The sequence below is a fragment of the Salarias fasciatus genome, chromosome 15 (genome assembly GCF_902148845.1).
Source record: "Salarias fasciatus chromosome 15, fSalaFa1.1, whole genome shotgun sequence".
NCBI lineage: Eukaryota > Metazoa > Chordata > Actinopteri > Blenniiformes > Blenniidae > Salarias > Salarias fasciatus.
The window spans coordinates 29,899,031-29,971,119 of NC_043759.1; the positions used below are offsets into that span (position 1 = coordinate 29,899,031).

At 48.1% G+C, this 72,089-nt stretch overlaps 1 protein-coding gene across 1 annotated transcript; it reads left to right on the forward strand.

Annotated features, from left to right (window-relative positions):
• The first annotated feature begins 416 nt into the window (after window positions 1-416).
• Window positions 417-12,360, forward strand: frk (fyn-related Src family tyrosine kinase). The gene is made up of 8 exons (XM_030111039.1): window positions 417-854; window positions 4,355-4,476; window positions 7,338-7,501; window positions 7,600-7,768; window positions 8,368-8,526; window positions 8,640-8,821; window positions 9,332-9,497; window positions 10,475-12,360. The coding sequence occupies exons 1-8, from the start codon at window positions 454-456 to the stop codon at window positions 10,681-10,683; spliced, it is 1,572 nt and encodes a 523-aa protein (XP_029966899.1). The 5' UTR covers window positions 417-453; the 3' UTR covers window positions 10,684-12,360.
• Window positions 12,361-72,089: the final 59,729 nt, after the last annotated feature.

Sequence of the window (72,089 nt, forward strand, 5' to 3'; positions counted from 1 at the left end):
TAAAAACCAAGCATAACAACAACAAACAAACACACACTGAAGTGGTTCGAGTTGTGTCGCAGATATCCGTCGTCTGTCGGGGCCCCCTTCAGCTCGGGGCCAGACCCCGGAGCTGACCAGGTTCAGGGCCGGCTCGTGTCAGAATGGAGGTCATGTGATCATCTTCTGTGGGCAGGAGGCCTGCTGCACGTGCAGCATCACCGGGCCTCGGTCCTCGGTCCTCCTGCGGTCCAGCAGCTCCAGCAGTACCGCATCTGTCCGGCAGGGGGCTCCAGAGCCGCGCTGTGGGAAGCGGCCGCTCCTCATTCCTGAGCAGGTGAGGCAGGTGAGGCAGGTGAGGCAGGGCCGTCCCCGCCTCCTCCGCGTGCCGCCGTGACAGGGGTGCTGTCGGGAGCGCGCCTCGGGAGCGGCTCAGACCGTGCGGAGCGGAGCGGCCGGCGGAGCGGAGCCACCATGGACCTGAGCAAGCGGCTCTCCGCCTGCTGGGAGAACTTCCGCAGGTGCTTCCAGAAGCCGGAGCCTCAGCCGGACCCAGGGAGGAGGGCGAAGACCGAGACCGAGACCGACACCCGGGTCGTGGTCATCACGCCCCCCAGCGTGATGGACCCGGCTCCCGTCGCCCCCCGGCCTCAGCCGCCCGGCGGATCCGTCCGGGAGGTTTACGTGGCCCAGTACGACTACTCGGCCCGGACCAACCAGGACCTGAGCTTCAACACCGGGGACACGCTGGTGGCCCTGGACAAGAGCCCCGGGGAGTGGTGGCTGGCCCGGGCCCTGACCGGCGTGTCGGCCTCCAAGCAGGGATACATCCCCGCCAACTACGTGGCCCCGGTGGAGAGCCTGGACGCCCAGCCGTAAGTCCCTCTGCTGTCCCGACCCCCGGGCCCCGGGCCCCGGGCCGCCGGCCCCGGGCCCCGGGCCGCGGAACCCGGGACCCGGGATCTGGGCTCCTCTATCTCAGTGGTTCCAGTTTCATATTTAGAATAGAACAGACTGAAATGCGTTTATTATCGTCACACATTTACGACGAAACTAAAAGAGAAAAAAAAATTGAAAAACCTCTGGCGCGAACAGAAAGATAAAATAGGAAAAGAAATATAGAATAGCAATAAATGATATAAGTATTTACACAAAGAGCAGCAACAATACAAGAGGCCTAGGAATGTATAAAAACAGATGTGTTTATAAGGCTGACAAATGAAATTAGAGAAACAGAAGTAGAAAAATAATCAGTTTAAATGGAGAAACGTAGATAACGGAGTAATCATTGGCAGTGGGAGATAACCGACGTGCTTTGGAATCCAAGCAAGCAGATCCTGTGCAAACTGAAGAAAGTCCAGGAGGGATTTTCATTCTGGAGAAAAGACATTTAAATCAAATGTGAGGCGTTCAATGAAGGAGAGCATGTTTTAGAGGTGATCCACTCCACAGGGCCTCTATAGGACGATCCTGGCCCTGGCCCTGGTCCTGGTCCTGGTCCTGGTCCTGGTCCTGGTCCTGGTCCTCAGGCCCCCTTCCCACCGGGTTTAGATGTTTCCCTCTTCCTCATACTTGATTCGCATTCCATTCATGTCGTCATCAGGCTTCTGCAGAGCATGATGACCAGCAGGAGGAATCCTCTGCAGTGGATCCCTGCAGACCAGGGCTCCTCTGTAGTGGATCCCTGCAGACCAGGGCTCCTCTGTAGTGGATCCCTGCAGACCAGGGCTCCTCTGCAGTGGATCCCTGCAGACCAGGGCTCCTCTGCAGTGGATCCCTGCAGACCAGGGCTCCTCTGTAGTGGATCCCTGGAGACCAGGGCTCCTCTGTAGTGGATCCCTGGAGACCAGGGCTCCTCTGTAGTGGATCCCTGGAGACCAGGGCTCCTCTGCAGTGGATCCCTGGAGACCAGGGCTCCTCTGTAGTGGATCCCTGGAGACCAGGGCTCCTCTGTAGTGGATCCCTGGAGACCAGGGCTCCTCTGTAGTGGATCCCTGCAGACCAGGGCTCCTCTGTAGTGGATCCCTCCCTGCAGACCAGTTTGGGTGTGTTTTTAAAATACTTACCTGGTTAAACGGTTATCTTTTCAGCTTGTTTGTTTGTTTGTTTACCTGGAGGTGAACATGTGCTCATGGAATCTAGAAAGATTTAAATATTAAACTGAAACCTGCAGCTCCTCTCTGAAGGGTTTGTATCTTGACACCTACAATCAGATTTTGTGCTCTTAAATCATGCTGATTGTTGTGAAGTCAATAATCTGGCAGATAAGAGGTCTCAGTGTGGAACTCTCTATTTATAGATGTTTCAGTAAAGCTCCATAAAGCAGACCTTTGTAACTATAAAACCTTCTATCTGTGATTATATTAGTTATTGGATACGGAGGCTGATCAGCTGGCTGGACACACTCCTGAGCACACACACACTCTGGCTTCTGTTTCTGGAGGCGGAGACTAGTGCATGCTCCAGACCGGGAAGTGATTTATCCAGTGGTGACCAGTTGATCTCAGACTGAAATACTGAAGCGAAACAGAAGCAGCGGGCTCGTCTGATTGGCCCAGCTGCTTTACAGCTGCGGCCAGGATGTGTCTACATTAATGAAGTCAAACACCACAGCAGTGTGTAGCGGCGCCTGAGAAACCCGGAAAACCACTGAAAGTCCACTCATATCAGCAGTGGCTGCAGGGCTCAGGGGGGTTCCTGCAGGGGGGTTCCTGCAGGGGGGTTCCTGCAGGGGGGTTCCTGCAGGGGGGTTCCTGCAGCGTTCTGCTGAGCGGCTCACTTCCTGGGACATCATGGAGGCCGACAGGCAGTGAACGTGGCGGCCAGCTCTGTTGTGTCTAAAGTCTTTTCTCAGAGGAGTTAATGATTGTCTGGAAGCAGGAAGTGTTGCTCTCCAGGTTAATCATTTTCACTACACAAACCCAAATCTTCCACACAAACTGGTTTTTCAACAAGCTGTTCTCATCGCAGCATTGTGAGAGGAGCTGCCCCCGTCTCCCAGCCGTTTACAGCTGTTTGCTGAAGACGTCTGTCCTTTGAGGACTCCTACTGAGAGGCCCAGTGTGCCGGAGACATGTCTGCTCTGGAAACAACCAGGTGTTTCCAGTGTTGTCTGCAAGAATCGGGGACGACTGTGGACGTCCACAGACGTCCAGGGATGTTCAGGGACGACCAGCGTCTCTGTTCACCGCGGCTTTAAGCTGTGATTGTCTCTTAGTTTCGCCGATTCTCAAACCTGATCGACCAGCAGGAGGAATTTATTTCACAACACAGTGACGTGAAGCCAACACACACACACACACACACACACACACACACACACACACACACACACACACACACACACACACACACACACACACGTCCTCTGTCACGTGGAGAACCTGGGCAGGCTGGTGGGCGGAGCCGGGGAGAGCATTAGAACATTTACTGACGGGAGATTCTTCCTCATGTTTCTCCAGCTGTGTCGATCAGAGACGCCGCTCCGTCCCAGGAGACGCCGCTCAGTCCCGGGAGACGCTGCTCCGTCCTGAGAGACGCTGCTCCGTCCCAGGAGACGCCGCTCAGTCCCGGGAGATGCTGCTCCGTCCTGAGAGACGCCGCTCCATCCCGGGAGACGCTGCTTCGTCCCGAGAGACGCTGCTCCGTCCCGAGAGACACTGCTCCGTCCCGAGAGACGCTGCTCCGTCCTGAGAGACGCTGCTCCGTCCTGAGAGACGCTGCTCCGTCCTGAGAGACGCTGCTCTGTCCTGTGGGACGCCGCTCAGTCCCGGGAGACGCCGCTCAGTCCCGGGAGACGCTGCTCCGTCCTGAGAGACGCTGCTCCGTCCTGAGAGACGCTGCTCCGTCCTGAGAGACGCTGCTCCGTCCCGGGAGACGCTGCTCCGTCCTGAGAGACGCTGCTCCGTCCTGTGGGACGCCGCTCCGTCCGACGGAGGCTTCAGCCAGACCGGTCCTGAAGGAAACCCTCAGCGGTCAGGAAGGACTGGAATCTGACTAAAGCAGTAATAAATGAGAAGTTCCTGAAGCTGAGGCGATGAAAAGCAGCCTGGCCTTTGCAGTGTGGCTCAGCAGAGTCTCGGATGAGACGGTGTGGGAACGGCAGGGTCAGGGGTTGAGGTGGATCCGCCCCGCCTCCTATCCAGGTTCAGGTCCAGCCTGGAGGGCCCGGCGGACCAGGAAGGCTCTTGTAGGCCCGGACCTGAAAATGTGAATGTGGTGTGTTGTGGTTTCATCAGATATATAAATGAATGGATGAACTGATGAGCACATGTCTGAGGCTGCCTGAGGGGAGGACCAGCCTGGTCCAAGTCCACATGCCGTTGTGACGGGTCCCGGTCCCGGAGTGAACCCCACCTGCCTGTGTCATTTCCAGATGGTTCTTCTCGGAGACCCGGCGGCTGGAGTCGGAGAGGCTGCTGATGGCCGAGGAGAACCAGCACGGGGCCTTCCTCATCCGGAAGAGCGAGAGCCACGCTGGAGAGCTGGCTCTGTCAGGTAGGCTCCACCAGGCGGGGGCGCTGTCCTCCACCCCAGCCCCCATCGGCTGCTTTTCATCCCCCCGTTTTTCATCTTTTATGTCTTTTAAAGGACTGTCAGTTCTTCTGTTGAAGGGTGTCAGGTGGTCCGTGCTGTGCGGCTCAGAAACCTTCGTCCTGAGGAAGCACGCTCCAGTGTTTATGTAAATCTAGCTGAGTGAGCCGTGCTCTTTCCTGGTCTAATAAAATGAGTCACGAGGGATTTCATGTGCCGGGGGGGTTATTGATTACTGCTTCTGCTCTATTAAAGCGGAGGCAGCATCAGCGAGTCCATCCAGATCATTTCCCTGGTCTCAAAGTTCAACGCAGCAGTTTTACTGTTTGAAATCCTTTCATGTCCTTTATTAGTCCCTCAGGGGGAAATGTACACCGTCACAGCAGCCAGGTGGCGGTCTCGCCAGAACCACGGAGAACCCACCTGCAGGACAGTATAGACAGTCTGGTCTGGGTCTCCTGTAGCCCCTCATCGGGGCCCTGGTGGATCTGGTCTGGGTCTCCTGTAGCCCCTGATCAGGGCCCTGGTGGATCTGGTCTGGGTCTCCTGTAGCCCCTGATCAGGGCCCTGGTGGATCTGGTCTGGGTCTGGTTCCCCAGGGAGGAAGGACGGTGATAGAAGTGTGTTTGGTTGCTTTCACACCTACAGCATTTGGTCCGCTTGAAGTGGACTAGAGTCCCCAACTCCTGCAGGTTCGGTTCGTTTGCGCTGGTGTGAAAGCGGACCAGTTAGTTTTGGTCCGGGACAAAGAACCGCACCGAGACCTCCTGGAGGAGGCGGTCTCGGTACGGTCTCGGTGCGGTCCTGGTTCGGTCTCGGCGCGGTCCGCTGCTGGTGTGAACGTTGACCGGCCTCGGTCCTGTCCGCTCTGTTGTGGAGAAGGCTTTTTGGTCGGCGGAGGCTTCCGTAGCAAGCCGCACGGCACATCACGTCACACATGCTGGCCAATCAGGGTTCACTTCCGCCACCCAAAACACACTATTGTGTGAACAGCGCCACCAAGGGGCAGGAGGGTCACAGTGGATAGTTCGTCTGCAAAAACAAGTGGTGTGAATGAACCGAACTGGTTGACAGCTGCGACGTTTATGTCTGAACCGAACCACTCTAGCACTAGTAGGTGTGAAAGCACCCTGAGTGTGTAAGTACTGTGGTGTGTTGCTGTTTTCGGACGTTTCCGGCGTCATGCTGAAGGAATGTGGTCGAGCACGCCGTCGTCGGCGTCTGGAAGCTCATGACTCCACCTGAGCGTAGCTCTGCAGTTCGCCGTGGCGCACCATGTTTATCATCACACACTGAGTCATCCAGACCCACTGCGCTGCCGGGACCAGCTTCTGCTTTCCCAGCATGTAGTCCACCTTGTCCCCCGTCCAGCGGGACTGTCCCGTCTCCACCGCTGACGGCTGTCAGCTGGTTTTAAGTCATGTATTAGTAATTCTGCCTGTGCACCGTGTCGTTAAAGCTGTCAAACAGTAGTGAAAGTGACAGGCGGAGGAACAATGGACTCACCGGTCTGATACCAATAAAGAACCATCCTGTTGTTGCATCTTTGACAGGTTTCTTCAGAATCAGAACAGCCTTTTTTGTCACTTTGCAGATGTACAATGAAATTACAGAGCTTCTCCTTCCAGTGCAAAAGGTAATAAGTTAAAAGTGTAAATAAGTATATGAAAAGTAGGCAGGTGTTTTGTTGGCCGGTGAGGTAAATATTTATCCTTCCAGATGTTGCTTGATGATACAGATGTTTTATTTACACATCAAACCAAAGTTTGTCTCATATCCGGTCATACAGTTTACAGTATGTAAAGCAGGTTTTATGTCCCTGATCCAACAGAAAACTCCAGAGAAGGTTCAGTGGAGATGAAGACAATCAGTGTATGAAGGGGGTCAGACTCATCTGCTTCTTCTCCAGTCGGTCCATGAGACTGCTGTGGACAGCGTGACGTCCAGGACCTTCACTTCTGTAGTCTTCTCTTTCAGGTGGTCTAGCTTATGACAGGAGGATCTTTGTGGTTTGGGTCTAAAAGTCCCTGAACCTCCTGACGGTTCTCTGAGAGAACTTTCCCATCAGTCCTGTTTGATCCAGACCAGAGTCCACTTCAGGGACTCTCTGGGAAAGTCCTCTTCCTTTGGTCTTGTATTAAAGCCCCCCTGAACTCTGATCCGGATCAAACAGGTGAACTCTGGTACCTTGAAACTTTGGGTCTCGACTCTCTTACAGACTTTCCAGCAGCTGTACTGAGCAGATGTGACATGGAACGCAATGCATTTTGGGTAGTACATGAAATTACGCTGGCAGAACAAGTCAGAAGAAACAGACACACACAGAGTTGAAAGTGTCTGGAGGTCAGAGGTCAGATGAGGAAGAACAGGAACATATTGATCATCAGAAGATGACATATCATGGTTGCTAGCTGCTAGCAGGTAGCTGGGGCGGGCCTTCAGCTTTCGGCCTGAACCAATCAATGAGCCGGTTTCTGGTCAGTGGTGTAGATGTTCCGTCCTGTGGAGACAGTGAGTACAACAGTGGGCCCAGCAGTGGGCCCAGCATGAGGCCTTGAGGTCCTCCAGGACCCAGGAAAGACCGCAGATTCAACCTGTTTCACTACACTGCTCTGAAAACTGCGTTTTGATTTGGATTCCTGCCGACCCTGGTCTGGTAAAGCTCCAGGTGTCCCCCAGAGATGACTCTTGGGCCCTTTGTGCTGCTTGAAATGAGAAACGTAGCGTCGGTAGTGGAATGACGGATAAGTTCTGAGCTTGTCGGGTTTAAAGCGCCGGCCATGCCGTCCGGACTGGACTGAACTGGTCCTGGTCTTCTCTTTCAGTGCTGGACAACGGGAAGGTGAAGCACTACAAAGTGATAAAGAATGAAAGTGGCCAGTACTGTGTGTCCAGGAACCGGGCCTTCAAGACGCTGAAGGAGCTGGTGGAGCACTACTCCAGGCAGGCTGACGGCCTCTGCGTCCAGCTGGGGTCTCCCTGTAAGAAGGTGAGGCGGCGCCGCTCGGCGGGACGTCGACCGGGCTCGTCCTGACGGGGCGGAGCTCCCAATAGCCTTTCTGTTTGTCCCCTTGTCTCTCTGAGCAGACGGAGGTCCCGTTGCCTTTCAGCATGTCTTTTGACACAGTGGACCAGTGGGAAATTGACCGTAAGTCCATCAAACTCCTGAAGAAGCTGGGCGCCGGACAGTTTGGCGAAGTCTACGAGGGCCTGTGGAACGGCACCACGGCAGTCGCAGTCAAGACCCTCAAAGCCGGTACACTACACACACTATGTGGTCCAGGACCAAATCATGAAAACTGACATTAGAGCGCAGAGCCAGGAGGGAAAGTACAGCCGAGGCCTGGCTCTCCTCATCCAGCTGACTTCAGGATGAACCTGGGCTTCTCTAATCTAGCTTATCAACATCTGGTTTACCTCCAGACTTTGTTCAAAGCTAATTTTGGTGTCGTGGTGGAAACCTCCAGTGTGACCCAGGATGGGAGCTGAGGTGATCTTTGATGGTTAAACTCTCGGTTCATGAGCCAAGGCACTGACAACATGCTGCTTGTTTCCCTTCGCTCAGCTGAAAGCAGCGACGTGCAGCCTGATGGCAAAACACTGAGACTTCCACTTCCATCCATCAGACAGTGTCTGAGTATGAAAACAGTGATGTTTGGAGCTCGGTAGCAGAGATCTGTTTTTCCTTTGTGTCTTTTAACAGCTAGAACTCAGAAATCACCTTTCAATCCTTTCTTTCCTCAAAGTTTCGAGGTTCCTCTCATGTGTTGGGTTTTAGTAAAGAGCATCAGTGACTTGTTGTCGGATTGTAAAATCAGTGGTGATGGAAGTCACTAAGAGACAGTGGTTGGTCAGGTACCATGGACCGGGAGGACTTCCTGAGAGAGGCCCAGATCATGAAGACGCTGCACCACAAGAGGCTGATCCAGCTGTACGCCGTCTGCACCATGGAGGAGCCCATCTACATCGTCACCGAGCTGATGGAGCACGGCAGCCTGCTGGAGTACCTGCAGAGTAAGACTTCCTGTGTCTGTCCGGAGTTACTCTGATGGAACTGAACCAGCGGGGACATGTGCAGATAGAAACCTGTCCCCGGGTCACGTCCTCTCTTGTCTCCTGCGCTCTAGAGGATCGAGGCAGCACGCTGCACACCTCGGACCAGATCGAGATGGCCGCCCAGGTGGCCTCGGGCATGGCCTACCTGGAGCTGCAGAACTACATCCACCGAGACCTGGCAGCCAGGAACATCCTGGTGGGGGAGAACAACATCTGCAAGGTGGCCGACTTCGGCCTGGCCAGGGTCTTCATGGTAAAAAACTCAACCGTCCACTCAGAATGAAGCATTAACCATATCTCTGCTGCTCCTGGCCCACCAGCCCTCCATGCCCTGCACTTGGTGTGAGAAAGCTCCAGAGAGTCACTTTGTTCCTAAACTTCTCCCAGTGGCTCAGACATCAAGTCAGACATTTGCAGCTTTTGTAAATTGTAATTTAAATACAACAGAAGTGAGTTCAGCTTGAATTTCTTCCTCGAAACACTGCAGGAGACAGCAGCTGAAAGCAGCGCCCAGTTAGCAGCGGTTAGCAGCTAACTGTGAGCTGCTACCTGCTAGCTACTGACTGTTAGTAATGAGCTGGTAGCAGTGAGCTAGCAGCTAGCTGCTCGGAGCTAGCAGCTAGCTGCTCGGAGCTGTAGCAGTAACTAGCTGAATAGATTGGGAGCTGTGATGAAAGCGGTCGATGGGGGTGTGTGTCCTTGTGTGTGAGGTAATGGGGGTGTGTGTCCTTGTGTGTGAGGTAATGTGTGGTTGTGTTTCCAGAAAGAGAGTGACAGTGTGTATGAAGCCAAAGAAGGAACCAAGTTCCCCGTGAAGTGGACGGCTCCCGAGGCCATCAACGAGAACAAGTTCACCATCAAGTCTGACATCTGGTCCTTTGGAATCCTGCTGTATGAGATCCTGACCTTCGGCCAGATGCCTTATCCCAGTAAGTCCTCAGTCACTGTCCGAGGCCCACTCCTTCACAGTGGACTCTGAGACCTGGACCAGGTCTAGTCTGGTTCTCACAGAAGACGACCGGCAGCAGGTCAGCTCAGGAACATTTGAGTCAGTCTCACCAGGTTTTCCAGAAGCTCCACACTTCAGAGAGAGGACTTCTGGGTGTTTCAGCCTGCTCTTTCAGAGGGCCGCGCTCTTCATCTCCATTAAATATCGCTGAAGAAAGAATGACTGTGTGGCGGCGAGACGAGCGTCCAGAGTGTCAGCCGGGGTTGGATAACCAGTTGAACGCAGCGATGTTAATCTGCAGATGAACGATAGCCGAGTGAAACCAAAGCATCAGTAGAAGAACCACAAGTCCAGTGTTTCAGAATAACACCGCATCGAGGAAGGAGACGTGGAGATGAAAACAAAGGAATGCATGTTCTCCAGAATAAAATCAAGAAACAAACTAAATTATTAAAGCAACAGCAAGGCAGAAATGTTCACAAAACAAACAAACAAAAAAGCAGGAAAAGAGAACAGAAAGGTTTTTTTTTTTTTTTTAAGGTGGATTAAGGAGTTTGCATGTTTGATGCGAAAAAACAGCCCCTGCAGGCCTTGGGCGTAACTGCAGCTTAGCGAAGCGAAGCGCTCGTGGTCTGCGTTATATCTTGTTATATCTGTTGCTATCAAATTATCATCCAGCCCTAATAAATGTATTTAACTGGACCCCCACGGAAAGAAGAACTGTTTCTGATTTCAGTAAGAGGAGAAAGTAAAGTGATTTAACTTCATGGAATAAAGTAATTCTTACAAAAAGAACGGATCGGGTTAGAGGTGATCGGATTAGAGGTGAACGGATCGGATTAGAGGTGAACTGATCGGATTAGAGGTGAACGGATCGGATTAGAGGTGAATGGATCGGATTAGAGGTGAACTGGTTGGAGCTGTGAGGGTTAAATGTGTGCTGAACTCTGTCTGCAGCAATGACGAACTTCCAGACGATCCAGAGCCTGAGTCAGGGCTACCGGATGCCTTGCCCCCCCAAGTGCCCCAAGAAGCTGTACCAGATCATGCTGGACTGCTGGATCGAGCAGGCCCAGGACCGGCCCACCTTCGAGACCCTGCAGTGGAAGCTGGAGGACTTCTTCGACCTGGACGTGTCGTCCTACGACGACGCCAGCCCGTATTAGGAGGAACGCCGCGCACCCGGACCGAGGTGCCGGGTTTCGGGTCTCCTGTGGCCCGGGTGAAGGGTCTGGCTCGCCGACCCAGATCTCCTGACTGCGGCGCTCGCTCACGTCACGCTGAAGACTCTCCTCTCTGTTGATCTGGACCAACAGGATCGCTCACATTCCTCCACCGGATTCCTCTCCTGAGACACCACGGCCTGAGTTATGGGGCTGCAGGGGCCGGGTCCCGGGTCCCGGGTCCCAGATCCAGGGATCCAGGTCAGAGCAGCTCCCAGATCCACAGGTCTCAGGCTCACTGAGTGGAGTTCGTATCTTGAGGAGTGCCATGAAGAAATTCACACACACACACACACACACACACACACACACACACACACACACACACACACACACACACACACACACACGCACACACACACACGAGGCATGTCGACCGCCCCCTGGTGGCTGCCTCAGGAAGGATCTTGACTGGAATCTGAACTGATAAACTCCATCATTCTGACGACAGTCAGTTTTATTTAGAAGAACAAGCGGCCTGTTAAACATGTGATTTCTATCTGAGAATTTAGGTTTGAATCTCACAACTTCGAACATTTCTTAAAAGAAATGAAATCTTGACTTGTTTTTTCTTTTCAGTCGAAGACTGTCTCACTTGTATTTAAGAATTCTGATTTTTTTTTTTTTGATAAATCTCATCAATCCTATTGAGAAAGACTTGGCTTTATAAACCTAATCTGAGATTTTTTACATTTTAATTTTAGAACTTTTTAAAGTGAAATTAAAGCAGATTTTTCAGCTTAGAGACAATTTCAAACGAATGCTGTCTCTTGCAGATATAAATCAGAATTCTTCGATTAAGGTCAAAATGCTCCCGTCTCTTTTAATGTGATCTCCAAACAAAGCTCAGAATCCTCAATGCCTGAATGTCTGGTGTTTGGAGGGTCTGAGTTGCATTGAAGACTTTTTATTTTTTAAGGTCAGACCTGTTTCGGAATAAAGTGTTTTTCCAGACTTTTCTGTGGTAGCCTGAACGCCTCCTGAGCTCTGCGGTGAGTTTCAGGGAGTCGGGTCCCGGTTTCAGTCCTTTCATCCCGTTAACCCAGACTGGTCGGCCGCTGACTCCGCCCATTGTTTGAAAGTGCCGCCAGAATGAAGGAGGAGCTCGTTAACCTCGGTTTTTATTCAGATATTCTAATTTCATTACTGCTCTGAATGTGAATAAAGAGAATTTGTGCACGTCTGCACCTTGTTTCCATGCTGTGACACAGATCATGAAGTACTGCTCTCTCTCTCTCTCTCTCTCTCTCTCTGAAGCAGACGGTTCTAGCCGTCTGCCCTTCACTCTGTTCTGTTTGATCCCTGCTGATTGCTCCTTGTAACCATGACAGTGTTTGTTTAGACGAATCCTCGCTGCTGTACAGTCTGATGATGGATGAGCTGCTTCGTCTTGATTAAAAGTGCCAGTTGGACTCGGACTTCACGTGTCTGACTTTTCATTTGGTGGGATGAAGACCGGCGATGCGTTTGGATCGGGATCATGAAGCTCCCCGTCCTGAAGGCTCCCTGGGTTCTGCTGGGCTCTTGAGCCTGCTTCACGGCCGTGCTGCAGCTGAAGGTGTGGATGTTCCTGTTTCGATGAAACCGACCTGGAATGCAGCAAGTCATTTATTAACAGACAACCAGCAAATATTTACTGCAGACAGTCTGCTAAAGAGCACCTAAAGCAAGTTTAAGAAACTTTTCCTCTTGAGATTCACTCTTACTTTGTTCTTCAAATAAAAGGTCAGAACCCTACTCTTATTTGTCTTTAACTTTCTTGTTGCCATGAACTGATGTTTACTGGAATACTTTGGATTAGAATTGTAGAAGTAAATGAGAGCAGCTGTGGATGAGTTTTCACTCTGCTGTTTGGAGGTTTGGCTCAGTTCAGAGTTCTGCCAGTCGGTGTCGGGAATCGAGCCGTGGATCCTTCACCACTTCCTGATTCCAGCAGCAGCTCCTCCACAGCTGGACACGAAGAAGAAAAGAGACCTGTTCCTGCTCTTCATCCTGAAACAGCCCTCAGGTGAGGGGTGAGCTGCAGCTGGTGCAGTTCCTCCTCGTGGCCACAGGGTGGAGCTAGTATCCTACATTTCCTCGTGTGTGGAGCTGCTGGAAGAAACTGTTTCAACACACAATCAAATCTGCACTTTGTAAAGTCACCCAGCGGCCCGACTGGATCCTCCGACGGCCTTCTGTTGGCCCGGGGACCATGTGTTTGACAGTGCTGACCTTCACTGCTGTAGCTCATCTTCAACACTCACACAGCAAACAGTGAGGCCATTTCAAAAGTGTTTTTGGAGGATTATCAGGGCCAAATGTCAGTGCAGGGCAGACCACCAGAAGGCCCTTACTGGAGGAGGAAGATGCTCTATCCTCTGGATGTCAGAGGAGGAAGATGCTCTATCATCTTAATGGTTTTTGAACGTATATTTTTCCTCAGTATGACGTAATGAGCGGCGTTAACTGGAGTGTTTGTTTGATGGTGGATCCAGATCTGAAGACTGGCTGCAGATCAGGGAGGCACAGCGGTCTGCAGGCGCTGGCGTCGTCAACGAATAGTTTTCGTTAAAGTTTTCGTTGACAAAATTAACACTGCCTGCAGGCTGCCGTGCTGGCCGCTCTGCAGGCCGCCGTGCTGGCCGCTCTGCAGGTCGCCGTGCAGGCCGCCCTGCAGGCCACCCTGCAGGCCGCCGTGCTGGCCGCCGTGCTGGCCGCTCTGCAGGCCGCCCTGCAGGCCGCCCTGCAGGCCGCCCTGCAGGCCGCCGTGCTGGCCGCTCTGCAGGCCGCTCTGCTGCCATCACAGGGGCACTGATCGTTGCTCAGTCTCCAGCTGTTTGCCAGACTGAGCCAGCACTCTGCAGACTCAGCAGACGGAGCTAACAGTGTCCCGGGTCCTCTGACAGAGTGTATGTGGACTGTCCTCTGCTGGGGATGGCAGGACCTGGTCCACTGTGGATTAACCTGAGAGCAAGGCCGTCCCTGGAGTCCCCGGCCTGCTCTGCCCAGGCCCACACCGTCACGTCCTCGTCGCACATCGGTTGATAGCAGCGATAAACGTCTGCTGGGAGGAAGAAGAGACGAGGCGGAAACCTGGAATTCATCAGCCAAGCCCCCCTCTGACGCCGGCCTCTTTATTCCATTATGTCCTCTCTGGGACACGGGGCAGGACACGGCGCAGGGGACCATCAGAGGACGCTCAAGGGTCTGCCTCTCTTTCATGTGGATGAAGGTCTGGAAAGGACTGACAGCAGTGATACAGGAGAACAGGCCTGGTGTTCTTCAGCCTCCGGTTACCCCCCGCTGTGCTCACAGGAGGCAGCAGGCTGCAGATGGAGTGAAGTGCTCACAGCTTTAAAGGAATACTCCGAAGATTTTTGACCCACGCCCTTTCCCTATCATTGACAAAGTTAGACAAGCTCATAAATACCTTTTTTGTGTCTCAGTGTCCAGTGGCTGGATACCAGCTGTTAGCATCGTAGTTAGCTTAGCTCAATTGCTGGAAGTCAATAGGAAACAATCGGACTGACAAAAGTGGACAAAATACTCCTTGCAGTGGTCCAGGGGACGGCGTATTGCATGTGCAGTGCTCCGCGGAAGGATATACCGGAGCACACCAGTAGAAGCCATAGACTCAGCTGCTGTGCTCTGGTATATCCTTCTGCGGAGCACTGTGCTTGTTTACATCTGTGCATCAAAACGTTATTTTAATGGATCACTGCTTGAAAAGACCTGTATTCAGGCCTGATTACAGCAACACACACCTCCTGTAGTCAGGCATATGAAGTTGTAATCAGGCGTATCTCAGCTGTAACGCAGGAGCCTGAGTACGCCTGAATACGTACCATCTTAAGGGCTCGCACACAGCCTTGAAAAGGTGTGAAATGTTCACACCTCTTGAGCTCCACAATGGTCAGTTGTCATGGAGAATAATCCCCCGGTTTCTTGCAGGGGGGCATTAGCATCTCACTCCTTGGGCCTTATTCTTACATCTGATTGGTTGTTTTGCCCTCACTGGCCCTACCGCCATTGGTCAAATATGTAGGGGGATTTGTTTGATTTCAATATATTAACTTTATTATAGTTTCACTCATCATAAATGATTTAATGTAGTTATAATTCATGTAATCTTATACACTATATCATAAATAAGAATGACACATTATCAGAGCATAAATGTTTATTTTGTAGTAAAAAAAAAACCCACTGTATACAAATGTGCATCATTACAGTCCAATGCATAAAAACACTGTGAGAAGGTAGCAGCCCCTTCTCATCCAGACCTGCAACTCTCACAGGTGTGTAGGTTCAAGGGACAGTGAGGAGTGGCGGGGCTGCGGGTAGTGAGGTACCCACTACCCCCTGAGGACACATACGAGCAGAAATGCCACACCACTACTCACCACGCACACTTCCTCCTCCTTCGCTCTGCCCAGCTGATACTAGTGGCGCGTGCCCGCTGGTGAAGCTGTATTTCACCTGGTTGATGCAGGGAGGAGCAGTCCATTATGGGAGGGGAGCACAGTTGGGTATTTATTGTATATATTTATGTTCTGACGAATTGATTTGTGGGGAAGGTCATCTTTTGTTCATAACTGAAGTAATATTTTCATTGTGTTAAGATATCACTGGGGGTTTTGTAGAAATCTTTTTGTAAACATTAATAAGAGGTCCAGACACTCCCTCCTAGAATGGTGGTTTAATCCTGCCCAGGGATTGAATAATTACGTCTGGGCTGGAGTTATTTAAGGAGGACCATTGTTAAGGAGGGGGAGGACCTGTGAGGCTGCCAGTTTTGAGAAGCCTCTGTCAGCAGCCTGTTGTGAGGGTGTGGGACTTAAAGACTGCAAATAAACTGAAGAATTTGCACTGAACCTGTGAACCTCCACCTCATTTCTATGCCAAACCTCTCCCAACGCGATCCAGGTGAGCTGATCCCGAGTCGGGGTGACCGCTCGGTCCCCCACATTTGGTGGCAGTGGTGGGATAAGCAACGCCACCTGAGAAGCTGGAGGGGAGAGGAAAGAGAAGAGGACGAGCTGCCAGGCGAGGCCCCGAGGAGGAACAAGGTCAGATCTGGTGGGGCATGATGGACCCAAGGCTGGCCAGACCAGAGGAGGGGGATTTTCCTGAGTGTGCGGAGCCGGTGGAGGCCGCTCGGGACACCCTCCCACCACCGTCCGAGAGCCCACCTGGGGTGAGTGAGCTGACCGCCTTAAGGCAACTCCTGGAAAAGTCGCTGAGTACCCAGGAGGAGGAGGCCCACAGGCAGGAGCTGCGTTGGAGGAGTGTCCAGACCCAGCTGGACAGGCTCAAAGCAGATGTGGAGACCGGAAGGAGGTCATTAGGGATCCCTCCAGCAATGGCCGCTCTAGTGGCGGCGGCGGCAGCTCCAGCAGTGGTGGTGGCTCCTACGGCGGCAGCAACTCCGGCGACGGCGGCTCCAGCAGTGGCGGCAGCTCCAGCAGTGGTGGTGGCTCCGGCGGCAGCAGCAACTCCGGCGACGGCGGCTCCAGCAGCGGAGGCGGTTCTGATGGTGGGAACCATGAGTGGACGCCACGGGCTCATTCCCAAACTCGAGGAGGGGGATGATGTTGAGCAATACCTCACCACCTTCGAGCGGCTGGCAGCGGCGTACCGCTGGCCCAGGGCAGAGTGGGCGGTGCTGTTGGTGCCCTATTTGACTGGGAAGGCCCGCAGTGCCTATGTGGCTATGGACATGATCGCTGCACTGAACTATGTCCATGTAAAGGAGGCAATCCTTCAAAAATATGAGATTGACGAGGAGGTGTACCGCAGAAGGTTCAGGGAACCTGACATCCAGCCTGGGGAGACTCCCCGGGAGCTGTACACCCGTCTCAAGGACATGTTCTTCAAATGGATTAGGCCGGCAGAAAGGTCTGTCGCGGAAGTCTTCGAGGTCCTGATCACGGAGCAGTTTCTTCGCACCCTAGCACCGGAGATCCGGGTTTGGGTGAAGGAACATGGACCAGCCGATGGACTGAGGGCAGCAGAACTGGTAGAGACCTTCATGTCTGCACGGCGTCAGAAGAACTTCCGAGCAGAGCCCCGGCCAAGACCAGCAACAAGAGGTAGGTCTGAGGGTTTTGGTTATGTGAGTGATCCTAAGTTCACTGAGCCCAGTAGGATGTCAGCTAGGAACCCAGTGGCCCCGGCAAGTACCAAACAGAAGTCAGAAAAGCCAGTAATCTGTTACTTGTGTAATGAGGAGGGTCATATCAAGCCAAACTGCCCCCAGAGAAAGCCTCAACATTCAGGACAGAGTTGTATCACTAAACCTGATGGTAGCCCGGTAAATTCACTTGGCCAACTGCAAACTCTCACCGTCGTGGTCAATGGTAATCCGGTTACTGCTCTGTTGGACTCAAAGTACCCAGGAGCACAGCAACCTCCCAGAACAAGACCCAGTAGTAATTACAACAGCAGATGTACAGGCAAGAGTGGCCAAAATGAAGAGCTGGACTGCTCCAGGGCCCGACAAGATCCACACCTACTGGCTTAAGAAGCTAACTGCACTCCGTGAACGCCTTGCAGCACAAATGAACCAGCTGCTAATATCAGGGACCCCCCCAGAGTGGCTAACCCAAGGTCGGACAGTCCTCATCATGAAGGACACCCAGAGGGGAACAATACCATCAAACTACCGGCCTAGAACCTGCCTCAGCACCACATGGAAACTCCTATCAGGCATCATAGCGGCCAAGATAAGCAGGCACATGGATCAGTACATGAGTAAAGCACAAAAAGGGATTGGCAATAACACCAGGGGGGCCAAACACCAGCTACTGGTTGACAGGGCAATCGCCCAAGACTGCAAGGCCCGCAGCACCAACCTGTGCACTACCTGGATTGATTACAAGAAAGCCTCTGACTCAGTGCCACACACGTGGATACTGGAGTGCTGGAAACTGTACAACATCAACAGGACTCTAAGGAGCTTCATTCAGAACTCAATGGGGCTGTGGAAGACCAGTCTAGAGGCCAACTCAAAGCCAGTGGCACAGGTGAGCATCAAATGCGGCATATACCAAGGAGATGCCCTGTCCCCCCTGCTGTTCTGCATCGGTGACAGTAGCTCAGATGGTAGAGCGGGTCGTCTCATAACCGGAAGGTTGGCGGTTCGATCCCCGCTCCCGCAGGCATAAAACTGTCGTTGTGTCCTTGGGAAAAACACTTCACCAACCTTGAAAGTTGGTATGAAAGTTGTGAGAGTGAATGGTTGGTGGTGGTGGGAGGGGCTGATGGTGCAGACTGGCAGTCTACCCCAGGGCAGCTGTGGCTACAACAGCAGAGAGAATGAATAATGTGTCTTTGAGTGTCCAATTATTATTACTGTTATTATAGGCCTGAACCCCCTCAGCCAGATCATTACCAAGAGTGGCTTTGGATACTGGTTCAAGAGCTCAACTGTCAGCCACCTCCTCTACATGGACGACATCAAACTGTATGCCAAGAATGAGCGTGACATGGACTCCTTGATTCACCTCACCAGGATATACAGCAATGACATCGGGATGTCATTCGAATGGTATCCAGAAGAGGGAAGGTGATCACAACTGAGGGAGTTGAATTACCTGAAGGGAACATAACAGATGTGCAGGACAGCTTACAAGTACCTGGGGATCCCACAGGCAAATGGTAACCATGAGGAGGCAGCTGGAAAGTCAGCCACAGCCAAATACCTACAGAGAGTAAGACAAGTCCTGAAGAACCAGCTGAATGGCAAAAATAAGATCCAGGCCATAAACACCTACGCCCTACCAGTAATCAGATACCCTGCTGGCATAATATCCTGGCCACTGAAAGAAATGCAAGCCACTGATATCAAGACAAGAAAGCTCCTTACAATGCACGGAGGGTTCCACCCTAAGTCCAGCATACTGAGGCTGTACACCAAGAGAAAGGAGGGAGGCCGAGGACTAGTGAGTGTCAGAGCCACTATCCAGGAGGAAACCAAGAGCCTCCATGAGTATACCAAGAAGATGGCCCCCAGTGATGATCTGCTAGGTGAATGCCTCAGACATTAAAAGCCCAGTAAGGAGGAGCCAGAGGAGCTATCATGGACAGACAAAGCCCTGCATGGCATGGACCACCGACACATTGAAGAAGTGGCTGACAGTGGAAAAACATCCCAGAGGCTGGAAAAGGCTGGACTGAAGGACAGTACAGAGGCACTAATCATGGCTGCACAAGAACAGGCCCTGAACACGAGATCAGTAGAGGCCGGGATCTACCACACCAAACAAGACCCCAGGTGCAGACTGTGCAAAGAAGCCCCAGAGACAGTACAGACCATCACAGCAGGGGGTCAGATGCTGGCAGGCAAGGCATCCATGGAACGGCACAACCAGATAGCGGGCATCGTGTACAGGAACATATGTACTGAGTATGGACTGGAGGTCCCAGGGTCAGGATGGGAGACACCTCCAAAGGTGGTCCAGAACAATCGAGCCAAGATCCTGTGGGACTTCCAGATCCAGACTGACCAGCAGGTGATGGCCAATCAACCTGACATAGTGGTGGTGGATAAACAGCAGAAGACAGCTGTGGTGATAGATGTAGCAATCCCAAGTGATGGAACATCAGGAAGAAGGAGCAGAGAAGCTGGAGAAGCACCAAGGGCTGAGGGAAGAGAGAGAGAGAGTGTGGGGCGTGAAGGCAACAGTGATACCAGTAGTGATCGGGACACTGGGAGCAGGAACCCCCAGGCTGGGAGGATGGCTCCAGCAGAGACCAGGAACAACATCTGAGAGCTCTGTTCAGAAGAGCATAATCCTAGGAACAGCTAAGATCCTGCAGAACCCTCCAGCTCCCAGCCCTCTGGTAGAGGACCCGAGCTGGAAGGAGACAGACACAATACCGCCGGGGTGGCGAGAACACACTTGTAAAAAAAAAAAAAAAAAAAAAAAAAAATATATATATATATATATATATACACACACCCACACACACACACCTGTCTTACCTGCCATGTACTTTTCTGTTTGTTATGCTTTATGACTGAAATAAAACTGTCTATCGATCTATCTGTCTGTCTAACATCCCGTGTAGTTTGTGATCATTACTCTCACCGATGTGCAAAAACAGACATGGTGGAAAGAGATGCTGTTCCTTCACAATCCGCCACCGTGAAGTAAATCAGAGAACCTCACAGGGAATCTGCATTCCAGCGCTGCAGTAATGAATCAGGCCTGGAGGACGCCTCCTCTTTGTCAGATCTGACTCTGGGCTGTGAGCACGCCTCTCCCCCGGCTGATCTCCACTGAATGGGCTGGTAAGAAAAGCTTTTTCAGGCAGAACAAAGCCAGGCATTAATCATTCAGAAAGGGCCGGCGCTCTCCTCGGGGATCCCACGGATTCAATGCAAGACCTGTTCAAAGAAACAGTTTAGGAGACTCTGCTAAAGGTCAAGTGGACGGATGAAGTGATAAAAATGATGAGATGTAAGTCCACCACACACAGACATATACCTGAGCGGGAGGCCTCGTCGGCCTGCGACCCTTCAGGACTCTCTAAAGAACCTGACGGACGGTCCAATGGGGTCCAAGACTTCCTCCACAGGCGGGTCATCAGCAGCCAGCTGGATCACACCTGGATCCGCCTCCGTCCACCTCCATCTGTCTCCGTCCACCTCCATCTGTCTCCGTCCACCTCTATCCACCTCCATCTGCCTCCGTCCACCTCCGTCTGTCTCCGTCCACCTCTATCCACCTCCATCTGTCTCCGTCCACCTCCATCTGTCTCCGTCCACCTCTATCCACCTCCATCTGCCTCCGTCCACCTCTATCCACCTCCGTCCACCTCCATCCACCTCCATCTGCCTCCGTCCACCTCTATCCACCTCCATCTGCCTCCGTCCACCTCTATCCACCTCCGTCCACCTCCATCCACCTCCATCTGTCTCCGTCCACCTCCGTCCACCTCCATCCACCTCCATCTGTCTCCGTCCACCTCCGTCCACCTCCATCCACCTCCATCTATCTCCGTCCACCTCCGTCCACCTCCATCCACCTCCATCTGTCTCCGTCCACCTCCGTCCACCTCCATCTGTCTCCGTCCACCTCCGTCCACCTCCATCTGTCTCCGTCCACCTCCGTCCACCTCCATCTGTCTCCGTCCACCTCCATCCACCTCCATCTGTCTCCGTCCACCTCCATCAGCCTCTGTCCACCCCTATCCACCTCCGTCCACCTCCATCTGTCTCCGTCCACCTCCGTCCACCTCCATCTGCCTCCGTCCACCTCCATCTGTCTCCGTCCACCTCCATCAGCCTCTGTCCACCCCTATCCACCTCCGTCCACCTCCATCTGTCTCCGTCCACCTCCGTCCACCTCCATCCACCTCCGTCCACCTCCATCTGTCTCTGTCCATCTCCGTCCACCTCATCAACCTCCGTCCACCTCCATCTGTCTCCGTCCACCTCCGTCCACCTCCGTTCACCTCCATCCACCTCCATCTGTCTCTGTCCATCTCCGTCCACCTCATCAACCTCCGTCCACCTCCATCCACTTCCATCTGTCTCTGTCCATCTCCGTCCACCTCATCAACCTCCGTCCACCTCCATCCACTTCCATCTGTCTCTGTCCATCTCCGTCCACCTCATCAACCTCCGTCCACCTCCGTCTGCCTTCCTCCACTTCGTATATCGTAATTATATCTTTGTATCTGCTGATGTATATCTTCATCTGTGATTTGTTTCATTATATCTGTCTTAGATCTTTATGTAAATTATATTTAATTTATATCTGTCAGCTTATATCTATTACTTAATTATAGCGTTCTTAAATTTATATTTATATTATATTTAATTTATATCTAATATTTAGTTGCGTCGGTCAGTATATTTCTGTTATGTAATTATATCTAATTTTACATACAAATGATATTTAACTTTCCCTTGTCTGGTTGGGCTTTGTATTTTTCTACTTTTCTTTCTACGTTTCTTGCCCTCCAGGGCCTCGTTCCCTAAATATTTTTCTATTTTTCCTATGGAAAGGTGGCGATATCGGCAGTTCAGGTGCTGAATGCAGGACATGACTGTTCAAAGATGATTATTAAAGTAAGATTTATTTGCTATAAACAGAAGCTGCTGTTGGCTTTGATATTCATTACTCACTGCTGCAGACGGTATTTTGGCAGATTATAAGATGCCATCCAAATCGTGTAGGTCTTTCACCTGAGCATAACACCATCACAGTATTCATCTCAGTAGTGGTGTTGCTAAGCAGTAGCTGTTGGTGATGAGTCCCTCCTGCCAGGTGGCTGTCCTCACACCGACGCCGGACTGGAGGACCATCAGTCATCCAGCTGCCAGGACAGGCTGTCTGAGCAGGAGGGACGGTCGGGCCACTGGAGACACATTACAGAAGAGAAGAAGTGTCTCGATCTTCAGGACCGGACGGAGGAGAGTATTTGACCTCGCCCATGACCCCCTCCACTGCAGTGACCTCGGGGTCACTGGCCTGTCCGTCTTGAGTTGACAGGCTTGTCCGGTGGGGACATGGAGGCTCAGACTGCGTCGCAGCATTTGGCAGGACCATGCGTCTCATTTCACAATCTGAGGACAAACCAACCCCCCAGCCTGTGCCAGTCCCAGACCAGCGCCGTCCTCTCGAACCCCTCAGCTGGCTCGGGGCTCGGCCGGCTCGGCCGGCTCAGCCTGGGTGTGTCTCGGTGGGGGGTCCCCGCTGTGGGGGGACACCGGCCGCGGTGCCGCTGTCTTCTGTCTGACTCTGAGACTTCATTAAAGATCTGAGCTGTAGAACGTGAGTCAGCCTCCTTGGTAAGAATTCTTCAACCTGCGATTGACTGTGTGTATGCTTTTATGTTGGAGTGGGCGCTCTTCTCCTGAAGACGGCCACAGTTTCCCACCCCGCTGAGGGGGTGTTGAAAGACTGCTGGGAGCATCAAGAAACTGCTCTTTCAGCTTTGGACGGGTCGGTGATATTAAAGGGGCTGTATCATGCAAAATTCACTTTTTGTATGTTTTAACCTTGTTATATAGTTATGTTCTCACCTAAAACACCCCAAAGCGTTTTTTTCCTTCGTGCCTGCGTGTTTAAGCTTTCCTCCTGTTTCTGCTGCTCAGAGAGGCAGCCCCTCCCACCGTGAAAACGCTCTGTTTCCCACGTTCACGTCACACGGTGAAGATGGCTCCCCTGAGGCCCCCCCCCCCCACAGGCCCTCGGCAATCAGCGTTGCTGCTTTTTCTAACTCCGATTTCGAGGATAAACTTTGACCATCATCTGAAAGCAACAGTCAAGCAAGAGTCTGAAGGGTCTGAAGGGTCTGGAGGGTCTGAAGGGTCTGGAGGGTCTGGAGGGTCTGAAGGGTCTGAAGGGTCTGGAGGGTCTGAAGGGTCTGAAGGGTCTAGAGGGTCTGGAGGGTCTGAAGGGTCTGGAGGGTCTGGAGGGTCTGGAGGGTCTGAAGGGTCTGAAGGGTCTGGAGGGTCTGCGCTTGGTGAGTTTCTCACAGGAAAAGATGTTTTTGCGTGTGGAGAAGCTAGAGGTAAAGAGCTAAAGCTAGCTAGCGTATTTGTTTGGAAGCTCTGATTGGTTGAAGTAGCTGTCAGTCAAAGTCCACAGGGGGAGAGGCGGGATTTCAGTGAAACAGAGCGTTTTCTCTTCCGGGTTTCAGAATTAGCCCCAGAAAATCTTTTATTTCACACAAAATGATTTTTCCTTAGCGCCAAAAATAAACTATTCCCATATTAGAGCCATTTCTAGGGTTTGGACTAGCTAAAAAAGCAGGATACAGCCCCTTTAAAGCTCGACCCAGGTGAAGTATAGTCCCACTGCTCCAAATGCACCTGTTCCTCCGTGGTTATTTATCGCTCCGAAGGCAGATCTGTCGTTACAACAGACTCTGGAAAATGGAAGCAGACACACCCCTGAATGGTTTGTTGTTCAGAAAAAAACTGGGTTCCTTTGGTGATTGTTCATATATAAGACAGATCTAAAGATCCAAACAATGGAAGACCAGGCGCAGCAGTGAACATCCCCTCTCATGGGGTTAGTGTGAAGAAAAGATTGTCTGATCATGTTGCTGTATCTACAGCTGAACTGAGAGCAGCTGCTCTCGCCCTCAGCTGGATCTTGGTAAACTGGAAGGAAGGTCTAAACAGAGCTGTTACTGCCTCAGACAGTCAAGCCGCCTTGTTGCCTTGCATAAAAACAGGAAAGTCTTGTAGGATGGACTTGCTGTATCAGGTATCTCACTTGCTGTTACAAATATCTGCCAGAAAAGTAAATGGGTTCCCGCCCATGCTGGTGTCGAAGGTAATGAAGAAGCTGATATTCTGGCAAAACAAGCACTGAGATCAGAAATAGTGAGCATTCAGGTACCGCTGGGTCGAGCAGAAGGAAATCACTCATCAATGCAAAAGTGCTGGAGCTGTGGCAGGAATGCTGGGATATCAGTGACACAGGACGACATTTGTATAACATACAGAAGAAAGTTGCAATGAAAAGAGTAAGAAGTAGAAACCACAGAGAAGAAATAATATTGTCAAGAATGAGAATTGGCCACACTGGTTTAAATTACTCTCTAGCTAAAACAGGAAAGCGTCACACTGGAACATGTGTGTATTGCGATCAGTCAGAGAGGGTGGAGCTGAGCTGCAGCGTGAGAACATGAAGAGCAGAGAGTTAGTGCTGCTATAGCAAAGAGAAAAAGACTGATACAATAGAGACGCTGCTGGCAGATTCTTCCAGGGAAATACAGAGAGCTTTATTGAGATTTTCACGAGGATCTGAGTTGTATTTAGGTGCGCAGCATGCACGCAGGTGTATGCGCATGAAAACCTTACCGAATGCAGACAGAGCTTCATCTGACCAGTCTTCAATGACACTCCAGCCCAGGTGGTGGCGGTAATGCCCCAAAATGGTGGCCAGCCACCAATAAACGAAAGAGAAGAAGAAGAAGAAGCAGAAGAAGAAGAAGAAGAAGAAGAAAAAAAGAAGTCCGCCCTTCTTCCTCCTCCCGCGTTCAGATGTAAGTAACTTTCAAAGTGATGTTAGATGAGTGTGTGTGTTCATATGCATCTCCTGCTGGTGTTGTGCGGCTCCTGAACTGTCTTATGTTGCCTAAAATGTTCGTTCTGGGTCGTTAGCATAACCGTGAGTTAGCATCTTTAAGCTAACGGTGCGTTGGCTGCTGGTCTCAGGTTGTATCTGCTTTTCATGTTGATGGGTTCAGGTTGGGTCCGGGTTGTTTTCATTTCTTGCTCTGTGTTTGTTCTTGTTTCTGTTAAAGGTGCATTAAGGAGTTTTACAACCTTAAAAATACTTATTTTCCACCATAAATATGTTACACATTTTTAATGCTGTGTACAATGTGCCCTGACATATTCATCACCAGAACCTCTAACAGCGCTAGATTGTCACTTGAAAGTCACAGTGCCGGTCCGGCGCCAGCATTTTTTGGGGGAGAATTTGAAAGGAATGACGTAATGCACGCTCCGGCTCCTTGAGTTTCGTTTTGTCCGCCATTACTCCGCCAGATGCTTAGTGAGCAACAACTGAGCAGGATCTTCCAGAAAGTCAGAACAGACTGGCTTCTAGCACTGCCACAGCTCCACACAGACTCCACCAGGGAGAAGACACTGAAATCTTACTTGGGCGCTTCTAAACGAGCGAAGACGGAGTCCCCCTCTTCCGTGCACGGGAGCCACAGGCAGGAGTTTTTCACTAAGCTGCATTACGCCCAAGGCCTTTTTATGCTGTTTCGCATAAAACGTGCAAACTCCTTAATGCACCTTTAATATTCCAGAAACTGCTCTGCTCAGCTATGCTTGTGTAACCCAGATTGGCTAAACAGAACTGATTTAATTAAATATTTATTTTAAATAAATAAAAAGCAGTTTAAAAAAAGTATTTTCATTTAAAAACACCCCGCTGATTAAAGAATAACATTTTATTTATTTAAAAAAGAAAAAAAAGATTAGATTCAGGATTTACACCCGGCAGCTGTGAGCCAATCACGAGCTCCGCTGGTCACATGGTCGGCCGTCACTTCCTGCTTCGCGGCAGAGACGGCAGACAGCAGAGAAGCGCCTCAATGGTTCCAGAGGGAAATTAATCCATGTTCATCTTCGGGGTAAGATTAAAAATAACCATTTTAAACTGCCATCCGTTGATCATTGACCTTATTGGTGATATCTAATTACTATATCTGGCGTTAATTTCCACTAGAACCGTGCGGTGGATCAAATGTTCGAGCTGAACATGTGGCCATGTGATTCGGGCCAGGAGAACAGAAACTGACTCAGCGGTGAGTGAGATGGAAAGATTGGATGATTGTATTGACGGAAATTGATTGTAAAATGGTTGTTTTTCATGGTGAAGATATTTGATGCCTTTTTATTTTCTTTATGTGATGAAAGAGCTAAATGTTTTGTGAAATGTGGAGCAATGAAGCACACATTTGGTTTTGTAACCTCAGGTTGCCAATTATTTTACATTCATTGTGTTTTTTATCAATTTGGTGGCTTTATATCATGCTTTCTGTTTATTTTCTATGAAAATGGATTAGTTTTGAGCTTTTGACTTCACCATGCTTTCAGAATAGATGTGATTTCGTATAAAGAATGCATGAAAGTAATTCTGATTGATCTTTTCTGGCCTGTTCATAGGTCAGGGTTTTTGTGTGGATTGTTTCCTGTTGGATTTGAGTGATGGGTGTTCATCACTCAGCGTGCGAGTAGAGCTTCTGACCAGGACCGGAACCACACTCCGCCAGGGGCTGGAGCTTCGCCTGCGGGGAGCAGTGGGGCTGCACAGCCCAGGATTTTGGATTTCCCGGTGTGAACTGGGTGGCGAGCCAGAACGAACTCAAAGAGAACGCGCACGTTGATCACAGATTCTTCTCCTTCACGGATAGTGGTAGGATTGAACTGAACACTGACTCACAGACGCTGATACACTGGAGCACTGACACAGTGGAATACAAACTGAAGAACTTGATTTTGAAAGGGCCCCAACGGAACAAAGACTGCTTGGGAACTGGGTTTTCTTTTTGCCGGCTTTTATTATTTTGATTTATTATTTTCCATATATTCTTCTGCTTGCTGTGTTCATGTTAATTGTTCTTGTGGTTTCAAATAATACGTTTGCACTCAATCAAATTGTTGTGTGTGTCGTATTTGATATCTAATCACTGGCTCTTAAAGACCTAGAATCGCTCTGATAGTAGCCCAATTGATCTGATTGATTGACACCCACCTGTGCCTTATTACGACTTCGCAATATTGGTTACACTTGGATCTGTTTTCATTCGTCAGCCATGAATGCAGACCTGCAGTACGAGTTCCTTCTCGTTCTGTCTCCCTGCTCTGACCGGAGCCTGAAGTACTCAGTTACTCCCCACAATCAGCAGCCAGAGGCCGCAAGTCCTCAATCTCATTGTTTGCAATATCAGGGTTGAATTAACGGACCGATAATCTGTTCAGACCTCAGCTGGTGTCGTTCGTCCAGGCGACGCTGTTCACCGCCGCCGTGATCATCCTCCAGACAGTGTTTTTTCTTTGAATTCCAGTTTTTATTCTTCCAAAGAGCTCCTCCTGATTGACCTCCACCTCAGACCTGACAGGATCCATTTCCAGCTCCGGAAAGTTTCTTATTTTGCCAAAATCGCTCCTTTTCAGTGGTTGACCTCGGTGGGCAGTGTCATATATGCAGATGTATGTGCTGTTTGAATTTACCCTTTGATGCAGTTGAGAGGAGCGCATGTCTCTATAGACCTGTATCTAGAGTTCTATATCTATAGGTCTATGCTGTAAGCCGGAGCTACGGAAGCCTGTTGTGTGTTTGTGACGGCCGATGCTGATTCATGTTTTTGTGGATGCCTGCTTGGAAATAAACATCTTTTTCGCTCCCAGAACGCATCTGGAACTACTTCAAACATATTACATGGTGTCAGAAGTAAAAACGCTGGCTCTACCTGCAAAGTGAGGAGTCAAGATGGCGAAGTTTAACCCACCTTCGAACTTTTCATTTGACAAGCCAAGTGAGTGGCCGGAATGGCGTCAGCGCTTCATGCGGTACAGAACAGCTACGAAGCTGGACAAAGAAGATGGCGCCGTCCAAGTGAGTTGTATAATCTACTCAATGGGAAATGAGTCTGAAAATATTTTTCCGCTCCTTTGTCTTCACTTCTGCTGCACAGCAAGATGACTTTGATGTGGTTTTGGGCAAATATGAGTATTTTGTTCCAAGAAGAAATGTGATACACGAACGTGCGTGTTTTCATCAACGTGTACAGAGGCCTGGTGAGAAGGCAGAAACCTTCATCAGGGCATTGTATGACCTCTCTGAGCATTGTGAATTTGGTGCAAGCAGGGAAGAAAATATCCGCGATTGCATTGTTGTGGGGGTGCTGGATAAAGATGTCTCTCGCAAATTGCAGCTGACCAAAGACCTCACATTAGCGCTGACTATTGAGACAGTCGGGCAGGCTGAAGAAGTGATGGCTCAGATCAGCATTCAAGGCGGAGCAGCCGGGGCGTCAGGCTCAGTCCAAGAGGTAGCACAGAAGCAAGGCAGACACACCAATTGTTCCCTGAAGTCAAAAGGAGGAAATAAGTGGCAAGGTCAATGTGGACGATGTGGAAAAAAGAAGCACAATGAAAATGAAACCTGTCCAGCTAAAAAGTCAACGTGCAACAAACGTGCAAAAGTTGGACATTGGGGCTCAGTGTGCAGAAGCAACAAGCCAGTGAGAGAAGTGGTCGCAGAACCACCAGAGCAGCAGCAGTCACAGCCATATTTCCTGGGCGCTGTAACAAAAGCAGAGCCAACAGCAGAACAATGGGTTGTTGAGTTGCTAGTGGGATCCACACCAGTGGATTTCAAGATTGACACTGGTGCTGATGTGACCGTCATCAGCGAGGCGACCTACCATTCGCTCACTCCAAACGCACCACTAGAGCCTGCACACATTCCACTAGTGGGGCCTGGAGGCAAGCTAAAGTGCATTGGACGCATTGAGAGTACTGTCGCACACAAAAGCAGAACTCTACCCCTCACAGCCTACATTGTCAGCGGACCAACTGTGAACAACCTTCTTGGTCGAGAGACATCTGTGCAATTAATCTGGTCCGAAGAGTGGACGAAACAGTGCGGAAAGTTGCACAGACAAGCACAGGTGCATACGGCGATGATGGGACGTTGGACACAGACCCTGTTAAGATACAACTGAAAAGTGATGCCCAACCATATGCCGTGTATGCAGCACGTTGTGTTCCTCTTCCAATGCTGCCCAAAGTAAAGGAGGAGTTAGAGAGGATGGAGCGAAACGGCGTCATCGAGAAGGTCACACAACCGACAGAGTGGTGCGCACCAATGGTTCCTGTGCTGAAGAAAGCGACAGGAAAAGCAGGCATCTGTGTAGATTTCAAGAGACTGAATGAAGCCGTCAAGAGGGAACACTACATCTTACCTATGACTGACGAGATTACTGCAAAGCTCAGTGGTGCCACACTCTTCACCTCCCTGGAAGCAGCTCGTGGATTTTTCCAGATTCCTCTCCACCCTGATAGCTGTAAGCTGGCTACTTCCATTACGCCGTTTGGCAGATTCCAATTCAAGAGACTGCCGTTCGGAATCACAAGCGCACCCGAAATTTTCCAAAGGAAGATGATTGAAACGCTCCAAGGTTTGGAAGGAGTGGAAGTCTTCATGGATGACATTCTCGTGCACGGCGCTACTGAAGCAGAGCATGACAGCCGGCTGGAAAAGTGATGCAGCGCATTGAGACTGCTGGCCTGAAACTCAACCGTGAGAAGTGCCTGTTCAAGCAGAAAGAGCTGCGGTTTCTCGGACATCTCATTGACCAGTGGGGAGTTCGGCCAGACCCAGATAAAGTGGAAACCATCCAGCAGCTTGCAGCACCCACAGATGTGCATGATCTGAAGAGAGTTTTGGGGATGGTAAACGGTAAATATGTCCCCAACCTCGCAACTGTGGGAGAGCCGCTGTATGAACTCCTGAGACAGAAGAACATGTGGACGTGGGGTGACGCACAACAAGCTGCATTTGATCGCATAAAACAACTGCTCACAACTGCACCAGTGCTCGCGTTCTATGATGTCACAAAACCCACTGCAGTGTCGGCTGATGCAAGCAGCTATGGGTCGGGCGGTGTGCTGCTGCAGCTACATGGTGAACAATGGAAACCTGTAGCGTATTGTTCCAGGCGGCTCACTGAGGCAGAAACCCGCTATGCTCAAATAGAGAAGGAGCAGCTCGCTGGTGTGTGGGCATGCGAGAGATTTGATCGAAACCTCGTTGGCCTGAAGCAGTTCAAACTAGTGACTGACCATAAACCACTTGTGCCTCTCATCAACAGCCGCAGCCTGGACAATGTCCCCATCCGGTGTCAGCGTCTCAGCGTCCTCTCATGAGGCTCATGACATTCAATGCAGTGGCTGAGTACGCTCCGGGGAAGACCCTGCTGGTGGCAGACACGCTGTCCCGAAGCCCTCTGACCAGCTCTCCCAATGTGAGTGAAACAGACAGCGAAGTCGCCCGTTACGTGGATAGTGTGGTAAGCGCGATTCCAGCGTCCACAAGCAAAATGGATGAAATCAGACAAGCAACAGCTCAAGACGCAGAAATGCTGTCAGTGAAGCAGCTGATTAAGAATGGACGGCCAGATCACTCCCAGAGTGTGCCTGCTGACGCCAGGGCATATTTCCAGCTCAGAGCAGAACTGTCTGAATACAGTGGACTCATCCTGAAAGGAGCAGGATAGTAGTTCCAAAATCACTGAGAGCGGAGATTTTACACAGAATCCATGAAAGTCACCAGGGACTTGTAAAGTGTAGGGAGCGAGCACAGTCTTCAGTGTGGTGGCCTGGGATCACCACAGAGATGAACAATCTGGTGATGTCCTGTGAGTCATGCTGTGAAACGAGGAGAACCCAGCAAAGAGAACCACTCATCCCTACACCACTGCCTGAGCGTCCCTGGAAGAGAGTCACAATGGATCTCTGTGGGCATAACCAACACACTTACCTGGTTCTTTCAGACTACTATTCCAGGTTCCTCAAAATCCTGGATCTTCCCTCCACGACCAGCAGTAAAGTCATCCAGAAGATCAAAGGGGTCTTTGCACGCTATGGCATCCCGGATGAGGTCGTTAGTGATAATGGGCCGCAGTTCTCGAGTGCAGAGTTCAAGGATTTCGCAAAACGATTTGACTTCAAGCACTGCACATCCAGTCCCCATCACCCACAGGGAAACGGCCATGCGGAGCGAGCGGTGCAGACCGCGAAGAAAATTCTGAAGCAAGATGATCCACTAATGGCTTTAATGTGCTACAGATCCACACCTTGCTCCAGCACAGGTTACAGTCCTGCGGAACTGTTAATGGGGAGGAAGATTCGCACTACGCTTCCTGTTTTGGAGAAAACTCTTCTTCCAAAGTGGCCAAACAGGGCTGTGGTCAAGAACAAAGACAGCAAAGAAAAGATCAAGCACGCCTACTACTTCAATCGTCGCCACGGAGCGAGGGCACTGCCTGTCTTGCAGCCAGGAGATGCTGTACTTTCCAAGCTGGATCACGAGAAGTCATGGTCACTGCCAGCGACGGTTCAGCGCGAGAGTACAACGCCAAGATCCATCATCATCACAACATCGCAAGGCACAGAGCTGAGACGTAACCGCCGCCATCTTCAGCCTGCGCCATTTCAACGCCCCACCTTGTCAACATCCGAGGACAACGGAGCAGCACAGTCACATCCTTCTGTATCCGTGGCTGATACTGTTCCTGTCAACCAGAGTGTGACTTCTGCGACACCTGCACCCAGTCAGACCGTGACCAGGTCTGGGCGCGTCTGCAAGCCGGTCCACAGGATGGACCTGTACACAATCATGTCTATCTGATGGCCTTTGGGGGTTCAACACACACGGAAAAAAAAAAAGAAAAAAAAAAAAGGGGGAAGGTGTGTGTAGAAAAAAAAGAGACAAAAGAAATATATTTGTATGTTCACTCAAATTTTGTTAAGTGATTTATTTGTGAAGTTTTACCAGCTAAAATAAGCTAATTGTGCAATATTACATTGCATTTGGTGTAGCTTAAAAGTGTAGATTCTTCCATTAGTGCTTATTTAGGAAGTATAAATAACACTTCAAAAAGGAGGGAGATGTCATATATGCAGATGTATGTGCTGTTTGAATTTACCCTTTGACGCAGTTGAGAGGAGCGCACGTCTCTATAGACCTGTATCTAGAGTTCTATATCTATAGGTCTATGCTGTAAGCCGGAGCTACGGAAGCCTGTTGTGTGTTTAGTGACGGCCGATGCTGATTCATGTTTTTGTGGATGCCTGCTTGGAAATAAACATCTTTTTCGCTCCCAGAACGCCTCTGGAACTACTTCAAACATATTACAGGCGGGGCTTCAGAACCATGAATATTTCAGGGCGTAACATGTTAATGACGATCAAATTCAGCCGCCGCATTTATCAACACCCGATCACTCAAACGCTGAGATCGGCGAGGTACGGAAGTTTCTGTAATGTTTCGGCTTTATGAAAGACTGAAGACCACAGATTTATCGTTTGGCAGTGGTCAACAACTCAGCAGCACCAGACTAACATCTCAAACAAAGGTGACACTAGTAATGTAATAGTAGTAATGCAACTACTGCAAATGTAATGCAATTCATGAAGAAGTGATTAGAATTCCAGCAACAAAACAAAACAAGCTGCAATAAATATTGTTGTAATAAGAATCACAGAACACAGCAAGTTACACAAAAACCCTGTGCTGCTGTTCCTAATTCACCTCAGACAGTTTCCCTGTGGTCAGCTGAACAAACACAGGAACAGAGCCCAGCCGCTGTGTGCTAGCTGCTGCTAGCTGCTGCTAGCTGTGTGCTAGCTGCTGCTAGCTGTGTGCTAGCTGCTGCTAGCTCCTGCTAGCTGTGTGCTAGCTTCTGCTAGCTCCTGCTAGTTGCTGCTAGCTGCTGCTATCTGTGTGCTAGCTGCTGCTAGCTGGTGCTAGCTGCTGCTAGGTGGTGCTAGCTCCTGCTAGCTGCTGCTAGCTGCTGGTAGCTGTGTGCTAGCTCCTGCTAGCTGCTGCTAGCTGTGTGCTAGCTGCTGCTAGCTGCTGCTAGCGGTGGAGCCAGACTCCGTGGACAGTCCACCCACTGTCTTCAGCCTGGACTCTGTAGGACAGTCCACCCACAGCTGGCTGGTGTGACCCGGAGGTCAGGGGGCTCCTGGAGGCCGTGGGGAGTCGGGGGAACAGAGGCAGCGGACGGCCAGCAGAACCCGATGAGAACCAGGACCACAAGACGTTGTTGTCTTAACTTCTTGCTCAGGTCTGAACACTGCAGAGCACGTTGAGGGAATCACCACACATCACATTTACTGCTGAAATCAAACTTTTGCTCAGAGAACTGAGCGCTGGCTGGAGGTCCGAGCTTCAGTCAGGACAGTGTGACGTCTTCACGCTGCCTTCAGTCAGCTGTTCATGGGTTCCACTGAATATCCTGCTGTTAAAACACAACGCTACGTGATCAGTCATGTGAAATGGTTAGCTGGCTGCAGTGCTGTGCACATGTACACACACACACACACACACACACACACACACACACACATTAGGGTTGGGCGGTTTCCAAATTTTGATACCATCATACCGTCTCCACATTTTACCCTGGTATACGGTGACCAATTAAAAAAATTATAACTCAAGGCTCAGACAGCGTCACCAAACTGCTGGCTGGTCCCTACACCGTTCAGAAACTGAAGACCAAACACTAATAATGAAACATGATGTGCACAATATTAACAACTTTTATCAGCAAGTGCAAATACAAGAAACAATTAAACTAACCTGACCATCCAGAGCAGCTTTTGCGCAGAATGCGCCTCGCACATATCAATTAAATTCAATCACCTTCGTATTGCACAATTTACAAACTGCCTTGTCAGCACACCGCTCTCTCTTCTCGTTAGCTCAGAACCTGAAATACTGCCGGTCCGCTGCAGTCCTGGTCTGCTTTGGGACCAGGGCACTCGGTGCGTGACTCGCCATCTTTCTCCTGCTCTCTCTCTCTGTCTCTCTCTCTCTCTCACTCTCTCTCTCCTCACGTGACGACGTCATGTTCATAAACTTAATCAAAAGTCTCCAAAATTAAACTCCTGTGGAAGTAAAACTGAGAATTCAACCACATATAAGTGCTGCTGGACAAAGAATCATTTTTAGGCATTGAATAAATTATATTTTGTGTTTAATCCTTATCTTCTATATAAGTGCGTTGCATTTTTTTTCCACGACGGTATTGAAACCGATACCGTTGCTTTTGAAAGACACCGCCGATATACCTTATTACCGCCCAACCCTAACACACACACACACACACACACACACACACACACACACACACACACACACACACACACACACACACACACACACACACCCTCTGCCAGTCATAATATTTAGACCTGAGTTGGAGAAGTCCTCAGCATGTTTCCGGAGAGTGCGGTGCTTGCTGGGATTTATGGGCCACTTCCTGCTCCCATTTGCTTTAGAAGGTAATATGTGTCACTTTTATCACTCTGCTGGAGCTGGAGTGCTGAGGTGAAGTGTTAAGTGATGTTTCAGCGATATGCAGAAGGATGAGATTGGCTGAGCCTTAAGTGGATTCTCCAGCACTCATCCAGAGATCACCGCCGCTCGGCGCCTCCGTCATAACAGGCAGAACGCCGTCTGTGTCCTTGACCAAACCTCCTGGTACCACGAGCCGGTGGAACCTCGAAGGGAGCTGCTCTCTGTCGTCGATGCAGGAACACGTCTTATATTTTAGATTCATTTCTGTCACGAGAACCTTTGAGAATCAGCCGAATGAGAGTCGGAGCATGTTGGTCCTGCCAAAGCCAGGACTGGAGTGGACCAATCCCAGGATGTCTGGTCTTCTTCCTGTACTGAGTCACTCAGAGAAGAGGCTGGAGGACAGGTTAGCATTGGTTAGCTTGCAAAGAGAAGCTGTAGCTGAGCAGAGCGCTTCATCAGTTTCCATTAAATTACCAGGATTACTGTTCACAACCCGGAACCTCAAAAAACCGGTCAGTGATGAAGTTCATGATGCTGATACTATCAACGATGAATAAAGCTTTTAGGTTATAGAGCCTCACTAACCCTACTAACCTCCTACACCTAACCAAGCAGCCATACCTCTAAAGCACTAACCCAAACCCAGTATCCCTCTAATCCTAACCCAACTAACCCCCTAAACCTAACCAACTGACTAACCCATAACCCTAAACCACTAACTCAAACCCATTATCCTTCTAACCCGAACAATACTAACCCTGACCCACACGCTAAACCCACTGACCTGCTAACGCTAACCTGCTAACCATAACCCACTAGTTCAGACACATATCGGGACTGAATGTGTAAGCTTAGTGTGTGTTATTAAACGGCATAAAGACTGTTTCTTATTGAGATATCCATCTAAAAAATGAAGAATATGATGAACAGTGGATGAGCTGTTTAGTGTTTATTTACACACCGAGTTCGGTTCAACAATCATCATAAGATGAACTGTTGTTGAGATCCTCTCCATGCTCCCTGTGAGCGGTGTGACTGGTCCTGTCTGGGAAACGCTGCACCACAGACACGTCAGACCAGCCGTCTGGGACTGCAGTCACTTCTGGACGTGTGGCAGAAGGAAACGTTAAAGATCACATTCAGTCCAACGAAGCGCCGCTCAGCTCAGAGCTCCATCTGTGTGTGTGTGTGTGTGTGTGTGTGTGTGTGTGTCAGTGTTGTTTTCATTAACGATGACGACAACGAAAATGTTTCGTCAGTGCCCTTTTTTCCGTGACTAAAACGAGACGCGACGAGCTAAAAATATGTCTTTAAAGATGGAAATGTGACGAGACGGCTCTGTTGTTTTCGTTAACGAGACGAGACTAAGATGTCAGTATTTGACTTTCAAAATAAATTAAAACAAATGTGATTCCCCAGCTTGTTCACGCAGATCGGCTGCTTTACTCTGAAAATATCAGAAATTCACGAGCTGCTTCCTGTTTGAGCAGCCTGCGCTGCAGCACCGGCCACTAGAGGGCGTGGCAGCAACTCGGGGCTCGGCATGAGGAAAAGACACAGTGATTTATGGATGAACTTTAATCAGAATCCAGCAGAAAATAAAACGGAATGCCTGGTAGTGGAGACGGAGGATCTGATCCACTGTTTGACTGCTTGTTCTGTCTAGGGTTGCACCGATACCGATACTGGTATCGGCAGTGGCCCCGATACCGCACTAAAACGCTGGTATCGGTATCGGCGAGTACTCCCAAAGAACACGCCGATGCCAGTTACCGACTTTCATATTGCACTTGAACGCACCGCCGTGTGAATTCATTCTTCAACATTCACACTGTGTGATCTGTTTTCAGCGAATGGTAGCAATGATTTTACATCCCAGTGAGGATCAGGTCTGGTTACAGAGCCTGGATCTGAGTCTGAAGAGCAGAACAGGAGTTGTATTAGTATCATGAGTCTTTGTGAGATGAAGCTGGTCTCCAGCAGGAGCAGACTGAGTCTGGAGTTTAACTGAGTTCCCCGGTGAAGTGAGGAAAGCCGCCGGGCTCCAGGAGCAGGTCCGGCGGAGCGGCGAGCGGCTGAGGCGGCTAATAGGAGCTGACTGGAGGTCCAGGTCCAGGCTGACTGCCACATTCTACATAAAGTGTGTCGTTCTGCTCTGCTGTCCGCAGTAAATACGTTGCTTTTTTTAATGAATCAGCATCGTTACACATCCTCTGCGCTGCTTTCTGTATGAACCGCGCAGCCGCGGCAGTCAGGAGGCTGCAGTGTGGCGTGTCCCGGTCGATGGTAGCATCAAGAGGCCGTAGTGCAGCCACTGGAACACAAGCTGCTGAAAAACAACAAAGGAGGAGGAGCCCACGATGGCGTCGCTTAATTCACCTTATTATTTCATTACGGACTTACTTTTGTAGCATCTTTGATGTAGTTCTTATTTTTTAACCTGTATATTGAGTTCTGTGAGTTCCTATGTTTTCAAGTAACCTGAATGCACCGCTGTGGCGTGAGTGGCTGGGAGGGAGCAGGGGGCGGGGCCAGGAAGCCAGCATGTGTGTGTGTTGAAAAAACGGAGAGAGAGCCGCCTCTCAGCTGTTTTTTCTTAAGACTGTTGTTTTGAGACCCGGTCCGGAGGCGGTGGATGGATGGATGGATGGATGGATGGATGGATGAATGGATAGATGGATGGATGGATGGATGGATGAATGGATAGATGGATGGATGGATAGATGGATGGATGGATGGAAGGATGGATGGATGTTTCGCTGGAGTTTTGCTGTGGTTCCAACCACAGTAAGTTGTGAAGCTTAATAAACCAGCATTAAGAATCCAACTCATCTTCCCTTCATGCTGCTGGATGCTACATCATCATATTCCGGTGCGTCTTGTGGCCCAAAAAATACGTATGTAGTAAATGGGGAGAACAGAAACGAGGAGGAGGAGGAAAAACAACAACACTGCCCCCACCTGGTGGCCGAGGCAGAGGACTGACAGTTCCTGACAATTAGAAGAAGCGTGGTATCGGCAGGGTATCGGTATCGGCCGATGCTACACAGCCAGGTATCGGGATTGGTATCGGCGACCAAAAAATGGTATCGGTGCAACCCTAGTTCTGACTGTGAAACTGCAACAGGAGCCCACCATTGATTAGTGAAGATTTTTTTCCCCAAGTACCTAATAAATCTTTACTTCTTCTTTTTTTTCTTTGAAAAATAATTCAGGTGTTATCTTATTTTGAAGAAATGTATTTTCACTTTTGTTTAAAATGTGTATAGAGAAAATTCAGGTAAGGAATACTTACAAAGTTTATCAAACTCAAGTTCTGTTTGTCATTTCACTTTTGAAGACTTTAAAGTGTTTCAAACCATCAAGTGCCCAAGGAATTAATTTTGTTTATTTCAGTTGTTTTAATGGTCGTATTTTCCTAAAAACCATCTTAACATTGGTTTTATCGCTCCTCCAAAAGAATAACAGGCAGTTACTCTGACCAGTTCAAATCAGTAACACAGAAACAGAACAGACCAGTTTTAATAAAAGATCTCAGCCTTTATATCAGTCCGGACATTATAAAAACAGCTTGAAAGTATCAGCAAAACTCCTTTAGTCCTCTCATCTGTCTGCAGAGCTCATACCAGCACTGCACTGAGTTTGCAAAGTATCAAACTAGTCCAGTTTATTATTTGATATTCAAAGGCATCAATGTGTTCTGTTGGTTTTGTGCCATTTAAGTATATTTTATTATGTTTGTTTTGTTTACAATTTCCTTTGTCTTTTTCCTTTTACAGTTTTTACCCATTGCTTGAACACTGTAGACTCATGCTTAAACCAAAGTAACATAACTTGAAGTTGTTGTTCCTGCACCTTAAACAAAGTGTAACCACACCCTAAACAAAGCGCTGCTTTGTACTTTAGTTGCAATTCTGCAACACACTTGCTCCTTTCTGCAACACACTTGCTCCTGCACACACTATTTCATATGTAAGACACTTAGTTCAAAAACAAAATCTCAAGGTACCACTGGGAAAGCACATCTATTCCAAATACAACTCACATCTCCTAAGTGAAAACACTGAGGCGTGTGCCTGAAAACACTGACTTGCAAAACTGAACACCAATCAGCCGCTACAAAAAGGCCTCCGTTAAGCCATTTGGAGAACCTTGCAAGCATGGAGGCAGGGAGAGCGAGAGGCAGAGGAAGAGGAGGACAGAGAGAGAGAGGAGGACGTGGTCCAAGAGGCCGAGCGAGGGACATTACTTCTAATGACATGAGAGCAACGTTGGTGGACCAGGTCCTAGACATGGTCTGACTGTGAGGGAAGCTGGCAGAGAGTCCAGCCTGATCTGAGCCGTTTCACACTTTCATCCATAATCAGGACATTCCGACTGGACAACAGGTATGTCTTCTACTCTCTACTCAGACTGTAACTAGAGTATTTACAGTACTGTACCGTATCACGTTACCGTGTCACGTGCTGCACTGCAGGGTGGCTAACGCTCTCTTTCAAACTAAAGTGGTTGCTTTGTGAAACATTCCGTGATAACGTGTGGAGATGTTTCAGTACTGTGCATGGTAAATACAGTTCAGGACAGTATACACAGTACTGTAAAAACCAAGCAAACAGTAACTATTTGTGGTTACATTTTTCTCCAGAATGGCTAGAAGACCTCCTGGGGGGGCGCCAGCGCCTGTCCACCCAACAGCAGGACCTGTCCATAGTGAACCAGTCAGAGCAAACAATGCAGTGTGTCTCCACCAGCTACAGCAACACATTCCTGCAGATCGGCACGTATTCAACAACACAGATCGAAGAAGCGTTTCCGCTCTCGGACGCATCTGGGTAAAGCACAACACGACCATGAAGCGACTGTACAGGCTCCCGTCTGAGAGGAACAGTGTCAGGGTGAAAGAACTTCCACATGAATAAGTACAGCTGACTGTTACAGTCCTTCACATTTACAGGACAGAATGGGTGCAATTGTGAAAATTGTGCCAAATTTTTGCTTTTTGTGTTTCAGCAATCGAAAAAAACTGTAAGCCCACACACAACTGTGCTTTTCTGTGTTGACAGTATATTTTTTGTTTTATTTTTGCTTTAACTGAATTGACTGGACTGTAAAATGCTCTACTGCAATGTAATGATTTTGGATTGAGTATTTTATTTTTTGGTTGTTGTGAAAACGTGCCTTCTGTGGAACTGAATAAAAAGAGTGAAAACAAAAGACGGCAGTGTTTTACATAAAGTAGACTGGTGTGTTGCTGCCGATCTGAAATGTGGGATCATTTTGTCATCAGTGACATTTTGACAGAGGATTGTCAGGTTTTGATAGCAGAGTTTCAGTCTGACAGAGATGTGAATGGTTTATTTCCCAGAGTTGTGTCTCATTTGCTTGTGTGTAGAGTTTTGACACAACGAGCCAAGTTTTGCAAAATGTGTTCAAGCAACAGGCAAAAACTGTACGCCTTTTTTTATGACTAAAACTGGACTGAAACCCGTTTGGTTTTCGTCGACTGAAACGAGACTAAAACTATCAAGTGTAGAAATGACTAAAATGTGACTAAAACTAATGAGCATTTCTTCCAAAAGACTAAGACTAAAAGTAAATCACAACAGGCTGCCAGAAACAACACTGGTGTGTGTGTGTGTGTGTGTGTGTGTGTGTGTGTGTGTGTGTGTGCTCGCTGGCTGTCACACCGTCAGCGTTGCCTGAGCTGACCTCTCACCCTGTTAGTAATTACACATCCAGGCCTGTTTGCTAATTAAGATGCAAATCCAGGCGTGGATTATGGGAAGGGTCTGACTGGACTGAGCTGGAGGGACATGCTGAGTGGAACTGATCCGCTCACGTGAGCGGTGTGTGTGTGTGTGTGTGTGTGTGTGTGTTAACACTTTAATCATGTTGTGGGAACGTCTAACATCCCATACAGTCACCTTGAGAGGAGAGCACGTCACCTCCTTCCTCCGCCGTTCTTCCTTCCACTGAGGGACAGGAACGTCAAGAGGAAGAAGACACTTGAGTCACTGCATATTTTTGCACCATTCTTCCTCTACCTGACGGGGGGAGGTGAAGTCGGAGGACCTGGCTGGACCCGGGGCAGCGGCTGTTTCGGTCCTGCCACTGCTGCAGACGGCTTCTCTGACCAGCCAATCACACTCCAGGCTACCAGGAGGTCGTCTTCCAGCGTGACGCTGTTGCTCTGAAGCATAAATGGGTTTGGGGGACGGGGAGAGGGTTTGGTCGGGTCAGGGAGGGGCGGTCTGGCTGCTTGGTATACAAGGCCACGGTGAAGGAAGCCTCCACTGTCACGCTCCGCCAATTTCCCCAAGTCGTATTTCTCTCTAATATTGTTAGACGCCAGTAACTCCTGAGAGGGAAGTGACGGGGCCTGCTGGCCTGGAACGTGATGCACCAGACATGGCAGCAGGAGCGCCACAGCAACTCCAGCCTGGAATTAATTTCTGTCCTTAATTCGCCTGTAGATCATTATCTGTGAATTGCTTGGTATCACAGTGAGCAAGTGACCAAGAAACGGAGGCATGGAGGGATTCCTGTCCACACTGTCCTCTGTCCCCCCTGCTCGCTGCGTCCCCAGGTCTTCTGCCAGGTCAACACTAGGAATACCAGGATTTTCTGGCCTACCTATGAAACCCAGAGGGGCCAAGATGGTCCAGTGCTTTTGAATACACAAGTCGCTGTCCTACAGCCAGCCACCTTTCATCTGTAAATGCAGCCGCTACCTTCCAGCTAGTTGGTTCATGCTGAGTGCCCCTCTGAGGGGGAGGGGGGGCTTGAACAGAGCCAGGGACTACTTTGAGATTTCCTCCTGAGTTTGGCAGAGAAGATTCTTTCCAAACACAATTAACTTTTTTACCCATCACAAATTGTGATGTAACTCCAGGGTTTGACTGGGACCCAGTTGAGACTGACAGGTTTCCCACAATCTCTAATGTTTGGAGTTTCTTTGTTGCAAACTGCATTTGTTCCTACAGTCCAGGCAGGCACATCACCACAGACAGACAGCTGTTCCCAACAAAGTCTCACTGCTGTTTCTTGCAATACATTGCAACAAAACCAGACCAGGTTGGGATAAAGTTCTGGGTGGAATGTGACCTGAAGACTAAATCTGTGTGCAACATGACCCCCTGTGTTGGGAAAGACCCCAGCCATGCCACGGCAGTGAGAGTGGGAGAAGATGTGGTGATAAAGCTGATGGAGCCGTTTCTGGACAAAGGCAGAACGGTAACAACAGATAATTTCTTCACGTCTCTGGCTCTCGCCAAACAACTCCTCTGACGGAAGACCACCATCCATGGCACAATGAATAAGATTCGTCGGGAGCTGCCCGGATCAGCCAGGCAGACTGAATTCTGGGCATCATCAATAAATCACAGGAAGAAATGAAAAACAAACGGCGTCGACCTCTTACTTCAGTTTTACATTAGACGCTGATTCAGTGTTATATTTTCTACAAGCACATTCAGTGCCTTGCAAAAGTATTCATCCCCCTTGAATTTTTTGACCTTTTGTTAAATTTCATACTGCAAACATAAATATATAAAATTGGCAAATCGGCCAGGAAGGAAGATTCTTTCCAAACTCAATGAATTTTTTGTAATCCCAGGTTCTTCTTTCCTACCTATGAAACTCTTCCCCTTTTCCCCTGGTTTTCAGTGCACAGCTCAGCGGCCGATCGCTGGCCTGCTTTTCTTTTGTAAACGCAGCCGATACCTGCCAGGTTGTGGGCTCATGCATACCTATTGGGGGGGAGAGCCAGGGAGGAAGATTCTTTCTCCAAACAATGGATTTTTTTTTTTTTTTTTTTTTTTTTTTTTTTGTGGTGGGGGTTTGGGGGCCAGAGTGTGAGGGGGAGGAAGGCACTTCAGTGCAGGAGGTAGCCTGATGAAAAGGCCACCTCAGACCTCCCCTCAGCAGAAGGACTGATTTTTGTGGCACAGAGAAGAGTGGAGTTTTGCATTTGTTTCTCTGACAGACCATTGGGACCATGACAGACCAGCTACATCTGTTCTGAGACTGGATTGCACTCAGATAGACTCTATTTAGTCATTAGCTCAACATTTGATCATTGGGGAAACCATCAGACAACTTCTGAACCACTATGAGTGTCGTGTCTCTTGCTACACAGAATTACTGCATCAATATGCTGAGTGGAGAAACAGACGTCAGACCACGTTCAGGAGTAGTTTCACACTGAAGAGTTTATTTGCAGAAGTAAACAGCAATGTAACTCAACCCACACACACACACCAGTAACGCCCTCTGCAGTTGAGGTGGATAAACTGCATGCTACAACACAAATATCTCACAATGAGAAAAAGGGGGTGAATAATATTGCACCTCCCACTTTTCAGTTTTTTATTTCTAAAAAAAAATGTTTAAACTATTGTATTACTTTCATTTCACTTGACAGTTGTGTTGTTGTGGTAGAGCATCTGTCTCACAAGCGGGAGGTTGTGGGTTCACGACCCGGCCAGGTCATACCAAGGACCTTAACAGTGCTGCCTACTGCCTTCTAGCCAGGTGCTTGGCAGGACGGGGTCGGGTCAAACCCCCCACTGCAGCTTCCACTACTCACAGTAGCTGTGTGGCCTGTGGTATGAAATTTAAGAAAAAGGGCAATGAATTCCAAGGAGGTGAATACTTTTTCAAGGCACTGTACGTACTATGTTATAACAAATAATGTTTTCATACACAGGACAGATGCACTGTAAGAAATATATTTTATTTTTCTAACCATGAAATACACACACTAATAAACTGTGCAAACTCCCCAATTCTCTGATACTTTACATTCACAACAAAGTTTTCTCTTCTGAAAATGGTAATTTGTGTCGAACTGATACAAACTACCACATGAAGAGAGTTTCAGAAGCATCAGCTGAACGTTGGCGTGTGCTACACTTCCCCCTCTGTTTGGGCCACATTCCTGCATGATGCATTGCATAGCGGCTGCATTTACAAATGAAAGGTGGCTGGCTGGAGGACGACTTGTGTATTCAAAAACACTGGACCATTTTGGCCCCTCTCCGGGTTCTGGGAGGGGTTGGATCAAATCGGCCCCTGTTGGTAACTAGGTCGCCGAGGCACTGAGCTGCACTGGTTTCAGTGATTGCGTTGCCAGACACAAACTCCAGATGGTTTACAGAAACTCATACGAGTTTTATTAAAATGTGCCTCTCCATCCCTGATGGCAGAGCTGCTCCAGGTTGTTTAGCTTCAGCCCAGACCGTCCTCTCAGAGACGGAGGCCAGAACCGAGCAGCTGATTGGCTGAAGTCTTCTCAAACCTAAATGAACCATCCTCCTGCTTTCAGTGGTCAGAAACATGCATATGAGGTTAACTCTGTGTGTGTGTGTGTGTGTGTGTGTGTGTGTGTGTGTGTGTGGTGTGTCTGTGTGTGTGTACTCACTGGGATTGTCTCCATCTCCTCCACCCTGAGCAGGAGGTAGGCTGTACTGGAGATGGATGATGGATGATGGATGATGGATGATGGATGATGGATGATAGATGGATGGATGCTGGAAGATGGATTTCCAGATTACCAGTTAGTAGTAATCAGTTAGGATCGACCGATATGGCTTTTTTAGGGCCGATGCCGATTATTGGTACTGAAGGAAGCCGATAACCGATATGTCGAACCGATATTCATTTGCAGTAAAAATGAACATTTTGGCGTGAAAATGTAGCTGTGGGCGGGGCTCTGTTCCACAGCCCAGAGGAGTGACTTCAGGCAGAGAGAGAGACGGCTGTATATATGATCCAAAGAGCACGCTTTTAAATACATTTATTTTATCGGCTTTTGGTGAAAAACAATGCAAAAAAATATCGGCCGATATTATCGGCCATTCCAATAATTGGTCGATCCTTAGTAATCAGCAGTTTAACACTCAGACTTCCTCCACACTTGCTGCTGTGTTCTATCCTTGGTACTGTGTTCAGCTGGCACTGGAAACAGCAAGCGCCTGCAGACCCCGCCTTCATTTGACCCTTTGAGCGCCGATGTGGAGCCTGGACTGGAAGGAAGCCCATCAGTCGGCCTGAGCGTGTTCCGGCGATATCAATCCATGTTACGACACCCACGTCCAACACTAACGGTGTCCAGTATGCCATTAAATGAACATGACAGATGTGTTTCTTTATTTATTTCTGATTTATCGCAGCCTTTCATGACACTCCAGTAAAAATAATGCGAGTCAGCAAGTTTAAATGGCTCCAGGCGTCGCCGCTTCAGCTCTGCCGGTGTGAGGGTTCAGGCCAGCGGTGGAGGCCAGCAGTTCACTGCAGCAGAGGGAGGACGGCCAGGCGGGCAGCGGCGCTGTCAGTCAGCTGGACGCTGGTTCTGGGTTGTATTGGATGATTTAACGAAAGTCTGCAGGTTTTGGATGTTGTCAAAACTGTTGGACACGGTCTTCTCTGTCTGCCACAGGAAACCAGGAAACTGCAACTGCTAATAACCTGACAAAAGCCAGAGTGACATGAGCAACAAATTGCTTCACATGTCAGTCTGGGATTTCACTCGGCAAATACATTCGGGGAAGGAGGGACTTGCTGTAGAACTCTGCGTTCATTGGACAGAAGGACAAAGTGCGCCGCCTAACCATGTTTGGTTTTAGCCAATCACCGCAAAGAAGAAAATGACGTCGACAGCATGCACCCGGCAAGTGAGTATCAACAATCAGCCCACAGTGGATAGAAAGTGAGATTCGTGACAAGATGTCGAGTTATTTTTGTCGTTTATGTAGCGAAAATCTGCGCATTAAAGGAGCTGGATCCTGCTTTTTTAGCTTGTCCAAACCCTAGAAATGGCATTAACATGGTAATAGTTTATTTTTGGCGCTAAGGAAAAGTCATTTTATGTGAAATAAAAGATTTTCTGGGACTAATTCTGAAACCCGGAAGAGAAAACGCTCCGTTTCACTGAAATCCCGCCTCTCCCCCTGTGGACTTTGACTGACAGCTACTTCAACCAGTCGGAGCTTCAAAACAAATACACTAGCTAGCTTTAGCTCTTTAGCTTTAGCTTCTCTACACACAAAAACACGCGAAAACGTCTTTTCCTGTGAGAAACTCACCAAGCGCAGACCCTTCAGACCCTTCAGACCCTTCAGACTCTTCAGACCCTTCAGACTCTTCAGACCCTTCAGACCCTCCAGACCCTTCAGACCCTCCAGACCCTCCAGACCCTTCAGACTCTTCAGACCCTTCAGACCCTCCAGACCCTCCAGACCCTTCAGACTCTTCAGACCCTTCAGACCCTCCAGACCCTTCAGACCCTTCAGACCCTTCAGACTCTTCAGACCCTCCAGACCCTTCAGACCCTCCAGACCCTCCAGACCCTCCAGACCCTTCAGACCCTTCAGACCCTTCAGACTCTTCAGACCCTCCAGACCCTCCAGACCCTCCAGACCCTTCAGACCCTTCAGACTCTTCAGACCCTCCAGACCCTTCAGACCCTCCAGACCCTCCAGACCCTTCAGACCCTTCAGACCCTTCAGACCCTCCAGACCCTCCAGACCCTTCAGACTCTTCAGACCCTTCAGACCCTCCAGACCCTCCAGACTCTTCAGACCCTTCAGACTCTTCAGACCCTTCAGACCCTTCAGACCCTCCAGACCCTCCAGACCCTTCAGACTCTTCAGACCCTTCAGACCCTCCAGACTCTTCAGACCCTTCAGACTCTTCAGACCCTTCAGACCCTTCAGACCCTCCAGACCCTCCAGACCCTTCAGACTCTTCAGACCCTTCAGACCCTTCAGACCCTCCAGACCCTTCAGACCCTTCAGACCCTTCAGACTCTTCAGACCCTCCAGACCCTTCAGACCCTTCAGACTCTTCAGACTCTTGCTCTTGCTTGACTGTTGCTTTCAGACGATGGTTAAAGTTTATCTCCGTAATCGGAGTTAGAAAAAAGCAGCAACGCTGATTGCCGAGGGCCTGGGAGGGGGGCTCAGGGGAGCCATCTTCACCGTGTGACGTCAACGTGGGAAACAGAGCGTTTTCACGGTGGGAGGGGCTGCCTCTCTGAGCAGCACAAACACCAGGAAAGCTCAAACACACAGGCAGGAAGGAAAAAAACGCTTTGGGGAGTTTTAGGTGAGAACGTAACTATATAACAAGGTTAAAACATACAAAAAGTGAGTTTTGCATGATACAGCCCCTTTAAGGACGTACTGACGAACACGATGCTAATTTTTGAAAAACCCAGCTTAACCAATGACAAATGCTTGGCGGACGGATTAGCAGAAATCGGCTGTCAGCTTAACCTTGCCGGCAAGCTGAATTCTGGCAGTATTTGTTCACACACACCACGAGAATCCATCATGCACCGCTCGCGCTCATCTGCTCGGGCTCGAATTTTTGTCCTGCGCTCCAATCATGCGTCGTTTGGGGTCGTTTACATCCACTGTTTTTGCTAGTCATGCTAATATTATTAGCAGTCCGGGAGCCCATTAAAATACTAACTGCACCATCGACACAAGAACAAACATTACTGAACATCCAGGGCGTGTCAGACACAGAGAACCATCAGTCTCAGGAGGGTTTCCATTATTTTACTTGTCCAGGAGCAGAGATCAACAGAAACTAGAATGTGGCCCTCAGAGAGGCAGACCTCCTCCACAGCTCAAACCAGTCACCAACAACCAGAAGAACACCAGATATAATCACACAACACTGTGATCGGGGAGTGATCGGAGCTGAGCGCTGCAGCGTGCGGCGCCTCTCTCTCTCACCCTCTCTCCCTGTGTGTGTGTGTGTGTGTTTATCTGAAAAGGAAAACCAAAACGCAACATTATTTATGTTATTTTACTTCATTTTAATTTGAAAATTGACTGGATTCTCTCGTATTTTCCGTTCCCGACTTCCTGTGTGGAGCAATCTGCTCTGTCCAGCTGTACAGCTGGCGGTCCACGGCGCGAGCCGCTACGCCTCCTGTATGAACCGTCAGAGAGGTTAACAGGGCGCCGATCTGACAGTCGGTGCGCGGCGCTTCCTACTTCGGCATCAGAAGCGGCGCGTCCTGTGAACCAGGCGTTTGTCCCCCCTGTCAGCGGGCCTGCCCAACCATGTGACAGACTCCCTATCTCTCAATGATAAAGAATCCTTTAAAAAATTCCTGGATCCAGACAGTGATCCGGATCATCACCAAAATTTAATGGATTCTAAGTTTGCCCAAGACCCACCTTTCCACAAAGGTTCACTGCAATCTGTCCAGAACTTTTTCCGTAATGTTGCTAACAAACCAACCAACCAACCAACAAACCGACGTGATTGCATAACCTCCTGGCGGAGGTAATAATCAGGAGACCCTGGTGCTGGTGGTCCCAGTGGAGACCCTGGTCAGACCCTGGTGCTGGTGGTCCCAGTGGAGACCCTGGTCAGACCCTGGTGCTGGTGGTCCCAGTGGAGACCCTGGTCAGACCCTGGTGCTGGTGGTCCCAGTGGAGACCCTGGTCTGGCTCTTGCTGGTGGTCCCAGTGGAGACCCTGGTCAGACCCTGGTGCTGGTGGTCCCAGTGGAGACCCTGGTCTGGCTCTTGCTGGTGGTCCAGTGTCGTCTCGAGAAGAGACGAGCCTCAGGCTCTGCAGCGTCTGAAGACGAGGCTCTGCTCCACGAAGGCCCAGGAGAGGCTCAGCAGTGTGACTGTCTGCCATGTTCACTACGCTGTGAAATATCAATGCAAAATGACCAGACTGAGTTGTTTATGTGAAGATTGCTGAGACGGAACTACTTACTAAACATGGCGTCTGGGCGTAGTGATCTCAAAAGAAAAAGTAGTTCCCAGTATTTGCTTCAGTGTCGTAACGCTACAATATTATTTGTTGGTGTTCCACAGCGTAGTGAATGTGTGGATTATAACGTGTCCACCAAAGTGTTTTGGGGTTGTTGGATTGTGTATTTGATGAGTTTGACGAGGGGGAACAAAAATACCGTCCACTTCCATTATGTCCGCCGTGAAGCTCTCCTCAGACGCACCGCTGAATAAACAACAGCTCGCCCTCACAAAAACAGTAAGTATGCTGTTCTAAATGACGAGGGAACTGCCCTAAATGGGCCAATTTGCCAAAATGTTGAAGTATCGCTTTAACTCTGAGTCTTCACAGTCGTGAGGCTCCGCCTCCTGATGGAAAACATGGAGCTCTGACCTGTGCTCCTCTACTGGAGTCTGCTTTTCACCACAATCTGGAAGTCAAGTAATGACTTCAGGACCCGGCCCCTCCAGCAGGACTCCCAGGACCACATGGCACCATGGGTCCGCTGGTCCAGGGATCACAGCTGGTCTGGGAGCAGACAGGGTCCTCTCAGGGTCCGGGCAGCTGTTCATAATGATGTGGCTGACTGCTCTCATGGCTCTGTCCAGACCTGGGCTGTCCATGAGTTCAGTGTCCACACCGATTAACAGAAACACAGATCTGAGAGTTTTATCCGCCTCTAAATGGATTTTCTGCTCACGGAGTGCTGCGTTCTGAAACGGTGGCCGATGGATGGAGAGAATTCGTTCCCCGGGGCTTTTTATTCAGATGAAGGCCGCAGAGGGCCCGGTTTCCTGCCCAACGGCGCTCTGTCCCTGCTAGAGGAGAAGCCTTGTTTATTCTCACAGCCCGACAGCAGGTCGATTTCCCCGCTCATCGAGCAGCGCTGCTCCGGCTTCCTCCTGTCCTCGCTGGAATTAATCAGTCTAATGTCCCTCCAAGTGAAACCAGAATTAATTCTCACTGCCGCACTGATCGCACTAATAACGGTACGGAGGAGAAAATGAGAAATCATTACTCAGCGAACATTGTCTTTATTATTTGAAGCCAGTTGTGCGGGAAGGAGGGGCGGCTCGGGGGAAGTCCAGGAAGTGTGTCTGACTTTCAGCAGGATCCTGGAGAAGGCATTAAAAAGGCGATCCACCACTGATTGCTTGCTAATAGCAGAAAGAAGGAGGGTGAGGGAAAAATGGCTGCAACAAATGTCTTTCTTAAAAAGAAGCTGGTCCGTTCATGCATGTTATTAAAGCCACTGAGCGGAGCTGGGGGGGGTCTGGAACTCCAAACCCACCAGAGCAGCAACTCATTAATGTGTCTGACACCCATAAATCACAGCGACGCCCTGCTGAGGAGCCCGTCAGCCCCGCCTCTCACCAGAGCAGGGATGAGCCAGCACGCCGCTATCTGTATCTGTTTACCCATCCAAATGATCTGTATCCATAGCTGTACTCGGAGGGGGCGTGGCCTAAACCGGAAGTGGGCATGGTTTAACCGGAAATGGGGTGGGGCAGAAATCAGCACACTATTTTAAAGCGACACTAAGGAACTTTCAGTTTTGGTTGATTTTGGCGGCGCCAGTGGACAAAGCGGTAGAGTTTTGCCTGAAGGAATACTACAGTTCCCATGAGGCCTAGCGCGTGGCGTGGTAACATGCTGCTCCCGGTGGCGTGCTGTTGGACTGAACTCCCTACATTTGTTTCCAGCGGCTGTGTGAAGGACGGATAGCGACGAGGTCATGAATCTAATGGTGGCTGAACAATGTTATATCATGATGTGACTCATGCCGTAAAGCAGTCCGCACATCTGGAGCTTTTCAGTGAGCAGGGTTCCTACCACCCTCCTCACAGCTGCTCAGTCCAAGTGAAGCAACACTGACGCCCTCAGGCTGACAGAGGATCATTCAGCTGCTGGAAGTCGATGTATCATCACAAAAGATATTAAAATGTTTTAAGGTTGAAAAGTTCCTCAGTGTGGGTTTAAGTCTGAAATTGATATGGATTGCTCAGAAGTTGCTTTATTTGTTCTTTATTTGAAAACTATTTACAGAACCGTTTCAATGAAACAATGTACAAGCTTTTCTTATTTTAGTCAGAACATGAACATTTTAAAGTTCTATAAATGATTAGTCATTCACACAACAGCCTCAGAATAAAGATTTGAATATTTTTTTGTCACAATAGTAAAAGAACTATTTACAGAACAAGTATTTTTATTGAGGCAGAACATGATATGAATGAATTTACATAACGGCTTCTCTATAATTGTTGTCTGGACTCCAGCTGTAGTCCAAGGAAAGGAGCAGGCCTTCCTGGTTTGGGACTGCCTCCCTCTCATCCCCCCTGCTGAGCTTCCTGGTCCTGTCCGGCTGCAGCCTGATTGTAGTGGACCTGGTCCAGTTCTCATCTCTCCCCCACAGATCCCAGCCTCCCGCTGGAGCACAAGCCCAGATTAATATGAAAAATAAGAGAAAAAAGGAAAAACAAAACTGCGAGGGGAAACGAAACTTAAACCCCCCGGAAACCCCCCCCCCCCCGAGCGTGCACAGTCGCCCGACATTTCGACTTTAAAAGGATCTTCTCAGGCACAATGCAGCTACAACGAAATGAAAAACCTAGTTTTTAATTTAGCAGCACTGACAGGTTCTCTGACAAGGATCCTGTCGTCTCAGTCCAGCACGGAGCAGAATGAAGGACCAGTGAGGATCTCCCATCAGCACGAGGACGAATAATGACAGACAATGCTCGGGCTGTACTCGGATTAAAAAAAAAATGCATTATCCGTAACGAGTACTGGTTTAAAAGGAGTATTCGGCTCACCCCTATTCCTCCCCCTGCCACAGACTGGCGACCTGTCCAGGGTGACCCCGCCTCCGCCCACAGCTGGGATCGGCTCCAGCCACCCGCCACCCTGAAAGGGAGAAGCGGTAGAAAATGAATGAATGAATGAATGAGCTTCCTCTCCCCGCTCACGTAAGTACTATTATTAAACTGGGTAAAATTATATTTATATTGCAACAGTTTTACATGTTAAAACTGTCTTATAATGGGACCATTTACAATGTTTTGATATTTACTGCAGGTCTTCAACTGAGCTCCGGCCCCTTCTCTCCGTCCACTGGATCCACGACACCTCCAGCCGCTAAAAACAAACGGAACAATATAACATTGGTTATCACAAGCTGATATTGTCCCTTGTATTTACAACATATACATATTTGTCCTTTGCAGGTCACACCACTAAAAACAAGCCATGGAGCCAAAGGTGTGGCGGTGTGGCCGGTGTAGACAACCTGGTCCACCAGCTGATGAAGGAGAGGTGTCCTGGGTCCAGTGGGACAACTGCTCCAAGTGGTTTCACACACTTTGTGTTTCCTGGGAGGAGGGCCTGGAGCAGTATTTTGGTTATTGGTGTATAATTAATATATAGGTGTTTAGTTTTTAATTATTTGTAAATAGTTTTTTTTTTATTAAACCATATTTGTAAATACTTTTATTATTATTTATTAATACTTAATTATTTCTTAATTAATTATTTTCTTAATTAATTTATCAATTTTAGCTTGCCATCATACTTTTTAAAAATCGTTTTATTAATACTCTTGTTTAAAATTATTGTGTTAATTAAAAATAATTTGTCTTGCTTGTCCAAGTTGTCTCATTTCTATGTACATCTTTAGCTGCCCTCATTAATCAGGAACATAATTAAGTCACTCATAGTTAATTACTGACCTAATTCAATCAATCAAACTGTATTTATATTGAGCTTTGCATACAAACAGTCTGCAGGACAAAGTGCTAATGGGCTGGACCTGGCTGCAAGAGGCTCTGAGGTTCTGATTCGGCCCTGGACCGGCTCTGGATCAGCTCCAGAACTAAAATTAAAATCGGAACTTATTTGTCATGACACCGGCTCTGATTCGGCCCTGGACCGGATCTGGCAATGTTGGGGCTGTGTTTATGGAATATAACAACAGACTAAAGCAAACATCCCAGGATATAAACAGAAGACGTGAAAAGGTGAGCTTCTGTTTTCGAACGCAGCCTGTCCGACTCTGCCAAGCCACACCTGAGCGAAATGGGCAAAGTTTGTGAGCTTTTATCTCGGCTACAAAAAATATTTTGCAAAACAACCGGACAACAGGTACATTTTTGGAAAGACAACAATGCATACTTTCGTTTTGACTTAAAGGGCGACAGCTAAATAATAGTGCAAAGCTTTGTTTTCAAGTTGAAGAGAAAAAAACAGAAAACAGCAGAAACCCTGTCCGACTCAGGCCACTCGTACGCTATCTCAAGTCCTTTTTTACATAATACTGAAGGGAAAAACATTTCATTTCACTACGTGGAGGACAAAAATCAGATTCAGGACATGCATATGCTTACATTAAAAGTGCTTGAGAAGCTGAAACTTCGTCCGGTGGTTTTATTAAATATCAGGCGTTACATTTGCCATCAGCAGCTTTACTGCTGGCTTTCTGCGTGTGATTACGTTACTCCGAGGACAATGACTGCAAACTCCAGAGAGTAGCAGCGTCTAAATACATTCTGACACAAACTCTCAATCCAGATAACATATTTTTCTACCTTACAACAAACTCTGTTCAGTAAAATCTCACCATCATCCTCCATCGGTGGCTCCAGCAGCGCCGCAGCCTAGCCGCGGCCGCGTCCCTTCCGATGTTTACGAGTCGGTGACCGTAGATCGCGTCCATCTGTTGGAACCGTGTCCAGCCCCGCGCTTTCAGTTCTGGTCCTTGTTGTTTCAGTTTTTCTCAGCTTTGGGCTGAGGTCCAGTGTGATCCGTGGTCCGCCACCGACTCGGGAGGTCTTGAAAACTTCTGGCGGCACCGTCAGCTCCCGCTGGATCTTTTCATCCCCCACTGAACAAATGAGCTCCTGAACCATGGAGTTACTGTCCGCTTTGCTGAAATTGTTTTAATTGCTATTATTTAGTTTATTTACCGTCCAAGCTCCTCCGTTTCTCCTCCGTATCAAGCGCATTAATCATGGCTGTGTTTAGGTTTCACTTCAGCCACAGCTGGTTGGTGATTGGTCAAAATCACTGACCAATCAGCGACCAGTCTGTGTTTGACGTCACCTTTCCAGCCCAACTCAGCTCGACTCGGCCGGTGGCCGGGTCAGGGCCGGAAAACTTACCCGGGTTGCGGTAAAGCGGGTGGATGGAACCGCCCACAAGCGGGGTAGAGCCAAGTCGAGTAGAGTAGAGTATGGGAGGTGGAACCAAGGCATTAGTCATACAAGCGCGGGAGAGGGGAGGCTAGCTGCTCCTTAGCGATGTATCACAACAGCCGTGCTGACGGTAGCCCCTCACCGTCCTGTTGGCGGTGAGCGGGGCGTCCCAGACACGCCGCACGCAGGCCTGGACCGGTGGCACGGCGGGACACAGCACCGCAGTCCGGGACCGAGTCCGTGACTGGGTCGCTAGCCCGAGTGCTAAGCCACGCTGCGCCGACTCGGAGGCTACGGCGAAGGCGCGAGGCCGGGCGTTGAGCGGCGGAGGTGAAGAGCCCCGCGAGGTGCTCCACGGGCTCGCGGGGCTCAGGCAGGAGTACTGCAACAACACATCATGAGTCGGGCAAACTAACCTGTCTCACGGTGGTCTGGAGAAGGTGGAGAAGGCGCCGTCGCGTTGCGTGGGCTTCTTAGACGCGGGGACGCCGCCGCTGCTGCTGCTGCCGCTGCATGGGAGCCGGTGAGACGGCGCCCATAAAGGCCGCTCGCCACTGGGCTACCTGGAGCGGCAGAGCGAGGCAGGCAGGCAGGAAGGCCGCTGGCAGCGATGCCGTCAGCCGAGGCAGACAAAGCAGCGCTAGTGATGGTCTTGCTCGATGAGCAGGGTGATAGGCCCGACGCCCGATGGCGACTGGTCACGGCCGGTCCATCCGTCTTGATCCGATGAATCTTGATCCGAAGAAACTTGTGGCTTCTTAGTGTGTCAAGTGATGCTGAGGAAGAAGAAGAGTTTGCAGAAGTGTCCTCTTGGGTAATATACCCTCGGGGGCGTGGCGCTGCGCCATCGCACGTCGGGGATTGGTGCATAGAGCTTTTCGTTGTCTCAGTGGATTGGCTAAGAGCAAAAGGAGTGCCGCTAGCGAAGCCCGTAGGCGGGCTAAGCACTTACGAAGTAGAATTACTTTTTTCTGTAATGTATACAGAAATATGAAGGAACACACTGTTCTAGGATTTCTTGTATACTCACCACAAACTTCCAGTGGACATTATTGATGTTCATAGTTGTCAAATTTGACCTTAATACAGAAGCACACATGCTGTTATTACTTTCGTAATATGTTGAAACTAAATGCACAGTTTACACAAAATCCATTACAGTATATGGTCTCTCAAATTGAAAGGAATATTTTCTATTTTTCAGCAAAACATGTTCAAACCATTAAGTATTTACTCCAATTAAATGCAAATAAAAGACAAGAGATTTAGTGTGATACTCACCGTTTTTAATCCTTGTCTGGCCACCTGTTCTCGTGTGCCATGCTGTAGTGATTTAGATGGTAAAATCGACCAGCAGTATCCATCATATTGAGAACAACTTGAATGTAACTCTCAATTACCTTATGGAGAAATAGAGGGTATCACATAATCCACGTCACGTAGTAAAATGATCAAAACTCAAGCAGCCATCAAAACATGCAGAAAGAAATAACATTCTAAGAGTATTTTTTGATGATGAAAAGATGAGCTAACCTCTCCAACCAGAAGTCCATGAAGTCTTAAACTCTGAAATTCCCGGTGTCTAAGGTTGATTCTCATCCCCTGTTCATCATTTTTTACAACAGCCACAACTACTTAAGTTGGTTTGGAGGACCAAAGGGATGCAACCTGTGAAGTCAATAAACAACATTAGGATAACATGGAAGTACTAATATGAGTTTACAATACTCAATACATTATTATAAAAATAGGTGGAGTGTAGGTTGAGTTTGAAGGATAATGGGTGGGTTCCAAGTTTTTATTGTCTTTACTAGTTCAATATGTACAGTATGTTAATATGTATCTGTGTTTATGTCCATATGTTGTGTAATGTAAAAACCTCAAAAATAAAGCTATAAAAAGTTGTGGATACCTCATTTTTCAGCTTTTTCTCCTCACTTGTGGTTGTATGACTTTTGCTTTTCAGGTCCTTTGTCTTCTGAACTTTGCTCTTGTCTTGAGTTGGTTTCCCTTTTTTTGGGACTGGTATGGTTGATGGAGTAGAGAAATATTTTGAGCTTTTAGTGCTTGGTTTGTCTCCGTCTCTCCATGACCAGCCTTCCTGTGACTGTGTAATGTCTTTAGAGAGGCCATGTTTGAGGAGTAGCTCTTCAGTGCGGTTGTGGCACAGTATGTGCTCTCTGAACCTTCCCTGTAGAGAGACATACATTTTTCTGATGAATGTGTTAGCCATCTCTGCCTTTTTAGAATGGAGTTTTTGACAATGCCAAACCATCTCTCCACATGGCAGTTTGTGTCTCTTGACTTTTGGGGTTTGAGGGTAGGATCAGTGTTGTCTGATGCATATCTTCTTAAACTACCCAGCAACACACCACTCCAAAGAGGGAAAATGCCCAGATAGTTTTCAAAAAGCATGTCCACAATGCCAGGGCAGTAATAAGGATTTGCTGACAGATGTGTTCAGACATCATCTTGCGCAACTTCTGTTTGAACATTCACCAGAACCTGCTTAAATTTATGGGTGAAAGAGGATCTGCCAATTATTGTGCTGGCATTTCATCTTTCAGAAGGATCCTCTTCCTGGATCACTTGGCTGTCCCCTAACCCTAAAATCCCATCCATGTCAGGGGTGCTGCCTTCCTGTGTTAAAGGTGCTGTAGGCAGGATTTTGCTAGTCAATGCTAATTTTTCTGTGTTTTCTTTGGATTAAATGTTAGAGTATCCATTGATAATCCTTTAGGAGTGTAGCATAACAGCTCTACCGCGAGGGCGCAGTGTTTCCATCTGTCTCTGTTCTGAGCTGAAAAGGAATCTCACAGCTCCAGGTATCTTTGACCAATCAGAAGAGCCCCTGAGGCTCTAACTGTGATTGGTCGTGGGGCGTTCGACGCATGTTCTTGTGGGAGGGGCTTAAGTTGCGTAAGGGCGTGATGTCAGAGAAAACAGGACAGGATTGGCTGTGCTGGGTTTCAAATCACCATCTTAGATGGGTCAAATCGCCATCTTGCTTAGGTAAACCCAAGCAAGATGGCGGAGATGCCGAATCCTGCCTACAGCACCTTTAAGATCAAACGTTTTTAACTGTTTTAATAGTATTCCAGTAGATTATGAAGTATTGGCGTAACGACAACAAAGACAAAAAGGGTGAAAAATCAACTCGTTTCTTTAAGACAGAACTTTATTCATACCTTTGGTGGCACCTGACGATAAAAGTTGATCTAAAAGCAGCACAACACCAGCGTCATGCGCGTGTGCAGAGGAGAAGCAGCTCCATCCTGAAAAATGGACTTTTCTGAGCTGATAACAGGGTCAGTGTGTGATTAGCTCACGAAAACTTATTTTGGTTGATTTTTCTCTTCATTCATGCATATTTGAGTATTCTGTAAGAATAATTAGTGCAAGCTCTAGCCCCCTTCACACCACTGATGTGCAGCATGGTGGTGTACTTCAGCATGAAGGAGAACCTCTCAACACAGATGTGCTGCACTAGATCCAGCAGACGGAGCTGCAGAGGCCTTCTCTCCAACTTCAGTGTAAAATACACACTACAAGGCCTGTTTCTGTCTTTCTTCATGCTGTGAGAGCTGGATTATTGTCAGACAGTCCTTTAGAGGTGCCCCACAAGGTCATTAAACCCTCTGAGGCCTCGCTGAGACATGAAGCCTGTTATGACCTTTGACCTCTGTTGCTCTATTGCTCTTATTTGACCTCTACTGCAGATACAGACCTAAAACTTGAACTGCGAGGCCTCTGGGAGCTATAAATCGTGACCTGTTGGGCTTTTTTCATAAGCTCCTCCCAAACAGGAAGTAGCTTCAGGAAGGAAGTGGGGCTTCCAAATTCTACATATGACTTTCTGGCAGAGGTGTGAACACATCCCACAAATCTCAGCTTATTTGGAGCAAATCTGACCAAATGATGGTGCTGAATTGATTCTTTTCTTCTGAGACAGGGTTGGTTAAAGAGCTTTTTCTTCAGCGTGAGCCTGGATCTAGAGACGGATCAATAAAACACAAGGTGTCTTAATACCTGATAATTTGATGGTCAAAGCAGGAGCAAAAAATCATGTAGAAATTGAAATATATTTCGAATTATTTTTATAATGATGTATAAATAAAATGATGTAAAAAAATAATACATATATATGTATATATGTACACATATACATATATACACACATATATATATATATATATATATATATATATATATATATATATATATATATATGTATATGTATATATATATATATATATATATATACATACATACATATATACATATATATATATATATACACACACACACACATATACATATACGTATATATTATAGAAATATTTAATATAATAGAGAAACTGAAAACATAATAGAGAAGCTGATGAAGCTCTCACAATAAAACCTGCAGCTCTGATCTGTTTACCATCCAACAACCTGCCTTGCCTCCAGCCAAAAATAAATCATTAAACTTTTACAGCGTTTGCAGAACAAAATGGGCTTATTTCTATTGATTTTATGTACAGATCAGGTATTGATCAACAATACCTGAATGAGGACGGTGAAGTGGTGAATTGTGTTGAACCAGGAGACTGGAGTCCTCTTTTCTTCATCTGCTCATGGAAGACAAGCTTCAATAAGTAATCCTTCACCAATTCTTCCATAAAAACGCCGTTGTTACACTATCAGCCATGTAGAGTTGCTGGAAAAAGTTGCTGGAGAAGCGGAGCCAGCACTGAGGGGGGCGTGGCCTCAGAGGGGCGTGGCCTTTGAGTTCTCGCTTCGGCTGGAGGATGAAATGTCAGCAGGCAGCCGAACTTTCTTCGGCAGCTTGACGACGTCATCCTGCCGAGCTGTGTTCTTGTTCTTGTGGAGGATGTCGGGGCCTTAACTTGTCTTTGGCAAAAAGCTTTTAAAGACCACTGCTGCGTCCAGCAGCCCTTTACAGTAAAAAGCAAACAAAAAAAAAAAAACAGAAGAACACACACACCAACTTCGGGCTTAATCCGATGGGTGGGTGTTATCTAATCTGACCCGAGGGCGGCAGTTTTAACAAACGGACTGGTATCACCATTTTTCAGCCTGAAGCCCGGGACAAAGCAGTGCGATCCATTAAGCCCCCTGTCATTCATATTATTCCTTGAGCCTTTAGCAGCCCCAATCAGAATTAACAGAATTAATACACACTTCGGAAGAGCACAAGATGTTTCTGTATGCTGATGATATTTTGCTTCTGATTAGAGATCCTTCCTCTTCAGTTCCTAAGGTTTTATCCATGATTGAACATTTTTCAAAACTATCAGGCTACAAAATTAACTGGCAGAAGTCATAAGCTATGCCGACATCAAACTGATGTTTCCAACCTCTTCTCCTGCCACTTGGGCAAAAGCCCATAAAATGTTAGGAATCTCTCCATAAAAACAAATTTACTCTTCGGTCTGGAATAATCCTTCAGTGCGCATTGGAAAGTCTCCTTTTTTGTGTCGTAAATGGCTTGAACCAGGGGTGCATAAAACAGGTCATCTGTATGGAGATAGTAACTTTATGTCATTTAGTCTGTTAAAAGAAACATTCAATTTGGCTGACAAGGGAGACTTTTGGAAATACTTGAGCTCGGCTTTTAGCTTAAATCAGTTACAGACAATATTGCAGTAATGGTTGAATAAGCCAGGTCATTTGCAGTCGGCATCAATGTTTTATAAAAATCTGTTGAGTAATAAAGGCACAATACGAGGGCGTACCCAAAAGTTCCCGGAATGTGATTGTAACTTTTTATTTCTGACATTTCAAAATAAAACATCACCGTCGCCTTCAAAATAATCTCCATCCGCATTAATGCAGCGCTCCAGCCGTGTCTCCCACTTCACCAATGTGTCGTCAGACCCGTGTGTAATTGTGCCATTCAGGGCCGGCTGCGACTTTTCTGTCCCCTCCTCCACATCTGCAAACCGCTGTCCCTTCAGCTGCTTCTTCAACCTGGGGAACAAGAAAAAGTCCCTGGATGTCAGGACCCGCACGGCAGCGGCCTCCGAGTGGCGCTGTGCAGGCTCTTGTTTTTGTTTTTCAGGTGGGTGGAGCTGGAGAGGAGGCTTGCTGCAGCGTGGGTTCAGCTCGTCAGCGGGATGACTTTCAGCTGCTTGGGGCGCTGGCACTATTTAAGCGACGCCCAGGCTGAGAGTCAGCGCTGGATCGTAACATCCACGCCCGTGTGTGGCGTGTGTTAGCACATTCAGCTTAGTAACTACCCAAGCTAACTTAGTTATTCTTGTTTGCAGTTGGAGTCCCGATCGGCCTGCCGCAGCGCCCAGCAGCACTCTGCCTGTCCAGCTGCCCACCTGCCCTGGACTGTCTCAGCACGCAGAGCCAGGACGCCAATACTGAAGCTCGCCACCGACGATTCGGACAGAGCCCATTCAGAGCAGCCGCCTGGACTCGCCGCTTCCTGACCCCCCAGAATAAACTGTTCTTGCATCCTTCAGACCCGCCTCCGTCTTGCTTGCGTCTGAGCCTCAGTACAGACCGTAACACTGGAGGCTTCATCTGGAGAATCAGGCGGATGGGAGAGGAGATTCATCTCATTCTTCTCCAGAAACTGCGTGAGGCGCAGCGCCGTGTCCGCTGGCGCTCTGTGGTGGTGGATCAACCGGCTCCACTCCGCCACGACGCTCTGCTTCCTCCTCACATCCTCACGGAGCGTCTGAGGACTTCCTGTAGTAGTCCTGGTTTACAGTCTGACCTGGAGGGACGGACTCGCTGTGGACGAGACCCTGGACAGCCGAGAAGCAGCTCAGCATTGTTTTCACGCTGAGCGGACCTGACGCGCCGACATCTGGCCCTTCTCAAACCCCCCGGACCACTCATGGACCTGAGTCTTCCCCAGAGCAGCATCCTTGTAGGCTTGCTGCAACAAGCTGAGTGTTTCTGCTGCTGTTTTTCCAGCAAAAAGCAGAATTTAATGTTTGCGCTGCTCTGGCTTCACAGTCAATGTCGCCATTTTGGAAAAAATCGCAGACCGCCGCTGCACTCTGTTGCTATAAATAGCGCCTGACAGGCGTCAGTGTCACTCTGGGAGCTCAGATTTCTCACAGATGTGCACGAGGCTTACCTGCAGCACATCTGATGGCCAGAAGTCCAAACTCATTATTATTATTGTTGTTTTCTGACCAAATTCCGGTTTCTTTTGGGTACCCCCTCGTATGTGATGGTCTAAGAGTTACCTGGCAAAAAGATTTACATATTGAAATTGGTGAAGAGGTGTGGAGCAACATAATTTCACATTTTGGCTGGGCAACTAGAGATGCTCGGAGCAAATGTAGTCATTATAAAACTATTCATCGCTATTATTTTACACTGTCAAAGCTATTTAAAATGGGGCTGGTACAGAGCAGTACATGTTGGAAATGGGGAACAGACTCTGTTTTTCCATTTTGGTTAGAGGTTATCAAAAACTATCCCAGCAGTGCCGCAGCAGTGCCTGCTGGGAGATAAGACTGTCATGCCACCTGCATTTACGAAGGAAATGTTTGGTTTTGTGGTGGCTTCATTTGTCGTGGCACTCAGATTAATTCTACAGATCTGGAAGAGCCTCATTGACCAAAAATTGCGGACTGGATAAAACTCATGACTAAAACTGCTTCCTATGAGACATTCATTTCTAAAGTGCATAACATCCAGGACAAAGCCAACAAAATATGGACTTTTTTCACGTGTTTTCTTAAAAAACAAGACTCTGCTGTAATTAAATTGTCTTGACTGTGCCATTTACCGTATTGGCCCGAATATAAGACAAAGTTTCTTTCCAGAAACTGCATCCTCAAAAGTGGGGTGGTGTTATAATCGCGGACTTACGGTAGATGGTCAATACCCATCCGCGCCGCTAGATGGAGCCAAAGTATCACTGAGCAGAGAGCGAGTGGAGCGATGAAATGAGATCAAATGATCTGATGAAAAATGGCGGATCATCTGGAACAAAGGGGCTGAACGCTGGACAACTGAGCAACAACAGAGGAGAAGTTATGATACCAACTTTAAACTGATGGTGATCAACGCAGCAGAGTCATCAAACTACTGCCAAGCCGCCAGGAGGTCTGGTGGAGCAGAGCCTCGTTCTTATTGGAGAGCACAGAAAAAACACTACAGATGCTAACGCTATGAGAAAAGCTTTCCGTGGTCCTGAGAGACGCTTCAGAGAGACTGATAGAAGGGAGAGTGAAGACGTCTCTGAAAGACGGACAGACGGAATGTCCACCACCAGAGCCTGATTCAGCTGAAGGACCTGGACAGTTATTTACATCATTTATGCAGTTTTGACCCCTTGAGGTTCTTATTTGTTGCTTATTGTTTCTTGTTTTGAGAAATATATTTTTTATTCAATACTGTAGTAATATTTTTCATTTTATATCTCGTGAAATGTTCTCAGTTCTGAGTTTATAATAATTGTATAATAAAAAGTTGTTTTATGAGTGACCATATTGTCTTCAGCGTTTTTTTTTTCTTTCTCAAAATGATCTTTGAAAAATAGGGGTCGTGTTATAATCGGAGTCGTCTTATATTCGGGCCAATACGGTAATAATTTTTTCTTTCTTTTCTTTTCTTTTCATTTTTTTTCTTGGGTTTGTTTATTGAAAAATAAACACCAACTAATAATGGTCCTTACTTCTTCCAAAAGATGTCCTTGATTTTATCAAAAAGGGCAAATGCATTACACTCTTGGCTGGTTATTACGTCATCGGCTCAGTTATTACATTTTCAAAGGTTTTTTTTGCATCAGGCCCATAACGTAATAACCGGCCAATAACGTAATAAGTTATTGCGTTATTGGTCAAAAGTTATTACGTTACAGGTTCAGGACTTTTATTATGTTATTGGTCAGTTATTACATTATGGACCTATTACATTTCAAAAAAGGCCAAATTGATTACATTATGGGCTTCTACAGCTACTGAATATGAATTAGTATTATCTAATCACATCTCTTATGTAGCCCTGCAATCAACTGGCGACCGGTTCAGGGTGTACCACGTCTCTCGCCCAACAATTCATTTCTTATAATTGGAAAAATTAAAAACAGAGTGAAATACCTATATCAAATTCCAACGGGAACGGGACAAAAGTCTGGGTTTCACCAAACAAAACCCTTCATTCTTTCCTCACTCCATTTATCTATGTCCTTCACTGTTATGACCTGGCCTCTTCTTCTTTCCCTTCTTTCCATTTCTTTAATTTGACTAACCTTTCCTTTCCTTTCAGGTTCCCGTTATGCTGTTTTTGCCATCTGAAGTAGCATTAAGCCAGTCAGCATTTATATAAATAATGTCACTTGCACTCTGAGTGTGCAACATAATAACGTAAAAGACTTCAAAGTAAAAGTCTAACTTTTCAACTACAAAATAAATGAATGTTCTATCATAGTTTTACTTTTTTGTTTGTATAAATTCAGAGATTATGCTAAACGTGTGAGGTGGCGGGGAAAAGGCTAGCTAGCATAGCCTAGCAAAGCATCACAGTCAATTCTCACTGTAGCTTGACTTATGCAATATAAGTACATTTATTTATATATTGAGCTAGCTAGATAGAAAATGTATGAGGGATGAATAAAAATTACTTCCACCTTTAGAAAGATTTCAATGTTGGCCAATAGCACACAGTCGCAAAATGCCATTTTTTAAAAAAAGTTGGACTCACATGGATGTGATTTTTCAAAATTATGAACCACCATTACACCCTTGAACAAAATATATCAAAATTACAAGCTATCAACCACTTTTTCTATTTATAGAACACCAACATCTGTAACCTGAAAATGCGATGTCATCTTACCCACCATCTTGTTTCACCGCAGAGGTGGTTGAATATAATGAGCCCCTCCCCTGGAAGTGATGTCATCCACACAGAAACAATCTTTTCTTTTTTTATCTCTCGCTTGCCTGTGATGAGCTCCATTATGACTTTTAGGAGCAGAAGTACTGTATGCACATGTAAAGATAAACATGTTAAAGTTTCACCGTCCAAATTTACTTTACTCATATTTACCCGGGGCGGCAGGACTTGGTCTGGGGACAGGAGAGGAGCTAGTTCGAATCCCGACGGAAAGTTGGTTTGGTAGCTGGAGAGGTGCCATCAGCTTTCCTGAGCACTGTGGAAGTGCCCTTGAGCAAGGCATTGAACCCCAAAACTGCTCAGAAGCGCTTCTTCAGGAGGCAGCAAGCCATCACTCTGATACCTCTCCATTAGTGCATGATCATAGGACGTGCATGTGCATGTGCATGTATACTTTAAATCTGTGTGTATGTAAAAGGATGTTCAACAACAGAGTGTAAAGAATTGAATTTCCCGCAAGGGATTAATAAAGTGTGTCTTATATACAGTCCTGATAAAAATCTTAACACCAGTTGATAAATTGCAAGAATATGTGTTTTGGACTTAAATGAGGTTTTAAATAGTGCGACAAAGTGAAAAAGCAAGAAGGGAGAGTGTGACAAAAAAATACTTCAAAAAAGTAATTTATTGAAAACAAGTAAACTAAAATACACTGTTTATCAGCTGATTGAAAATCAGAGCTAAAATCTGCTCATACTTTTCATTTTCTGTCAGATATTCACACCATCATGCCCTCCTGATGGACGCCCTCCAGCGTGCCACTGCTGCTGAGGTTGTACGCAGTAAGACAGTCATTAGAAATTTTTTTGAAAGATCCTGAGCATTGTGGAACACACACACACACACACACACACACACATATATATGTATATATAAATTTCAAATCTCTGTCTCTCGCTCTCTCTCTCTCTCTCTCTCTCTATATATATATATATACATACATGTATATGTATATATATATATATATATATATATATATATATATATATATATATATATATATATATATATATACATATTAGGGCTGTCAAAAATAATGCGTTAATTGCGTTAATTAATTTATGTAATTAATTACATTAAAATTTTTAACGCAGTTTAACGCATGCGCATCATGACAAGCCTCACCTCTACCAGCGGGTGGCGGTAGTGCACCCGCGTGGAATGCAAGCTGCCTGCAAGCTGCCAGCAACAGAAGAAGAAGAAGAAGCCTCACCTCAGCCTCGCTCGTCCATGCTTCACATGTGTCAGCTGTGGAGCACGCTTTCTCCCACACTACAATCTGGCTGCTGCGCGGACGTCCGCGGACCCCAGCAGACAGGAATTCATGATGATTTTTACGTCACACGGACCAACGCGCAGCACACACCCACATGGACATGTGAAGCTGGACGGGCAGCAGACAGGAGGCAGAGGAGGCCTGGCGTCAACTCATTTATCAAAACAGAAGAAGAAAGCAATATGGAGGGAGATCAGCCGGCTGGCCTCATGGATTCTACTGGTTTGATTAAAAAAATGTTGAAGCAGTTTTCTGTTTTCCACACTAAAAGGAACACTGGCTAAGAATGACCTGTTTAATTGTGCAAGAATAAAGTCTGGTATCTCTTAGTTTTACTTTTCTTGTGGTACTTTTGTTACAGACCTGATAATGTAACTCCTGCCAAAAGCCAACTGTAGAGGGACTGCAGAGGAGCGCTGCACACACAGTGTTTTAGTTTTTTAAATATTTATTTTATTTGGAGCCTTAAATATAAAACACATCACGTGTTCAATATATATAATCATGTCCTGTCGTTTTTTTGTTAATGCAATACAAGAGAAAAGGGTGTATTTCAGAAATAGTTGGAAATTGCGATTATTTGTGATTAATCATGATTAATTAATTTGTAAGCTGTGATTAATCTGATTAAAATTTTAATCATTTTACAGCCCTAATATATATATATATATATAAACAGAAATACATATATGGCGTGTCAAGAGCTCGAGTTTACGACTGATCTCCAGGGTGACTTTGGTGTCAGTACAGCTAACAAAATTTAAAGGTGCCTTAAGGAGTTTGCACGTTTTATGCGAAACAGCGCCCCCTGCAGGCCTTGGGCGTAATGCAGCTTAGTGAAAAACTCGTCCCTGTGGCTCGAGTGCACGGAAGAGGGGGACTCCTTCCTCGCTCGTTTAGAAGCGCTCAAGTAAGATGTAAGTTTCTTCTCCCTGGTGGAGTCTGTGTGGAGCTGCAGTGCTAGAAGCCAGTCTGTTCTGACTTTCTGGAAGATCCTGCTCAGTTGTTGCTCAGTAAGCATCTGGCGAAGGAATGGCGGACATGATGAAACCTAACCAGCCAGAGCGTGCATTATGTCATTCTTTTCAAATTCTCCCCAAAAAAATCCTGGTTCCGGACCGGCACTGTGACTTTCAAGTGACAATTTAGCGCTGTTAGAGGTTCTGGTAATGAATATGTCAGGGCACATTGGACACATCATTAAAAATGTGTAACATATTTATGGTGGAAAATAAGTATTTTTAAGGTTGTAAAACTCCTTAATGCACCTTTAAGTTATTAAAGTTTAAAGAGTCCTAACCAGTTAATTAATATTCGTCCACGTTAGAAAAATCATATAAACTAAAGTGAAACCTATTTATCTGAAATCTTTGCTGTAGTACAGAGTGAAAAAGATGCTTGATCTCCAGGGTGACTTTGGTGTCAATACAACCAACAAAATTTGAGTTATTAAAGTTTAAAGAGTCCTAACCAGTTAATTAATATTCGTCTATATTAGGAAAAATCATATAAAATACAGTGAAACTTTTTTTTTCTAAATTCTATGCTGTTGTATCAAATATTAGAGATTTTTGATCATCAGGCCAAGTTTTGTGGCACTACAGTAAACAACAGATTACAACAGCTATTATTGTCCTTATACATTAATCAACTCAATTAAATAAATCAAATCAAATTGTTTTTGTTTAAGTAGCAGCTTTAGTGTAAAGTAAAGGAGATCACCTTTCATGTTTTGTTCTCATTTTGTTGGTAGGTCTCATAACTTTGATGGCATTGGCTGTATTTTCAACAATACAACATTCACAGTATTTTTATTCTTAACTTTTAAAAATATGACATGTAGTATGAACTACACATGGTCCTTCATGTTCGTTGTGATTTTGAAGACTTCATTTGTCAGTTTGGAGAAGTTATTGAATTTTGTTTCACATTCTCTTCCGATATGGTAATTTGCCAATGGTCCCTAAGCTGCCGAGCCGTCACCTGCAGCTTATTGAGAACAATTGAAACTGCGTAGCTTGGATGAGGCTCGTTCGGAGGAAAACGAGGTTGTAGCTCACAGTTGTTGTGACACTGATTAGAAAGAGGGGTCTGGTGTGTAAGTAGGTTGTTTTATTCACGAGTTATTGATCTGCAAAGTCCAAGTCTGTGAATATCTTTCTAACTTTACCCAAGTGATTTCTTCAACCAGCTGCAGATGCACGAGATACCGAGCGCCCCCTGCTGGCCAAACCCATACAGCACTGCCTTAGGAGGGCTGAGTGCACAGCAGGCACAAAGGAAAAAAACGCTTTGGGGTGTCTTTGGTAAGTACATAACTAGCCCCTAAAGGCTCTCGACAATCAGCGTTGCAGCTTTTTGTATCTCTGATTACGGAGATAAACTTTAACCATCGTCTGAAAGCAACAGTCAAGCAAGAGCAAGAGTCTGAAGGGTCTGGAGGGTCTGAAGGGTCTGAAGGGTCTGGAGGGTCTGAAGGGTCTGAAGGGTCTGGAGGGTCTGAAGGGTCTGAAGGGTCTGGAGGGTCTGAAGGGTCTGAAGGGTCTGGAGGGTCTGAAGGGTCTGAAGGGTCTGGAGGGTCTGAAGGGTCTGAAGGGTCTGCGCTTGGTGAGTTTCTAACAGGAAAAGACATTTTCGCGTGTCTTTGCGTGTAGAGAAGCTAGAGCTAAAGAGCTAAAGCTAACCCTTAGAGAAGCTAAGGCTTGACATATTTGTTTTGAAGCGCTGATTGGTTGAAGTAGCTGTCAGTCAAAGTCCACAGGGGGAGAGGCGGGATTTTCAGTGAAACAGAGCGTTTTCTCTTCCGGGTTTCAGAATTAGCCCCAGAAAATCTTTTATTTCACACAAAATGACTTTTCCTTAGCGCCAAAAATAAACTATTACCATGTTAATGCCATTTCTAGGGTTTGGACTAGATAGAAAACCGTGATACAGCCCCTTTAACAGTCGTCCATCAACAGAAAAGTGACCTTAACTATAAAAAAATGGGGGGCAATTATTTTCATGAACTAAACTATATCATAGTGCCACACCTGCTCCAGGTGTTGCAGGTCCTAATGCTCCATCGGACCGCCGTTCCAACCGCGCTTCGTTCTGCTGAATAAAAACACAGAAACAACAACAGCTTTTAATAATAATAAATATTCTATACATTCATCAGCAAACCAATAAATGTTGTGCTGTGTGGTCATGAGTTTTTACTGTAAACAAATCTTATCGGGTCGGGTCTGGTCTGGTCTGGGAAGACATCGATCCAGACGTCCTGCAGGACGGTCAGCTGCAGGAGGACCGGTCAGCTGCAGGACGGTACCGGTCAGCTGCAGGACGGTACCGGTCAGCTGCAGGAGGACCGGTCAGCTGCAGGATGGTACCGGTCAGCTGCAGGATGGTACCGGTCAGCTGCAGGATGGTACCGGTCAGCTGCAGGAGGACCGGTCAGCTGCAGGACGGTACCGGTCAGCTGCAGGATGGTACCGGTCAGCTGCAGGAGGACCGGTCAGCTGCAGGACGGTACCGGTCAGCTGCAGGACGGTACCGGTCAGCTGCAGGAGGACCGGTCAGCTGCAGGACGGTACCGGTCAGCTGCAGGAGGACCGGTCAGCTGCAGGACGGTACCGGTCAGCTGCAGGACGGTACCGGTCAGCTGCAGGAGGACCGGTCAGCTGCAGGATGGTACCGGTCAGCTGCAGGACGGTACCGGTCAGCTGCAGGAGGACCGGTCAGCTGCAGGACGGTACCGGTCAGCTGCAGGACGGTACCGGTCAGCTGCAGGAGGACCGGTCAGCTGCAGGAGGACCGGTCAGCTGCAGGACAGTACAGGTCAGCTGCAGGACAGTACCGGTCAGCTGCAGGACAGTACCGGTCAGCTGCAGGACAGTACCGGTCAGCTGCAGGAGGACCGGTCTGCTGCAGGAGGACCGGTCTGCTGCAGGACGGTACCGGTGAACTGCTGAATGGTACCAGTGAGCTTAACGAGGCTGATGAGCTGCAGCGCTCCGGTGCTGCTCCGCCAAGGTTCTCCTGAACTTCTGCTGCAGACCACAGCACCAGCAGGCCCTGGTCTCCTCCTCAGACCACCGCTTATTCTGAAAATCCATTTCTTGGCTAAATGAAACTAAATTAAATGCTGCTCCGCTTTCTGATAAAAAAAATGGCGACTGCATGTTTTGCCGGAGACGTAGCTCCGCCCCCGGGGTGGGGGGTGGTCGACACGTGGCCAGACCCTGATCTGGGGCTGAGCTGGCCCAGCTCAGAAGCGGTGCTGCAAACGCCGGGGTTTTTGGGAGCCAGAGCCGGGCCGCGGTTGGTGCGAACACAAAAGACTGGTTCAAAGTTGGGGCTGGCCCCGATTTGGCCCTGGAAGCAGTTTGGTCGAAAAGGGGCCAGAGTTGTGTCTTTGCTGGACATGAGCCAGGCTGACTCTGGGTCAAGGCAGGACACGTCCTCCGTCCATTAGAGGGACAACACACACTGTTTCTCTGCTTTCACAGCAGGACTGTTTGAGCCAGACTCACTTCAGGGACTTTCTGGGGAAATCCTCTTGGTTTGGTCACGTCTTAATGCTCCCCCGAAACCCCGTCCAGATCAAGCCAGTGTCCACTGGTCCCCTTGAAACCATGGGCCTCGGCTCATTTGCCAGTGGATTTTCCAGTATACTTACTGAGAGGATGTGACGTGGAGCACAATGCATTTTGGGTAGTCAACGAACAACGCCAACAAATCAAACGAAGCAGAGGCTCAAAGAAAGCATTGAGAATGTGTGAAGATGAGATGGTGAGAGGTGAGGAAGAGCAGAAACTCATGGTTTGATGCTCAGAAGCCTGAGCAGACAAGAGGAGACGAACGGGACCAATGAGATGTGGCAGGGAGAACCCAGTGGACTGACCATGGTGGAAAAAACCCACTTATTCCACGAACTGCTGCTTCTCTCAGACCTCTTCCTCATCAGCAGGTTGGAGCAGCAGAACCCAGAGCTGATGGACGGAACCCTCCTCTGCTGCTGGGTTTCTGGACACACACCACTGCTCGATCACACACTTCCTGGTCCCTGCTCCAGGAAAGAGAAGCGCTTGTTGATTCTGCAGTCATGGCCAGCTGTATGAACACTGATGTCTGGGTCAGTCAGGTAGTGTGGCTGAGCGGTCCATCCAGTCTCTCAGGAGGCGTGGGTTCAAATCCCACCACTGCCAGTGAGGAGGCCTTCAAGGCTTCTCTGATATTGATTGAATGAATCAACATTGAAATTCTGCTGGCCACCTTTATTTTGGGACGTTGGTCACATGAGAAGCCATGAAAGCAGACAGAACGAAACAATGGCCCTCATTGATCATACAGCGGCATACGGCCACCTGAAAGACGGGGTCGGCATTTACAAAATCAGTTCTAGTCGTCATCTCCAGCACCTCTCTAAAGCAGTGGGCCGTCATGAGGGGCAGGTGGAGCACAGCGCCACCTGGAGTCCCCAGAAAGGACTGCAGGCAAACTGTGATTTAGGTTCTTGAAGATTATCTGAAATATCTGCTGCTTCAATGAGACCGAGCAATTTTTTTGCCAAGTGGGGCTCAGACTGCAGCGTCATGTCCAGACTGAAAGCTGATTGGCTGCTGTCAATGTGGACGGGTCTTGATTAGTGATTGACAGACTGAGGGAGCCAACAGTTCACCGCTGCTAAAGCTAAAGCTAACAATTGGAAATCTAAATGAATGAAAGTCATTGAAAAGTTTATCCAAAAGAAGATCGGGGGGGGGGGGGGGGGGGGGGGGGGGGGGGGGGAAGAGCAACAGTTGCATAGTTCTGCTTTAAAGTGAGGAGTCCTCAGCTTTGGTGAGTGAATGCATATTTTGTCAGTCTTTGTTTTTTACACACACACACACACACACACACACACACACACACACACACTCTGCTCCAAAGTTACTTTTGCCACTAGTTGCCCCCCCCCCCCCCACACACACACTTTTCAAAACAAACTGACGCCTTTGACTAAACATGATTGTGACCCTGACGCAAAAGTCAAGTCTTAACTCTCAAAAAGGTCACATGGTCTGTCAAAAAGTGAGGACAGGCAAAAATGTCCTCACTCTGTTGGTTTGAAACTCATTCTGGTCCTCGCTGTTCGCACGTCTCACTGGTTGCAGTTCACATGACAGATTTGAGCACATCATGCAGCTCATGTTAGCATTTGGTGGGACAGACAGCCACGACGACGACCGCTGTAGGACGGGACCTTTCACCGTCAGCTCAGACTCTAGAGACCACCTCACATCCAGGCACCACGAGCTGATGGTATGAACTGCTGGGCCGCCGCTCAGGTATGTCTGTGAGGTTTTTAAGGTCAGAGTTATTGTTGGACCTGGAGCTGTTTCTGTTTGTGACCATTACTGGGATTACTGAGGAGACAGGGAGGTCCCTGCTACTGGGGTCTCACTGTGGGTGGAGAGTAGGTGGAGATCAGTGGAGAAACCCCCGATGCACACTGGATGCGGTCCGGCTCTGGAACGGCTCCGGTCCGGCTCCGGTCCGGCTCCGGTCCGGTACACCACAGCACTGTGATTCACACCGCCTGCGGTGTCTCCGCAGTCCGCTGAAGACGGTTGCCAGATCTGTCGTTATCCCCCTTAAACAATTTGAAACCCGTTTTACTCAATAGAAAGCAGCCCAATTTTTATAATAACAAACACGTCATGAACACATAATCATTTCATCGACATGTCCGACGTGTTCAAAAAAGAAGCTTGAAACCCGCGCAAAAAGAACCCGCCCAATCTGGCAACACGGAGCTGCTCCGGTCACAGAGCTGTTTTGAGCCATTTTGGAGTCATTTGACTTTATAGCAGTGACGAAGTACAAAAGCGTTCATTCTTCTAAAGCGTAGAATGACTACATGATGTTGTTTGTTCTGTATTCTACCAGAAGAAGTAAAAAAATAGAATATTAAGGCAAAAACACGACACAGATGTTATTTTGAAGTGACTTATTTTGGAACACGTCTCGCGTTTCCTTCCGGCACCCGACTTGCTTCTGTCTGAATTGACGCAGTAGGGCTGTGACGTCTGGAAAAAAAGGGTCTTTGCGGAAAGAGACCGGAGCTCCGCAGAGCCGGACCGGAGCCGGACCGCAGCCGGACCACGGCCGGTGTGCATCACAGCATTGATTTTAATGACTACGGATTAGCTCCGGTGTCCAGACCGCAGCCGTTCTGCAGCCGGACCGCATCCAGTGTGCATCGGGGGAAAGAAGTGTAGGAGACAGATGGAGCTAGCAAAGAGCGATGAGGGGCTGCTGCCAGAGGACATGTGGTGTGGAGAATGAGGTGGACTGGTGGAACCTGTCCTGTTACCAACCGAATCGCGCAGTGGAAATGTGTTGATAGTCCCGGAAGGACATCAACGCCTGGGATGGAAGGTGGTGGTCCAACACCGCAGCTGAACACTGGACAACTCCACCGGGGGTCAAGATAGATACATAGATAGATAGATAGATAGATAGATAGATAGATAGGTCTTTATTATCCTGTGTTGGGGTTTACGAGTGGTAATTGGGAATAAATTACTAAAGTATTGATTACTGGAAGTAATGGATTACTTTAGGTAATTTAGTTACTTATTAATTTGGGTAAATTTTGATTTACCAATTAATAATTGCAGGTCATTCACCATGGATCACCAATAACAATCAA

What these genes read in the sequence shown, in the direction of transcription:
- frk (XM_030111039.1), top strand. Translation starts at nt 454, where the DNA reads ATGGACCTGAGCAAGCGGCTCTCCGCCTGCTGGGAGAACTTCCGCAGG. An exon ending in AGTCAAGACCCTCAAAGCCG is followed by an intron (nt 7,769 to 8,367) that starts GTACACTACACA and finishes GTGGTTGGTCAG; the next exon opens with GTACCATGGACCGGGAGGAC. An exon ending in GCCTGGCCAGGGTCTTCATG is followed by an intron (nt 8,822 to 9,331) that starts GTAAAAAACTCA and finishes TTGTGTTTCCAG; the next exon opens with AAAGAGAGTGACAGTGTGTA.